Source organism: Castanea sativa, chromosome 5 (assembly GCF_040712315.1).
Source record: "Castanea sativa cultivar Marrone di Chiusa Pesio chromosome 5, ASM4071231v1".
In the NCBI taxonomy this organism is placed as follows: domain Eukaryota; kingdom Viridiplantae; phylum Streptophyta; class Magnoliopsida; order Fagales; family Fagaceae; genus Castanea; species Castanea sativa.
This window is the reverse complement of record NC_134017.1, coordinates 16,892,756-16,954,628: the sequence shown is the minus strand read 5'-3', so window position 1 is coordinate 16,954,628 and position 61,873 is coordinate 16,892,756. Positions and strand designations below refer to the sequence as shown.

Here is a 61,873-nt window from a genome sequence, read left to right as displayed (position 1 = left end):
AGCCACCTTTGCTTCAGCCCAACATCGCGACCCTCAGCAACTTGGATGTACTCATGATGAGTTATGTTTCCATTTCTTAATGTTGAGTTGAAACTTGCATGTAAAAATTGTGTCAAGTAAACTAAAATTTATGAATCCATACAACATAGAAGTTCCAAGATGATACCAGCATAAGACTTGGTATATCAGCCAGTGACAGCTGGCAAATTTGGTGGTATGAAGGGCAGGAGCCTTTGAAGTCCATTCACGATGTGGGACGTGTTGCTAGAATGATTCTTGCATTGTGCTTCTTTGCCATCCAAATTGGCTTTGCAGAACTTGTCAACTTGTCACAGTAGACAAGAAAATGGTGGTACGTTTAAATCAACTCTTTTTTGTCTTTAAATGTCTTGTTTCCTTTCATGAAGTTTAATTTGCTCTCTAATAAAAAGATAGAAAGTTTGTATGCAAAAAATATTCATATCTAGTTTGCTATGCTAATACTAGGTTTATGGCCTATCCTAGCTATGTTTTGCCGCTCTTCTGATCTACACGACGGTTAGCCTTCAAATTTCAAATACTTACTGAAAAATGTTTCCATCTGTTCATGAATCTTGAAATTGTGTTATTAATTAGTACCCTTTTAAACTGCAGGTTCAGAGACTAGAAAGAAGGCCATATTGCGCAGATTTTGTATTGGGGTTCAGACTTACTTTATTAGTCATTTTGGTCTCACAGTTCGGGACATTTTTGTGACTGTATGTGCCTTCATTGCTGCATTATGGGCAATTCTACAGGTATATGACTCTTATTTGAAATTTTCTTTTAGGAATCTACTTTAGTTTCACTCATTACCATTTAAAATGTGCTATATTTAAATCTCTATTTGTCCTTTTTTTTTATTATTATTTTTTATTTATTTTTTATTTATTAATTCTGCTGTTATATAAACAGATATCACAGGTAAGTAGGCCATTGCTGAAGCCCCTTCGGATGTGGAAAGCAGTCATTTCACTTGCTATGTTTTGGGACATGCTGCTGCGCTTGGTCCTCTTTCTGCCACTTGCAATATTGGCGTGGTTCTCCTTCATCTCAATTTTCCAATCCCGATTGCTGTACAATGCTGCTTACAGCCGAGGACTTCAAATTCAAAGTATTATAGCTGCAAGTAAAAAGTATGAGTAGATGGTTTTGTTTTTTTGTGAGCCTTAGCTTGAGGACAGAGAGATATTGCAAAACACCTTTGTAATTAAATCTTAGTTTCTTTACAAGCAAAAGGAGCAGGGGGTTGCATACATTTTGAAATCATAATATAAATAATTACAGACTTATTTTGATCAACTTGTGACACTCTTACTTTTTCCATCCATGTTTCTGGTGACATATAGGACTTAATGCTCCATCTCATGTGATTTTCTCCATCATTGCATTGTAGAAAATGTTTTTCATATCTTTTGCCACAGTACCTTGGGTTATTGGTGGTTGGCACTAGTTTCTTGCTTTTGGCAAGGATGCTATACATTAATTTTGGTTTTGGTCATTGACCATAATTTAGTGATTTACTTCCACATACTTCTGTATTGTATAGAATTAAGTAATTAGGCATAAAAATTGAACTTGCTGATGATATTAATATCCAATAATTGCACTTGCAATGCTTTAAGGTGTATTTCTATGACTTTCTGCAACCCATTTTGGAGTCAAAAGAGGTCCCTTCAACAAAATACCCTTAATCTGTTTGATAAAATATGAGGTTTTTATTTATTTATTCATGCAGTATATTTGCATCTTTTCATGTGTAGATTCACTTGATACGTGGAATTCAATGTTGCCATTACTGGTGCCTCTCAGGGATATAGTGACTCTTCTAATTAAATTGCATCATTTGCATCTAAAATCCCACTATATCTATACCCTTTTCTTAACAACACGTACAAGGAATGGCCTCATGAATGTTTAGGGTTATCAACTTAGTTGTTATTGGTGCCTTAGTGAAGCTAGTTTTTCCTTCTCTTCAGTAGTCTAAGCTATTTTGTCTTCCCACATTTCTTAATTATTACGTTGCTGGAAAATTTGATGTCCAGTCAAGTTTATCTCAGACAATTACATTGTGAACTTATTTTCTATCAGAAAACAAATAGTTCAAGTTCATTTAGACAGGAAACAATTTGCTTTATATCTGTTTTGCATAGGTTGATTGTTTTTAATTTAACAAATTTAATAAAGCTGGTGATGCAGAAGTTATTACTTTCCTTAGTCAAACTCAAATATTCTCTTATTGCATACGCTGCATGGAGGTAGGCAATGTATTGTTAAAAACTATAAGAAGGCATTTGGTTTGCCGTGATTTCAATCACATTAAAGTCACATTACCATAGTGTGAACATTAAGATATTTGGTTCATTTTGTTATACGTAGAATTATAGTAATCTAAGATTACAAAATATGTCACATTACCTTAATAATATTACCATATGAAATAGGGGTAATCTTACCTCACTTATGGGTAGGAATATAATAATTTATGCACATAATAATTTATACAATTTACAAAATTGTCCATAGTAACAAATTTTATTTCCAAAATTATCCTAATATATTTTCATACCCTAGTCTCTCTCTCATCAAACCTAGCTCCTCTCTCTCTCTCTCTCTGGATCAAGCCCTGACAGATTAAGACAGACTTTGTTGGAGGTGGCAGTGCAAATGAGTACAATGACAACAACGACTTCTCTAGAGCATTGAACGATGAAGACGATTAAAGTTGTCTCCAATTTGGGGGCATATCATGATGACAGATAGAATTGGAGGAGAAAGGATGCGATTATCCGACGGTTAAGGTTAAGGTTGATGATGTGGAATTAGATGGAAGCTAAGGTTTGTGGAGAGAGAGGCTTGTTCCATTGAAAGATATGAGAGAGAAATAGAACATTTTAGTGAAGTTTCATTATTTCTGAAGGAAAAATAGAAGTAAGTCAATGGCGAGATTGAGTTGGATTAGGGTTTTTTTTTTTTTTTGGGTGAAGTTAACAAAGGGGTTTGTTTGGGGTGAGTGAGAAATTTTTTATTTTTTATTTTATTTATTTTTGGTGGATGGAACTTGTTTGGTAGATGAGAAAGTATGGGAAAGTGAAATAAAACTTTGTTTAATTGTTTTGTTATGGATTGTAATTTTTTTGGTTGTTGAAAAGTGAAGGAAAGTGAAGAAAATTGTGTACACTTATTTTTGTGGTTTTTTATTATTAAAAATTAAATTATACTATTTAGTTATTACAAATGGATATTTTTGAAAGTTCATTGAAAAATTGTTAATTATTTTTAAATTATTAGGAACCAATCAAATAAAGAAACATTATAATGTGATTGAAATGTAACTATTAAACCAAACAAGATAATGTTAAATTGCTCTAATGTAAAACCATAAATCAAAGATAGCAATAATCTAACATTACATTGTAATCTAATGGGCGATTTTAATTTGTAAAGTGTGATTTACAATTACATATACAGTCCCTGGAAAAGAAAAAAAAAATTTATATACCTTTCCCCGACAGTACCTCTTATAATTAGTTTAAAATTTAAAAATAACCAATCACAACACAAATAACAAAACTGAAACTAAACTTTCCAACGGTTACTACCAGCTCTAACAGAATTTTGTAAAACTAGGCACTGTGAACAAAACGGCATCGTATGAAGAGGTTGAGAAGAATAATAAGTAAACGACGTTGTATTACTTGAGTGAGTGCCACAGACTTTTATGTGAAACGACGTCGTGGGCCTATGAACAAATAAGCATGTAACTGAACCCAACTCTCTTAACTGCTACAAATAGCTTTAACAGAATTTTTAAAAAACTCAGCACTGTGAACAAAACGACATTGTATATAAAAAGCTTAAGATGACTAATTAGTAGAACCGCACCATGTTACTAATGTGAGTTCGATAAACTTTTAACTGAAATGCTACCGTATCAAGAGAATATTTTGTTGAACCTCTCTAAAAAAGAATGTTTTGTTGTAGAAAGACGCCGTGTCCATCAACAAATAACTATATGCCTTTGTAACCATATTTCTCAACCCAAAAAGTCTTACCTTCCACACTTTTTTTCTTCTCATTTAGTGTTGAAGTTTAATTCGAGGCAAACATAATAATATATACCTTCCAATTTCTTCTTTTTTCATGTTGTTTTCAGCCTTTTGGTTATTTTCATCTTGAAATTAAGATTAATATTTGTATATTTTGTTGTGGTGCTGGAAAAAAAAAAACCCAAAAACAAGAACGTTTTCCATTTTCTTATTTTTGTAAACATAGGCTCAAACAAGTGTTTGGTAATGTTATGCATAGATGCTGGTAGTTACTATAGGTCTTCACTCATCTTTGATGATGCTTGAAATAGAGAATAATGAGTGTGAACTTGTGTGACCAGTGTAAGTAGCGTGTATAGAAATAATGCAAAAAAGAGAGAAAAAAAAAATTGTGCTATGGAGGATGGGGGCTAAAAACAATGCTCTAGAGGACTCTAGATTCAATTTAACATAATTCTGGTTTTTTGAAGTCGTGGTAGTATTAGTACCTCTCCTATTTATAAAGAGGTATTTTCACTTTTTAGGCATCAAAAGTTGTGCAATTGACGTAGAAACAAGAGTTTAATTCTTCTTACAACTCTAGATTAAAGGGGAAGGAAATTGGATTTTCAATTTTTTTTATTAAAAAAATTGATATACAGTGACCCAATTGTTGATTAGCACTTTGAATCATTGTATGCTTGCATGTCTACCATTGTTAAACAATAACAACCAATGAGATTTTATCTTTCAAATAAAATTTAATTAGTCTATTTTATAAACCAATTAAAATTAATTTGAGATTGTTCTATGCATGCATGTCTATGGTAAAAGATCATGGATTGACCAAATGTTGTGTGGAGTTTGATTTGATTGATAAACTCAATGAATATGCTTTTTCTTTTTTCAATTGATGTCTACGTGTTTAAACACAAAAACCCAACAGATCCACCACAACATACCCAACACCGACAACAACAAGATCTAAACCCAGTCAAAAACTCAAATCCAAACACACAAACCATCGTGAAAAATGGGATTTGAGGGAGCAAATCCAGATAGTTCCTACATTAACACACATCACCAACTTTCAAATACAACATCAACAAGAATTTAAAAAAAAAAAAAAAAGATCAAAATGGGCATCTCTTAGAACATGACTCAAATAAATAAAAAAATTCAAACCCAGAACACATGATCAAAAATGTGAACAAGATCAAAAAATTTTCATACTAGAAATATCTCTCTGAGATCTTCCTGTTGGGTTGGGCGTGAGTGTGAGTCAGAGTGTAAGTGTGGTGGGAGAGAGCTCAAAGCCAACGAGAGAGAGAGAGAGTCTATGTTACAAAGAAGCTACAAATGAGGAAGAAGAAGAAGAAGTCTTACAAGTAGGTAAATTCATGGCATAGAAGAAAGATGTATATGTCATATGGATGGCCTTAGGTGATCCTACTGGAACAAGGTCTTTACCCTTCTTCCCAACAGATCATATACTTAAAGTCATCAATCGTCTCTTTTTGGTTGTGTCCCCCTCTCATATAAAGCTATGGAGCTCGTTCCAGGAACCCTTTTTTTTTGGGTATATTCGTGTGGAAATGTATGTGGGTTTGTGTGTATTTGAGTTTTTGCCAACTGGGTTTTTCTGGGTGTGGGGTTTTTTGATGTGGGTATGCTGTGTTTTGTTAGGTTTTAACAGTTTTTATGGTTTTTTGGTTGGTTTTGGGATTTGGGTATTTAGCACAAAGTGAGATTGGGGAAGTACAAGAGGAGTTCGAATTCGTTGCAATGGGAGGGAGAGAATTTGCGGGCAATGTGGGTTAGTTAATTAAGCCTTTAAAATGGAGTATTGAAGGCATAATGGTGTTGTGGATGTGATAGTTGTGTGTTTGTGTGAAACTGAACTGATTGAAGAGTATTTTGGAGAAGGGGTGATGGGGTTGTTGATGAGTTTGTGGAAGGGGAAGATCATGTTGAAGTACAGAAGAGCTTGAGAACCACCATCTGAGGTGGTGTTGGAGCGGCGAAGATGTGCTGTGAGTGGTCACTGGTCGACCATGGCTGGGTTTGGGGTTTTGAGAGAGATTGTTGCAAAAGAACAGGTGTGAGTGACCATTGATTTTTTTTTTCTTTGAACAAATTAGTAATCATTGCGGTGAAAGAGAGACAAAAAGGAAAATATATATTTGTGGAGGTTGATTTGAGTTTGATTTTTTTGGATATATGTTCTGTGGTTTGTACTTATTGCTTGATTTAATTTGTATTAGTTTTCTGGGTATATGTTTTTCTGGGTTTATGTTCTTCACGTTTATGTATGTTCTTCATGTTTGTAAATTGTGAGAAACTAATACCATATTTTGATCTTGTTTTTTTTTTTTTTTCTTGTTTTGGGAGGAGAGAGACATCAAATGGGTGTAAAAAGACTTATTTACCCATTTTTTAACAGAGGTGGGTAACAAAGACTACACGGTGGGAACCACAGGTAGATAAAGTGTCAAAGTTTAAACCATAGGTAGGTACATCAAATTAGAGGCAAACCACATGTGGACAACGTGTAATTATCCACACAAAAAAAACAAAAGAAAGAAAGCAAAACAAGATCAAAATGGCTATTTCAAACTTAGGAATATGCATCTCTTAGAACATTGCTCAAATTAAATTTTTTACCCAGAACACAACATTTGTAAATATAATTCATCTCAATTTTCAGTTAAACACATCCAAAAGCCTTTTAAAAACTAACCCAAACCCCTAGACTCCATGCCGAAAATCCCTCTCATTTTTCAAACCCAAAAAACCAAACTCAACACAAACCCCAACCTCCTTCTCGGATGAAGGTAGCAACAGAAAATCAAATTTTCTTGCAGCCATGGAGTTCCAGCAAATGCCAAAGAGAACCATCATCGTCAATGGTGACGGTGAACAGAGTAGCAACACCCACCAACAAAAACAAAAAGAAACCCACAAACACAACAATTAACAAACAAACAAACCCTCTATACTCATTGTCTGAAATCAAAACTCACCATACCCACCTTTATTGTGAAAGCCCGCCCCCACTAAGTCCACCCATAGCCACCATAACGACTATCATAACCCACAACCCAGCACCACCACGCCCACAATCCACAACAAAAACTGCAAGCCACAACCCACAACACCACCATAATCAGATCGTATCAAACCCACAACACCAAAAAAAAAAAGAAATAAGAGAGGGACACATCTTCTTGGGTTTTGCTCCTAGGTTTTTTATTTGAATTTTCACTGTGGTGGCTAATTGGCCTCCTTAGCGCCATCATCAGAGAGGGAAGGGATAAGAGGCAGAGATAGATCACCGATGAGGTGAGACAGAGAAAGAAATATGATTTTGAGAGAGAGAGAGAGGGAGACGATGGGAGTGAGACAGAGAGATGATGAGCCAAATGTGTTGGCCTGTGTATGTGATCTTGTTTTAACACACATTTTGTTTCTCTACAAAAATCCCCTCTTTGATCTTCTTCGTTTGAGTTTTTTGTTTGAGGAGAGACATAAAATGGAAGATAATCCTTGATTTTAATAGAGGTAGGTTACAGAAGCCTAACGAAGTTACACGTACATGGACAAAATGTTAAATTTTAAATTACGAGTAGACAAAGTACAAATAAACTAAACCACAAGAGAGTTTACTATAATTTTCTCTAAAGAGAATGAAGAGGTTACGGTGGTGAGGGCTTGTTTACATCATAATTATAGTGTTAATCTTGTTGATTTATATTGTACTAGTATATATACATATTATATGATACAAGAATCAAATACTAAATCCATTTCCATAAGAAAAGAAAAAAAAAAACTAAATCCACTACTTTTATATCAACAATATATCCAAAGGTCTAGTGAATAAGACCAAAGTGAATATTATATAACAATCATTGAGGTGTTTACATGAGATATTCATCAATCATTCTCTAAAACTTCGATTAGACATGGTGCCTAATCTTTATTATAACACCATATAATTTTATTAAACAAAGTTACTTTAATTGAATATCAATTCTTCTCGGAGTCTTCGTTCTCTTTGGGCCTTACACAAACACTGCAAATCATATCAAGCAAAATACATACATATATTAGAGAGAGAGAGAGAGAGAGAGAGAGAGAGAGAGAGAGAGTTTTTAACTTACCATGCCCAAACATGTGCTTTTTTTATTATTACTTTTTTACTGGTGTTCGCTTTTAAAGCGGCTGGTGGAGCAGCAACAGAAGGACCAGGGTTTGCTACTATACCAAATCAAACATTCGCAATAGTAAATAATACAACATATAAAATGGAATGGTGAAATTCTATAACACACCACCAAAATATAAATGAAAATGTGATTTTAAATCACATTTTCAAGTTTGAAAACATTATTTCAGTTGTTTTGGGCAGTATAATGAAATAATTAAGAGGTTTGTCAATGAGTTCTGACATAATAAGGTAAAGGAAGGAGTTCACCCCTTATGTGGGAGAGAGCATTGCTCCCAAAGTACCAATAATTTTCCGAAAAGAAAAAATATTGAATTTAAACCAATAAAAAACATATATTAACTAAAATAATATAACAGAATGTTTAGACTTAAAAAATGTAAACAAAGAAAAAAGTTAAATAAACTGTTAATGTTTTACCTGGAAGCTGAATTTCATTATTTTGGGAACTCATGTTCAATTGAGAAAGACAAAAAGAGAGGCAAGCAGGGAAGAAGGTTGGGGTTATTAGTTATAAGGTAAATATGTTGGGATCGTGGCCTAGTTTTGGCTTTACCTTAGGCACTCGGTTTTATAGCTCCATTTCGAATCATGTATCTGTTAACTTTTCAAAGCAATAATATGTACTATAATTTTCGATATATTGCTAAGATCCTCCAGTATCAAAACCAATTAAGTGACTTGCATGTGACCATTAATAATAAATCATGTCCGATTTATTGATGCAAATATGAAATATTGCATATTATAATAATTTGGGATATAATAATTTTTGAAAATTTTAAATATGATATAATATGGATATGTATATTAATTAATTATTGAAGATATTTTTATATATTATTAAGCATTCTTTTAATATTTTATTGAGCATATATCAATATAATTAAGAGTAATAATAGATAATAAAAATATTTTAATGGCCACTTAAATGATGTTTAGAATACAAACCAAAAACTAAACAATAAATAAAAGAGAACTAGGTAAGTATTCAACATTAAACCAATATATATTAAAAAAAATCAACCCAATATATATACTAAAAAAAAATCCTCAAGTGTTTGGGTTATCCTTCACTCTCACTGTCAAGGCCGTATTAAAATCCTCAAGTGTTTGAGTTTCGATTGTATCAGGGTCGTATTAAAAGTGTATCTCAAATGTTTATCAACACTTATTTATTTATTTATTTAAAAAGAGTGGGAGACACATGCAAATATATTCCAAAAGTGTTGGGAATGAATACGTGTCAAACATGGGTATTTGACTAGGTTAGACGATCAGGCTTATGCTTTTTGGGTGAAGTGCATCTTTATAGTAAGTAGTAAGTAGTAAACAGTAACTATTCAATGAGTCTCTCCTAATGTGTTATCTTCTCTAGCAAGTAATTGATGGGCATATACGTTTGAATGAAATCCTACATTAAATATTTAATGATGAAAAAAATGAATAATTAATATAACATATTTGAGTTCATACCTACTGGGTTTAAACTTTTTGGAATAAGTGTATTTCTATATGTTATATTAACTACTCAAAGAGTCTCCCCAAAATATTATCTCTCTAACAAGTAGTATCAAAGCTCATGATAGTGTGTGAAAAAGATGGCAATGTTAAGATCCCTCTCGGAGTTCGAGCAACGATGAGGTGTCTATACTTGGAGCCTAATCGCAGATGAAATAGGGACAAGTCTCTTACTTAATTGGAGTGGGAAATATATTGCACCAGGCAAGTCCATAAAGGTAAGGATGAGTGAGTAGGACTTGTTCATGCCCCACGGAGAGCTCTTGAAGCCCACAAGAGAGGCAAAGACTCAAATGTGAATGTGAGATTGTTGGGTATTCAGGTGTGAGTGAAGTCTCACATTGGATATAATGAAAAGAGTGAGTGATTAATATAATATAGTTAAGTTCATACCCATTGGACTTATTCCTTTTGGGTTAAGAATGTCTATATTTGTTATATTAACTACTCAAAGTAGCTCCCCAAGATTTTATTTCCTCAACATCATTAAGGAAAATGTTCAATTTGCCATCATATGTCTAGAGACCAAAAAAAAAAAAAAAAACACAAGTGTTGATGTAGTAGGTTGTTATCAGTAAGTAAAGTAGTAATAATTTAAATGTTAATGATTGGCCCAAATGAGAATCAATACTTGTCAACTTAATTATTATGAAAAATATTTTGAAAATTGTCGTCTATAGCATTGTAAGTTCACAATTGCACCTGGACTCAAAGATAGACGTGGGCTCAGGCCCAATGAGCCTTTAACAATAAGATTTGAAGAGTGTGGATTTGAAATCTAGTTTAGGAGTATTGGAGACTTGATAAGCAGGCTAGAATGCCACAATCTTTGCAAATGATAAACAAATATGACAAGGGAATCTCCTCGGACTTAAGCCGAGGACGCTTTGTATATTGCTTCTTTTTTATGCCAAAAATTACAGTTCTTAGTTCTTTTTTTAACTAACTGACAGATCCCCCCTTTTCTTTTCTCCCTTCTCTTCTTAAATATTCTTCTTCTTCCCTCTTACATCCACGTGTCACACAAATCTTATCCTTAGGTGCCTCCCCCTTCCACCACCTTCTTGAAATCTTTAAATAATAGCAGGAAAATTCAATTCTACTGTTCAGAGGTCATTTCCCCATTAATGCGGCCAGGAAAGTAGGTGTAGGGTCTTTAATGTAGAGGTAGCAGCCTTTTTCTCCGATATTTCTATCACGTCGTTGCCTCTAGAGGGTACTTGGATTCCCCTCTTACCCAATAGTTTTTCCAGAACTCTGCCTTTAATCTTTTTGGCCAACCCCAGGGTGTTCGCCGGGCCCATCCGAGGAGACATTCATCCTTGGACGGTTCCTCGGATGTCTGTAGTGTAGGCTGACTCTTGGGCTTAGGGGCCTAATGACAAAAACAAACTGGTACCAATTGATCAAGCCCACGACCCATTTGTTTATTTTATAAATCTTACCCCCCACAATAGCCCCTCAAAACTTTATTTTTCTCCCCATCCGAGGAGAGAAATAGAGTTTTGATCCGACCAGAATACCTCCCACACGTTTTGTATATCATCACGCGTGTGGGGGTCCTTTCGTTTCCCAGAAAATGTCGTTTGGCGCTTCGAATCCTGGTAAACATATATTACAATGATTGCCATCTGCAGAGGAAAGAAAAAATCCTTTTAGCTAAAAAGAAAAAAAGTTGAGAGAAATACAAAGAGAATTAGTAAACAAAATCCTCATTGCTCATTTTTTCATACTGAACAGACTTATTAATAATAGTTATTCAATTTTCTTTCAATTTAAATTTTTTTGGGTAACAGGTTACCATGGAATTGAAATAGTACCCCACTGTAGAAAAGTAGCAGGACAGCATTCGAAAAAAGTTGAAACAACCAGCTACCCTGTAGATGTCTCGACTAAGCGTCTGCTCTCCATTGCCACAAGCCACCTTTGCTTCATAAAGACAAATTTGCTTCAGCCCAGCATCGCGACCCTTAGCAACTTGGATGTACTCATGATGAGTTATGTTTCCATTTCTTAATGTTGAGTTGAAACTTGCATGTAAAAATTGTGTCAAGTAAACTAAAATTTATGAATCCATACAACATAGAAGTTCCAAGATGATACCAGCATAAGACTTGGTATATCAGCCAGTGACAGCTGGCAAATTTGGTGGTATGAAGGGCAGGAGCCTTTGAAGTCCATTCACGTTGTGGGACGTGTTGCTAGAATGATTCTTGCATTGTGCTTCTTTGCCATCCAAATTGGCTTTGCAGAACTTGTCAACTTGTCACAGTAGACAAGAAAATGGTGGTACGTTTAAATCAACTCTTTTTTGTCTTTAAATGTCTTGTTTCCTTTCATGAAGTTTAATTTGCTCTCTAATAAAAAGATATCAAGTTTGTATGCAAAAAATATTCATATCTAGTTTGCTATGCTAATACTAGGTTTATGGCCTATCCTAGTTATGTTTTGCCGCTCTTCTGATCTACACGACGGTTAGCCTTCAAATTTCAAATACTTATTGAAAAATGTTTCTATCTGTTCATGAATCTTGAAATTGTGTTATTAATTAGTACCCTTTTAAACTGCAGGTTCAGAGAATAGAAAGAAGGCCATATTGCGCAGATTTTGTATTGGGGTTCAGACTTACTTTATTAGTCATTCTGGTCTCACAGTTCGGGACATTTTTGTGACTGTATGTGCCTTCATTGCTGCATTATGGGCAATTCTACAGGCATATGACTCTTATTTGAAATTTTCTTTTAGGAATCTACTTTAGTTTCACTCATTACCATTTCAAATGTGCTATATTTAAATCTCTATTTGTCCTTTTTTTTTCTTTTTATTAATTCTGCTGTTATATAAACAGATATCACAGGTAAGTAGGCCATTGCTGAAGCCCCTTCGGATGTGGAAAGCAGTCATTTCACTTGCTATGTTTTGGGACATGCTGCTGGGCTTGGTCCTCTTTCTGCCACTTGCAATATTGGCGTGGTTCCCCTTCATCTCAATTTTCCACTCCCGATTGCTGCACAATGCTGCTTACAACTGAGGACTTCAAATTCAAAGTATTATAGCTTCAAGTAAAAAGTATGAGTAGATGGTTTTGTTTTTTTGTGAGCCTTAGCTTGAGGACAGAGAGATATTGCAAAACACCTTTGTAATTAAATCTTAGTTTCTTTACAAGCAAAAGGAGCAGGAGGTTGCATACATTTTGAAATCATAATATAAATAATTACAGACTTATTTTGATCAACATGTGAGACTCTTACTTTTTCCATCCATGTTTCTGGTGATATATAGGACTTAATGCTCCATCTCATGTGATTTTCTCCATCATTGCATTGTAGAAAATGTTTTTCTATCTTTTGCCACAGTACCTTGGGTTATTGGTGGTTGGCACTAGTTTCTTGCTTTTGGCAAGGATGCTATACATTAATTTTGGTTTTGGTCATTGACCATAATTTAGTGATTTACTTCCACATACTTCTGTATTGTATAGAATTAAGTAATTAGGCATAAAAATTGAACTTGCTGATGATATTAATATTCAATAATTGCACTTGCAATGCTTTAAGGTGTATTTCTATGACTTTCTGCAACCCATTTTGGAGTCAAAAGAGGTCCCTTCAACAAAATACCCTTAATCTGTTTGATAAAATATGAGGTTTTTACTTATTTATTCATGCAGTGTATTTGCATCTTTTCATGTGTAGACTCACTTGATACATGGAATTCAATGTTGCCATTACTGGTGCCTCTCAGGGCTATGGTGACTCTTCTAATTAAATTGCATCATTTGCATCTAAAATCCCACTATATCTATACCCTTTTCTTAACAACACGTACAAGGAATGGCCTCATGAATGTTTTGGGTTATCAACTTAGTTGTTATTGGTGCCTTAGTGAAGCTAGTTTTTCCTTCTCTTCAGTAGTCTAAGCTATTTTGTCTTCCCACATTTCTTAATTATTACGTTGCTGGAAAATTTGATGTCCAGTCAAGTTTATCTCAGACAATTACATTGTGAACTTATTTTCTATCAGAAAACAAATAGTACAAGTTCATTTAGACAGGAAACAATTTGCTTTATATCTGTTTTGTATAGGTTGATTGTTTTTAATTTAACAAAGTTAATATTTCATCCTTATTCTACCTTCAGGCTGGTGATGCAGAAGTTATTACTTTCCTTAGTCAAACTCAAATATTCTCTTATTGCATACGCTGCATGGAGGCAGGCAATGTAATGTTAAAAACAATAAGAAGGCATTTGGTTTGCCAAGATTTCAATCACATTAAGGTCACATTACAGTAATGTGAACATTAAGATATTTGATTCATTTTGTTATGCGTAGAATTATAGTAATCTAAGATTACAAAATATGTCACATTACCTTAATAATATTACCATATGAAATAGGGGTAATCTTACCTCACTTATTGGTAGGGATAATATAATTTATGCACATAATAATTTATACAATTTACAAAATTGTCCATACTAACATTTTATTTACAAAATTATCCTAATATATTTTCATACCCTAGTCTCTCTCTCATCAAACCTAGCTCCTCTCTTTCTCTCTCTCTCTCTCTCTCTCTGGATCAAGCCCTAACAGATTAAGACAAAGACTTTGTTGGAGGTGGCAGTGCCGATGAGTACAATGACAACAACGACTTCTCTAGAGCATTGAATGATGAAGACGATTAAAGTTGTCTCCAATTTGGGGGGCATATCATGATGACAGATGGAATTGGAGGAGAAAGGATGCGATTATCCGACGGTTAAGGTTAAGGTTGATTATGTGGAATCAGATGGAAGCTAAGGTTTGTGGAGAGAGAGGCTTGTTCCATTGAAAGATATGAGAGAGAAATAGAACATTTTAGTGAAGTTTCATTATTTCTGAAGGAAAAATAGAAGTAAGTCAATGGCGAGATTGAGTCGGATTAGGGATTTTTTTTTTTTGGGTGAAGTTAACAAAGGGGTTTGTTTGGGGTAAGTGAGAAATTATTTATTTATTTTTGATGGATGGAACTTGTTTGGTAGATGAGAAAGTATGGGAAAGTGAAATAAAACTTTGTTTAATTGTTTTGTTATGGATTGTAATTTTTTTGGTTGTTGAAAAGTGAAGGAAAGTGAAGAAAATTGTGTACACTTATCTTTGTGGTTTTTTATTATTAAAAATTAAATTATACTATTTAGTTATTACAAATGAATATTTTTGAAAGTTCATTGAAAAATTGATAATTATTTTTAAATTATTAGGAACCAATCAAATAAAGAAACATTGTAACGTGATTGAAATGTAACTATTAAACCAAACAAGATAATGTTACATTGCTCTAATGTAAAACCATAAATCAAAGATAGCAATAATCTAACATTACATTGTAATTTAATGGGCGATTTTAATTTGTAAAGTGTGATTTACACTTACAGATTCAGTCCCTGGAAAAGAAAAAAAAATTTATATACGGTTCCCCGACAGTACCTCTTATAATTAGTTTAAAATTTAAAAATAACCAATCACAACACAAATAGCAAAACTGAAACTAAACTTTCTAACGGTTACTACCAGCTCTAACAGAATTTTGTAAAACTAGGCACTGTGAACAAAACGGCATCGTATGAAGAGGTTGAGAAGAATAATAAGTAAACGGCGTTGTATTACTTGAGTGAGTGCCACAGACTTCTATTTGAAACGACGTCGTGGGCCTATGAACAAATAAGCATGTAACTGAACCCAACTCTCTAACTGCTACAAATAGCTTTAACAGAATTTTTAAAAAACTCAGCACTGTGAACAAAACGACATTGTATATAAAAAGCTTAAGATGACTAATTAGTAGAATGGTACCATGTTACTAATGTGAGTTCGATAGACTTTTAACTGAAATGCTACTGTATCAAGAAAATATTTTGTTGAAACTCTTTAAAAAAAGAAGAAGAAGAAGAATGTTTTGTTGTAGAAGGACGCCGTGTCCATCAACAAATAACTATATGCCTTTGTAACCATATTTCTCAACCCAAAAAGTCTTACCTTCCACCCTTTTTTTCCTTATTTAGTGTTGAAGTTTAATTCGAGGCAAACATAATAATATATACCTTCCAATTTCTTCTTTTTCATGTTTTCAGCCTTTTGGTTATTTTCATCTTGAAATTAAGATTAATATTTGTATATTTTGTTGTGGTGCTGGAAAAAAAAAACCCAAAAACAAGAACGTTTTCATCTTATTTTTGTAAACATAGGCCCAAACAAGTGTTTGGTAATTTTATGCATAGATGCTGGTAGTTACTATGGGTCTTCACTTATCTTTGATGATGCTTGAAATAGAGAATAATGAGTGTGAACTTGTGTGACCAGTGTATAGTAAGCAGCGTGTATAGAAATAATGCAAAAAAGAGAGAGAAAAAAAAAATTGTGCTATGGAGGATGGGGGCTAAAAACAATGCTCTAGAGGACTCTAGATTCAATTTAACATAATTCTGGTTTTTTGAAGTCGTGATAGTATTAGTACCTCTCCTATTTATAAAGAGATATTTTCACTTTTTAGGCATTAAAAGTTGTGCAATTGATGTAGAAACAAGAGTTTAATTCTTCTTACAACTCTAGATTAAAGGGGAAGGAAATTGGATTTCAATTTTTTTTTTATATAAAAAAAATTGATATACGATGACCCAATTGTTTATTAGCACTTTGAATCATTGTATGCTTGCATGTCTACCATAGTTAAACAATAACAACCAATGAGATTTTATCTTTCAAATAAAATTTAATTAGTCTATTTTATAGACCAATTAAAATTAATTTAAGATTGTTCTATGCATGCATGTCCACCCAGAACACAACCTTTGTAAATATAGTTCATCTCAATTTTCAGTTAAACACATCCAAAACCCTTTTAAAAACTAACCCAAACCCCTTTACTCCACACCGAAAATCCCTCTCATTTTTCAAACCCAAAAACCCCAACCTCCTTCTCGGATTGAAGGTAGCAACAGAAAATCAAATTTTCTTGCAGCCATGGAGTTCCAGCAAACGCCAAAGAGAACCATCATCGTCAATGGTGACGGTGAACAGAGTAGCAACACCCACCAACAAAAACAAAAAGAAACCCACAAACACAACAATTAACAAACAAACAAACCCTCTATACTCACTGTCTGAAATCAAAACTCACCATACCCACCTTTATTGTGAAAGCCCGCCCCCACTAAGTCCACCCATAGCCACCACAACGACTATCATAACCCACAACCCAGCACCACCACGCCCACAATCCACAACAAAAACGCAAGCCACAAGCCACAACACCACCATAATCAGATCGTATCAAACCCACAACACCAAAAAATAATAATAATAATAAGAGAGGGATACATCTTGGGTTTTGCTCCTACGTTTTCGATTTGAGTTTTCACTGTGGTGGCTAATCGGCCTCCTCAGCGCCATCATCAGGGAGAGAAGGGATGAGAGGCAGAGATAGATCACCGATGAGGTGAGACAGAGAAAGAAATATGATTTTGAGAGAGAGAGAGAGAGGGAGACGATGGGAGTGAGACACAGAAATGATGAGCCAAATGTGTTGGCCTGTGTATTTGATCTTGTTTTGACACACATTTTGTTTCTCTACAAAAATCCCTTCTTTGATCTTCTTCGTTTGAGTTTTTTTTTTTTTTTTGTTAGAGGTAGGTTACATGCCTAACAAAGTTACACGCACAAGGAAAAAATGTTAAATTTTAAATTACGAGTAGGCAATGTACAAATAGATTAAACAACAAGAGGATATACTATAGTTTGCTCTAAAGAGAATGAAGAGATTATGGTGGTGAGGGCTCGTTTACATCATAATTATAGTGTTAATCTTGTTGATTTATATTGTATTAGTATATATACATATTATATGATAAAAGAATCAAATACTAAATCCCTTTCCATAAGAAAAAAAAAAAAAAAAAAAAAAACTAAATCCACTACTTTTATATCAACAATATATCCAAAGATCTAGTGAATAAGACCAAAGTGAATATTATATAACAATCATTGAGGTGTTTACATGAGATATTCATCAATCATTCTCTAAAACTTCGATTAGACATGGTGCCTAATCTTTATTATAACACCATATAATTTTATTAAACAAAGTTACTTTAATTGAATATCAATTCTTCTTGGAGTCTTCGTTCTCTTCGGGCTTTATACAACCACTGCAAATCATATCAAGCAAAATACATAAATATATCAGAGAGAGAGAGAGAGAGAGAGAGTTTTTAACTTACCATGCCCAAACATGTACTTGTCTTATTATTACTTTTTTACTGGTGTTCGCTTTTAAAGCAGCTGGTGGAGCAGCAACAGAAGGACCAGGGTTTGCTACTATACCAAATCAAACATTCGCAATAGTAAATAATACAAGATATAAAATGGAATGGTGAAATTCTATAACACACCACCAAAATATAAATGAAAATGTGATTTTAAATCACATTTTCAAGTTTGAAAACATTATTTCAGTTGTTTTGGGAAGTATAATGAAATAACTAAGAGGTTTGTCAATGAGTTCTGACATAATAAGATAAAGGAAGGAGTTCACCCCTTATGTGAGAGAGAGCATTGCTCTCATAGTACCAATAATTTTCCGAAAAGAAAAAATATTGAATTTAAACCAATAAAAAACATATATTAACTAAAATAATATAACAGAATGTTTAGACTTTAAAAATGTAAACAAAGAAAAAAGTTAAATAAACTGTTAATGTTTTACCTGGAAGCTGAATTTCATTATTTTGGGAACTCATGTTCGATTGAGAAAGACAAAAAGAGAGGCAAGCAGGGAAGAAGGTTGGGGTTATTAGTTATAAGGTAAATATGTTGGGATCGTGGCCTAGTTTTGGCTTTACCTTAGGCACTCGGTTTTATAGCTCCATTTCGGATCATGTATCTGTTAACTTTTCAAAGCAATAATATATACTTTAATTTTCGATATATTGCTAAGATCCTCCAGTATCAAAACCAATTAAGTGACTTGCATGTGACCATTAATAATAAATCATGTCCGATTTATTGATGCAAATATGAAATATTGCATATTATAATAATTTGGGATATAATAATTTTTGAAAATTTTAAATATGATATAATATGGATATGTATATTAATTAATTATTGAAGATATTTTTATATATTATTAAGCATTCTTTTAATATTTTATTGAGCATATATCAATATAATTAAGAGTAATAATAGATAATAAAAATATTTTAATGGCCACTTAAATGATGTTTAGAATACAAAACAATAAATAAAAGAGAACTAGGTAAGTATTCAACATTAAACCAATATATATTAAAAAAAAAATCAACCCAATATATATATTAAAAAAAAAATCCTCAAGTGTTTGGGTTATCTTTCACTCTCACTGTCAAGGCCGTATTAAAATCCTCAAGTGTTTGAGTTTCGATTGTATCAGGGTCGTATTAAAAGTGTATCTCAAATGTTTATGAACACTTATTTATTTATTTATTTAAAAAGAGTGGGAGACACATGCAAATATATTCCAAAAGTGTTGGGGATGAATACGTGTCAAAAATGGGTATTTGACTAGGTTAGACGATCAGGCTTATGCTTTTTGGGTGAAGTGCATCTTTATATGTTGTAGCAAGTAGTAAGTAGTAAACAGTAACTATTCAATGAGTCTCTCCTAATGTGTTATCTTCTCCAGCAAGTAATTGATGGGCATATACGTTTGAATGAAATCCTACATTAAATATTTAATGATGAAAAAAATGGATAATTAATATAACATATTTGAGTTCATACCTACTGGGTTTAAACTTTTTGGAATAAGTGTATTTCTATATGTTATAGTAACTACTCAAAGAGTCTCCCCAAAATATTATCTCTTTAACAAGTAGTATCAAAGCTCATGATAGTGTGTGACAAAGATGGCAATGTTAAGGTCCCTCTCACAGTTGGAGCAACGACGAGGTGTCTATACTTGGAGCCTTTTCGCAGATGAATTAGGGACATCTCTTACTTAATTGGAGTGGGAAATATATTGCACCAGGCAAGTCCATAAAGGTAAGGATGAGTGAGTAGGACTTGTTCATGCCCCACAGAGAGCGCTTAAAGCCCACAAGAGAGGCAAAGACTCAAATGTGAATGTGAGATTGTTGGGTATTCAGGTGTGAGTGAAGTCTCACATTGGATATAATGAAAAGAGTGAGTGATTAATATAATATAGTTAAGTTCATACCCATTGGACTTATTCCTTTTGGGTTAAGAATGTCTATATTTGTTATATTAACTACTCAACGTAGCTCCCCAAGATTTTATTTCCTCAACATCATTAAGGAAAATGTTCAATTTTCCGTCATATGTCTAGAGACCAAAAAAAAAAAAAAACACAAGTGTTGATGTAGTAGGTTGTTATCAGTAAGTAAAGTAGTAATAGTTTAAATGTTAATGATTGGCCCAAATGAGAATCAATACTTGTCAACTTAATTATTATGAAAAATATTTTGAAAATTGTTGTCTATAGCATTGTAAGTTCACAATTGCACCTGGACTCAAAGATAGACGTGGGCTCAGGCCCAATAAGCCTTTAACAATAAGATTTGTAGAGTGTGGATTTGAAATTTAGTTTAGGGGTATTGGAGACTTGATAAGCAGGCTAGAATGCCACAATCTTTGCAAATGATAAACAAATATGACAAGGGAACCTACTCGGACTTAAGCCGAGGACGCTTTGTATATTGCTTCTTTTTTATGCCAAAAATTACAGTTCTTAGTTCTTTTTTTAGCTAACTGACAGATCCCCCATTTTCTTTTCTCCCTTCTCTTCTTAAATATTCTTCTTCTTCCCTCTTACATCCACGTGTTACACAAATCTTATCCTTAGGTGCCTCCCCATTCCACCACCTTCTTGAAGTCTTTAAATAATAGCAGGAAAATTCAATTCTACTGTTCAGGGGTCATTTCCCCATTAATGCGGCCAGGGAGGTAGGTGTAGGGTCTTTAATGTGGAGGTAACAGTCTTTTTCTCCGATATTTCTATCACGTCGTTGCCTCTAGAGGGTACTTGGATTCCCCTCTTACCCAATAGTTTTTCCAGAACTCTGCCTTTAATCTTTTTGGCCAACCCCAGGGTGTTCGCCGGGCCCATCCGAGGAGACATTCATCCTTGGACGGTTCCTCGGATGTCCGTAGTGTAGGCTGACTCCTGGGCTTAGGGGCCTAATGACAAAAACAAACTGGTACCAATTGATCAAGCCCACGACCCATTTGTTTATTTTATAAATCTTACCCCCCACAATAGCCCCTCAAAACTTTATTTTTCCCCCCATCCGAGGAGAGAAATAGAGTTTTGATCCGACCAAAATACCTCCCACACGTTTTGTATATCAGCACGCGTGTGGGGGTCCTTTCGTTTCCCAGAAAATGTCGTCTGGCGCTTCGAATCCTGGAACGCGTGCATTTATGACCGCAAGTTACACCTTGTTCCCCACGTTCAACGGTGAAATGAACATCTAAGGGTCCAAGTTACCCCTTGAAAATTTGAGCGGGACAAATCTAATTTCGAGGCCGCCTCCCGCACGTCAAAACGCTTGGAAACCCACGCCTCCATTCATTTCTTCAGAATTCAATCATATCAAAGCATCAATCATAGCCTTTTCTCTCTAGAAACTCGTGAAGACTTGCATAACCAAACCCCGTAAGTTCTTGCTTTCTTTGCTCCTCCCTTCTCGGATTCTGTCCTTGGCTCCATAACTTCTTTTCTTCTTAAAACTTGTATTTTCACCTCTCCTAAATGGGTAGGTTCAAGTGCCTAGTAGATACCGACGCTAGTATGGAAGGGTTTAGAGCCAAATACCAGATTCCTAATGAAAAAGGTCAAAAATACTGCCGGGTAGAAGTCGTAGGAGGCTCTAGAAAAACGAGGGAAGTCATCATTCCCATGATCGCCTTCATAGAAGGTGGAATAACTCTCCCTATGAGAAGTGTGACTAGGGAATACCTCCGCAACCATAGGTTATGCCCAGACTAGTGCGCACCAAATGTGTTTACTGTCTTAGGAAGTGTCGATGCTCTAAATGAGCAGATGGGCTTGAATCTCACATGGCACGATGTTGCCTTAATGTACGAATGCCACAAACTTAAGAACGTAGGTTATTATATTAAGTCACAGTCTAATGTAGTTAGGTTGATCTCGTGTCTGCCCAAATCCAACAAAGACATGAAGGACGACTACCTCATCGCCTCAAGAAACTGGTATGACGGTCCCCATTGCCAAGTCGAATGGGGAGATCCAGGTGTGACTTCTTAGGAATTAGGTTTACTAACCCCTAATTCAATCCTACTACCTTTACCATTTTTCAACTTTTATCGCATATTGTTTCCTTTTGCTTTGATGTTTATCACCAGTCTCACCATGTCCTTTTCAGATGTCTTTTCTCCCAGATAAATAGCACGTACGCCCACGCCTATGCTTTTGCAACGTCGCCGACCTAAATCGCGTCCTCCGCTCAGAAGTCTTCGTGAGTGAAGACTTAAAAGTGAGAGCGGCACACTTGATATTAGGATACGATCCTATATCAATGGATTTCCAGGAGATAGAAAACGCGATTATCGCAGGGGAGAAGCGATGTAGAAGGATAAACGTAGCAAGGCCGCACTTTCTCTCTGACCACGATATTCCCGACGAACTCAATACCATCCTGTACACGCAGCCTATTGCGGCAGTTCCACTCTCGGCGCACTCTCAAACAACTGCCGTCCCAGAAGAATAAGCCTCCTCGCTGCACTCGTTGGACGAGGAGATAGACTAGTTCCAACTTGAGGACGTTGAAAGGCCCCAAGGGAACCCATTTGTCGTACTCTTGGGCGAGGAGGACGAGCCCGCCGAGACCTCCGGGATCGTAGGTTTGGTAGTTGCCCGCCTCGACTCCAGCTCCGAAAAGGAAGAGATGGATGTGCTGAAAGAGCTAATGCACAAGAGGGGCGAAAGAATCGCCAAAAAAGGAGCAGGGGGATCTCAAGTCCCTCCGTCCTTGCCACCACCCCCTCCTTCATTCGATCCTAAGCCTCCGGTCGAAGAGCCCAAGAAGAAGAGGAAGGGAGAGGCCGAGGAGGCTGGTAGGGAAAGGCAGAAGAAGCTGAAACAACAGCAACAGCAACCCCAGCAGTAGAAACTGGGCAAAGGCAAGGGACGTGCTCCTTCAGTAGAAAGCGGGGAGATAAGGGATCTTGCTGAAGTGCGCCGAACACCGGCTGGTCTCCCGAGCCGAAGCTGGACGGGGCACCAATCTCTTGCCAGTCCAATATTAGGGCGTTCTAACAAGGCCATGCCCTCCACCGGGCCGATGCATTGGAACGTCCCCTTCTTCTGCCTAAGGACATGGAGGCCTTGGAAAATATGAGCCTGCCCCATCTGTTCCTCTCTTTGAAAAGGGACTTAGCCCTGGTAAGTTTCACACCTTATATTCACTTCATTTTTCATAATATCTAACCGTTAGTGGACGTTTTTATGCGTCTGATCCTCTGAAACTTTGTCGCAGGCCGTCCAGGAAGTCTTTGCTACCGAGAAGTTCGTGGAGGATTCTCGGAAGAAAGCTGGACTGGAACTGGAGCTTCGGTTAGAAACCAAGAAGTCCCTAGGCCAGGCCCTCGCGAAAAACGAGAAGCTCACTTCTCAGCCGGCGGGTCTAAAAAGAGAAAGAGACGGTGCTAAGGCCAGCCTGAGGACCATGAGGACCCAAATGGAGGGGCAGTGCAAGCTTCTTCATCAAAAGGATGAAGAGCTATCCAAAGCTCAGTAGGAACGCTCTGACTTTGAGAAGGAGCTTGCGAAGATGAAGGAAGAAGCTCGTACCTTCAAAGGTTTGCTAGAGGCCGTGAAGAAGGCTGCTTACGACGAAGGGGTGGCGGCCACAGAAAACCAGCTGACAGAGGAGTTCACGGCTCTGTGCCGAGAATACTGCCAGCAGGTTTAGGGGGAAGCCTTAACTGCAGCAGGGATCCCCTCAACTTTCGAGTTGAGGAAGCCCGAGAACACTTGGCTTCCCCTGGACATACAGGAGATAGAAGAGCCTCCTGCTGTCGCTCCTGCCCTTGAGACGGCTCCTTCTGCACCCCCTCTAGTGATCCCAGAGCCCATTCCAGCTCCTACAGAACCTACAAGTTCCACTAAAGAGAAGGAACAGGGTGAAGGTGCTGAGAAGGCCCCAAGTCAAAGTGCTGAGCCCATCGTCCCTCCATCAACTGCAGCAAACAAAGGAAAACAAGTCTTGTCTTCCTTTGAAATGGAGCTAAAAAGCACTGAGGCCACCAGTACTTCCCAGCAAGACCCCCCTCCAAAAGCTTTGGGCCGAACCTAGGACTTCTTTTTTTTTTGTAGTTAAGATTTTCTTTGTAATGTATATAAAAAACAATTAATGAAAATCTGTCTTGTTTGATCTTTATTTGAATTGTATTTATTTTATTTTTGTTTTTACCATAAGAGCTCTCATTAGCACACAAAGAAAGAATGAATGGAACAACTAACTCCACTTCCAATAGTTGAACTATCATAACTTTAAACAATAGTACACATGCTTAACTTGTGCTTTACAAATTACAACTTAAGAGCATAACATGTGCGACGCAATGATAATGCTTAACAAGCTAACTTAGAATTCAATTTGAGGCATGAAGTGATCAAGAGTACTTCATCAAAATCTCAACATTAACACAACATGGATTTTTGCTAGCATTTCTAAAGTAAAGTGTTCAAGAACCTGACATAAACAAACTTCGTTTTGATGGTAAGTACGACATCAATTTGCACAAGGCATATAGGCCGAGAACCGCGCATATCAATGTGATACTTAGAATTTGTAACTTGAAACGTTAATTTCGCTGAGGTACGAGGTCCGAGGACCCTACATTACCAACTTTTTGCTTGATGCTTAAGAATTTGTAACTCAAGATGTTAATTTCCCCAAAGTAGAAGGTCTGTGGACCCGGCATAACCAAGGTTCTGTTTAACAAATAATAAGATATCAATTTATACAAGGTATGTGGTCCGAGGACCATCCCTGACCAAGTTTCTGTTTGATACTTAATAATAGTAACTTAAGATGTTAATTTCCCCAAAGTAGAAGGTCTGTGGACCCGGCATAACTAAGGTTCTGATTAACAAATGATAAGATATCAATTTCTACAAAGTATGTGGTCCGAGGGCCATCTACGACCGAGTTTCTGTTTGATACTTAATAATAGTAACTTAAGATGTTAGTTTCCCCAAAGTAGAAGGTCTGTGGACCGGGCATAACTAAGGTTCCGTTTAATAAATGATAAAATATCAATTTCCACAAGGTATGTGGTCCGAGGACCATCCATGACCAAGTTTCTGTTTGATACTTAATAATAGTAACTTAAAATGTTAATTTTCCCAAAGTAAAAGGTCTGTGGACCCGGCATAACTAAGGTTCTATTTAACAAATGATAAGATATCAATTTCCACAATGTATGTGGTCCGAGGACCATCCATGACCAAGTTTCTGTTTGATATTTAATAATAGTAACTTAAGATGTTAATTTTCTCAAAGTAGAAGGTCTGTGGACCCGGCATAACTAAGGTTCTGTTTAACAAATGATAAGATATCAATTTCTACAAGGTATGTAGTCCGAGGACCATCCATGATCAAGTTTCTATTTGATACTTAATAATAGTAAGCGATAAACCCAAATACATATTCATAAATTGAACCATAAATGATAAAAGTGCCTGTCATTAATAATAATACCTTCGAAGATTGTTTACATTCCAGGGGCGTTGTACAATTTTTACGTCTAGATCAGCTAGTTGATATGATCCTATGCCCGCTACAGAGATGATCCGATAGGGTCCTTCCCAATTGGGTCTGAGCTTTCCCCATGCTAGGTTTTTGGCAGTACCCACAACCTTCTTCAACACCAGATCTCCAGGCACTAGCGGCTTTAGCTTTACGTGGGCGTCATACCCTCGTTTAAGCCTCCGCTGATAATAAGTCATTTGGACCATGGTGGCCTCTCGCCGTTCCTCAACTAAATCCAAGCCTTTCTCCAGGAGGCCACCATTACTTTCCGGACTAAAAGAACTCGTCCTTAGAGTGGGGAAACCGGATTCTAAGGGTATCACGGTCTCGGCTCCGTAAGTCATAAAGAACGGTGTCTCTTTAGTGGACTTGCGCAGCGCAGTTTGATACATCTATAAGACATGTGGTAGCTCCTCTACCCATCTGCCCTTCGCATCATCCAACCTCTTCTTGAGTCCACTGACTGTGACCTTGTTGACGGCCTCGGCTTGCCCATTTCCCTGAGGATAAGCCGGTGTGGAGTATCTGTTTATGATGCCCATGTCGCTACAATACTTCCTAAAAGCTCTACTATCAAATTGAACACCATTGTCCGAAATGATTGTGTGTGGTACCCAAAATCTAGTAATGATGTTCTTCCAAATAAACTTCTTGGAATCGATGTCCCTAATATTTGCTAAGGGTTCAGTCTCGACCCATTTGGTGAAATAGTCGATTCCCACAAGTAGCTACCTTTTGTTTCCTACAGCCCTTAGAAAAGGCCCTACTATGTCCAATCCCCATTGAGCAAAAGGCCAAGGAATGGACAGAGGATTAAGGGTTCCCCCAAGCTAATGAATGTTGGGAACGAACCTTTGGCACTGGTCACACTTTCTTGCATAACCCTGAGCTTTCCTCTACATATTGAGCCACCAATATCCCTGAGTCAGAGCCCTATGGGCTAAGGACTTTCCCCCGGTATGGCTTCCACAAATTCCCTCATGCAATTCTTCCAAAAGCACCTCCGTTAGCTCGGGGTGCACGCATAACAAGTATGGTCCGGAGAAGGAGCGTTTATACAGTTTCCGATCCTCGGATAGCCAGAAACGAGGGGCCTTTCGACGGATCTTATCTGCTTCAAACTTGTCCTCTAGAGGATGTCATTTTTCAAAAAAGATACTATAGGGTCAATCCAACTAGGTCAAGGCCTTATCAGATGGACACAGGCTGCAATAACAGTGGTGAGAGTCAGCTCTAGCAAATCCTCGACTAGGATAATCCTAGGTAAACACAGAGCTGAGGATGTCGCCAAGGTAGCCAACAAGTCTGCATGTGTATTCCCACTTCTAGAAACGTGAGAAAGGATAAAGGAATCGAATCTAGATTGTAAGCATTTGACTAGGATCAAGTATTCTTGAATTCCTGGATCCCTAGCCTCTATGGTCCTTGTCACTTGGCCGACCACAAACTGAGAATCCGAGAGCATATGAACTTCCTTTTTGCCCATGCTACACACCATGTTCATGCCGACCAAGACTACTTCGTACTCGGCCTCGTTATTAGTCTCCGAGAACGCTAACCTCAAAGATTTTTCAAAGACAATTCCTTTAGGGGATATCAAAATAAGTCCGACACCAGACCCTCTCTGGTTAGCTGCGCCATCAATGGACACTTTCCAAATCGGAGGTCCTTTGTTCATAATCATGCCAACTGATTTTTCATCCATGTGTGATTCCTTCACAGTTTCTTCCAACAATGGTTCAGCAAACTCTGCCACCAAATCTGCGAGAACCTGGCCCTTCACCGAGGTGCGTAGCATGTATTTGATATCAAAGGCTCCCAAAATAGTTCTTCATTTAGCCACCCTTCTAGAGTAGTCAGCACTGTGTAACACTGACTTGAAAGGCAGTTGGGTCAAAACTACAACGGTGTGGGACTGGAAATAGTGAGGAAGCTTCCGCGTGGCATGAACTACAGCTAGAAGTGCCTTCTCCAAAAGTAGGTAACGCACATCGGCTTCATTCAAGGATTTACTGACGTAGTAAACCGGTCTTTGCACCCCACCGTCGTCCCTTATGAGGACCAGGCTAACCGCATGGACGGCCACTGCCAGATACGCAAATAGGATTTCATCTATCTCAGGCCGAGACATAATGGGTGGCCGGGAAAGATATTCCTTAAGTTGTTGGAAGGCTACAACGCAGTCCTCGAACCATTGGAACCCTTTCCATTTATTCAACAGTTGGAAGAAAGGCCTGCACCTGTCAGCTGACTGAGAGATAAATTTGCTGAGAGCAACGATCATTTTCGTCAACTTCTGAACTTCTTTTGGATTTTGAGGTGGCTGTAAGCCTTGAATGGCTCTGACTTGTGCCGGGTTCACTTCTATCCCTCTATGAGTAACCATATAACCTAGGAACTTTTCAAAACCCACACCAAAAGAACACTTTGAGGCGTTAAGGCGCAGCTAGTACTTTCTAAGTACTTGAAAGGTGTCGTCCAAATCTTTCACATGTGAAGGTATTGTCTTACTTTTCACTACCATATCGTCCACGTATACCTCAATGGTCTTTCCAAGTTGCAACTCAAACATTCTGGTCATCATCTTTTGGTAAGTAGCCCTAGCATTCTTCAATCCGAATGGCATAACCTTGTAGTGATATTTCCCTGTTGGAGTAATAAAAAAAGTCTTCTCTTGATCCTCCGCCGCCAATAGAATTTAATGATAACCCTGAAAGGCATCCAAAAAGCTCATCCGAGGATGTCCGACCGTGGCATCCACAAGCTGATCGATGCGTGGCATAGGGAACGAGTCTTTTGGGCAGACTTTGTTTAAATCTGTAAAGTCCACACATACTCTCCACTTTCCGTTCTTCTTTTTCACCACGACCGTATGCGCCAACCACTTTGGGTAGAAAACTTCCTTTATAGCCCCGGCCCTCTTGAGCTTGAGCACTTCATATTTAACAGCCTCAGAGTGCTCTTTGGAGGAACCCCAAGGTGGCTGCCTTCTAGGAACAATAGCAGGGTTGACGTTCAAATGGTGACAAATGAAGCTTAGGTCTACCCCAGGAGCCTCATAGGGATCCCAGGCAAAGACATCGATGTTGTCCTTCAAAAACTTCAACAACTCCATCTTCTCCTGGTATGGTAAACGTACGCCAACTTGAAAGAACCTTTCAGGATCATCGGCTATCAGAAACTTCTCCAAGTCTTCACATGCGGCCTCCTTTGCCGTCATTGCGTCGGGCGCGCCCAGAGTCGTTAATTGCTATAAGTCCTTAACAACCGAGGCCGAGAACTCCGTTCTGGCCTGATATAGTACTGCAACCGTTATGCATTGCCTGGCCACTGATTGGCTACCCAAAATTTCTTCAATATATTCCCCCGAAGGGAATCTTACCTTAACATGCAAGGTGGAGGAGACAGCACCCAAAGCGTGCAGCCAGGGTCTAGCAAGGATGGCTGTGTATGGGGAATATGCGTCGACCATAATAAAATCCACCTCAACCGTTTCCGAGCCAGATTGTACGGGCAACCGAATCTGTCCCTTTGGTATAATGGCCTTCCCTTCAAAACTTATTAACGACGAGTCGTAAGGGGTGAGATCCTCCAATTTCAACTTCAGCCCTTTAAATAAGTCAGGGTATATAATATCTGCCCCATTGCCCTGTTCAATCATCACCCTCCTGATGTCGTAAATCCCTATCCTCAAAGTGACTACCAAGGCGTCATCATGGGGTTGGATGGTCCTAGCCTTGTCCTCCTCTGAAAATCCCAAAACGGGCAAATTCACTTTCAACCTCTTCGGTTTCGCGCCTGACTCCTCAGCCCAGGAGTGTGAAACTGCTATCACTCTGGTAGGACATGAACCGGTCCTGCCAGGTGCAGCGAAGATAACGTTTATCGTTCCCAAGGACAGCCGAGATGAATTACTCTTTTGATTATTCAAGACAGACTGATTGTCTTGCCCGTTAGGTTGGTATAGGTGCTGCTTCAACTTCCCCTCACTAACGAGCTGCTCCAAGTGGTTCCAGAGGGTCTGACAATTCTCGGTGGTATAACCCACATCCTGGTGGTACTGGCAAAAGAGATTCTAATTCCGCTTCGCAGGATCCCCCGCCATCTTACTAGGCCATCTGAAGTAGGGTTCCTTACGAAATTTCTTCAACAGCTGGTGCACTGGCTCTCGGAATACAGTATTAACAGCCTGAGGAATTGCCGAGCCATGCTGCCCGGAGTAATCTCTCCTCGGCTTATTGTTGTGATATCTATCCGACCTGAAATCCCTTTTCTCCTGCGGGATAACCTTCGCCTTACCCTTACCCTGCTGTTGGTCTTCTTCCACCCTCTTGTACTCGTCAATGCGGTCCATGAGGAGACGTACACTCAGTACGGGCTTTTTGATCAAGGATTTCCTTAAAACATGATCAGTGGGAAGGCCCACTTTAAAAGTATTAATCATCACCTCGTCAAAATCTCCGTCTATCTCATTGAACATCTCCCAATACCTGTCGGAGTACGCTTTCAATGTCTCACCCTCCCTCATAGCCATAGATAAAAGTGAATCCAACGGCCGAGGAACTCTGCTGCATGTAATAAACCGTGATGCGAATGCTCTAGTAAGTTCTCCAAACGAACCGACAGACCCCGATTTTAGGCCATTGAACCATGTCATAGCAATATGTCCCAAGCTAGAAGGGAAGACTTTACACATCAAGGTCTCATTGTGAGAATGCACCGCCATTCTCTGATTAAAGTGGCTTACGTGTTCCACTGGGTCTGTCCGGCCATTATAAATGGTGAAGGTGGGCTGAGTGAACCGCCTGGGGAGCCTCCCATTCTCAATCTTACGCGAGAATGGCGATTTGGAGAGTTGGTGTATTGCTCGGCTAATAGCGTCGTTCCCAAGCCCCTGGAGGGGAGCTTCCTATGCCTGTGACCTAGTAGGTCACCCTCTTTGCAAGAGGAAGTTTTGCTGGAGGGCGACCACGACCTTGAACTGTAACTACTTCCCCGGGATTCCCCAGAAGAAGGATTAGATGGGGGTGAAGCACGCCTTGGTCTGATGCGGCGTAGCTTCATCTTGAGGTGGTTTATCTCCCTCTGCATGGCCTTAGCATCATCTTCATGGGTGGCACTGCCTCCACCGAGGGTATGACTCGCGCCAGGATATACAGTGTGAACGCTTCCCTCTCGATCCCTTCGGCGTTCAAGACGTTCGAAAAGATCTTCAAGTTGCGATCCCTGAGATTCTGCATTGTGTGAGCCTAAGCCTGCCATGGTGTTCCAGTTCCTTCAACACTAGATTTCCCATAAACGGCGCCAATTGTAAGTTTACAATTACACCTGGACCCAAAGATAGACGTGGGCTCAGGCCCAATGAGCCTTAAACAATAAGATTTGTAGAATGTGGATTTGAAATCTAGTTTAGGGATATTGGAGACTTGATAAGCAGGCTAGAATGCCACAATCTTTGCAAATGATAAACAAATATGACAAGGGAACCTCCTCGGACGTAAGCTAAGGACGATTTGTATATTGCTTCTCTTTTATGCCAAAAATTACAGTTCTTAGTTCTTTTTTTAGCTAACTGACAGATCCCCCCTTTTCTTTTTTCCCTTCTCTTCTTAAATATTCTTCTTCTTCCCTCTTACATCTACATGTCACACAAATCTTATTCTTAGGTGCCTCCCCTTTCCACCACCTTCTTGAAGTCTTTAAATAATAGCAGGAAAGTTCAATTCTACTGTTCAGGGGTCATTTCCCCATTAATGCGACCAGGGAGGTAGGTGCAGAGTCTTTAATGTGGAGGTAGCAGCCTTTTTCTCAGATATTTCTATCACGCCGTTGCCTCTAGAGGGTACTTGGATTCCCCTCTTACCCAATGGTTTTTCCAGAACTCTGCCTTTAATCTTTTTGGCAAACCCCAGGGTGTTCGCCGGGCCCATCCGAGGAGACATTCATCCTTGGACGGTTCCTCGGATGTCTGTAGTGTAGGCTGACTCTTGGGCTTAGGGGCCCAATGACAAAAAAAAACTGGTACCAATTGATCAAGCCCACGACCCATTTATTTATTTTATAAATCTTACCCCCCACAAGCATTACTTGTTGGTTAATTAGTTATGCACATATATTTTTGTGTTTTTGTACGGATGCTAGAATATGACATAGTATATAATATAGCCTTAAGCAAGGTCGGCCCTACTACTAGGCTTATTAGACAGTTGATTAAAGTTCCTAAGTGAAATAAGGCCCCCAAATTTTAACCAATGAGGATATTTTTATAACTATAAGAGTATTTATTTAGCCTAAAATATTCGCCAATCGATAAATATAAAAAACAAATAGTAATGCTATGAATACAACAAAATATTACTATAATTTCACAATATTTTTAAATTAACATGGCAACTTGCACATGAGCCCACCACAATCTCTAATTTAAATTTTTTTTCCCATACTAATTTAGGAATGTTGTGAAAAAAAAAATTAGCAAAATTAATTGAGCCTGAAAAAGGTTCTTTTGATAATTTCTGACTATAACACAATATGATTGAAAAAATTAGTTGAAAATCTAACAAACGAAAAAGAAAACTTTCAAAAACAGTTATAAAAAAATTTAAATAAACAACTCACAAATGAACAAGAAATTCAATAAAAAAAAGTTAAAAAAATGCATCTAATTAAACAAATTAGAAGAATATATTTTAAGTTATTTTAAATTTTATTGTGTGGATGGAGGATGTTCTATGACACCAATTAGTTTTTTGTGTAAACGGGAATTGAACCTCAGATCTCTTATACAACCATCAAAGACTTTACCAGTTGAGTTAACTGGAACCCACACTATTTAATTAAATTTAAAAGTATATAAAAGGTCCAAATTTAAATGTGGCATTAATACCCACAATTCCTTGGGCCGGCCATAGCATTAAGGTTTTACAAAATCCAAAAATTGTTTTAATTTTAATCGGTAAAGGTTTCTCCAAAAAAAAAAAAAAAAAAAAAAAGATTGGAAAGTCTCCTTAGGAGACGTTGACATGGCAGGGAGCAAGCAAGTCCTTCTACAGCGAGAATCCAAGTTTCGAATTCCCTCCGTATAATTAGAGAACGGAGGATGACGATAAAAATGGTTTTTAATTAAATTAAAATTTAAAATTATGGCCACATGGCAACTGACATGGCAGGTGGCATTATTATTTATATTTTAATATTAATGTTAGGATTGGGGGTGGAGTCTTCAATAAAGAGTTTCACCATTTCACACATATACACTTAAATTAGATTAAAATAGAATTTATATATATATATATATATATATATATATATATTTTAACAATGACCTATTATATACTTTTGACATAGAAGGTGGAAAATATAATGGACTAATACGGTAATTAAACCTATACTATTCTTTATGCCACGTTAGTTGACCTATTACCTCTAATTATCAAACCTTAAAGCTGTTTCAATTAACATTCTATCGCCCAAAAAATTTTAGGAATTTAAAAGCAAATTCATTATTTATTTAAAGTATTTCAATTATTTACGATAATATTTTGCTTGAATGAAACTTGGTAGTGTGTCCATAACCAAAGTTAGGAACTTAGGATGTCAGTTATATTAGTGGGTATTCTTAAAATCAACTTACATATGATTTTTAATTAATTCATGTATCAAACGGGCATACTATTTGTAATAATAATAGATAAAGATAAATTTGGATTATTTGTTGACTTCTTTAATATTGCCACCTAAATTTTTAAAAATTCACATTATTTAAAATCATCAGTTAAATTTATAATTTATATTTGATTTTTAGAGTTATAAATAAAATGTTTTCTCTCTAAACTGTGTTCTCTACAAAACAAAAAAGGGCTTATCAAAAAATACCCTACTCACCAAGATATTATTTTTTATTGCTCTATGATCTCTTTGTTCCGTAGCTTTCATCAGAAGTGTCTGGGTGTGTTTGTGTTTGATTTCCTCTTCTCCGGCGTGTTGCTGCTCATCTCAGCCAAGGTGTGGCGTGGGTTTGTGATTTTTAATGTGGGTTTGTGATTTCTAACATTAGTTTGTGATTTGTGATTTCAATTAATGGTAGGGTTTTAGGCGCTACATTGTAGTCTCCATGGACCATGTGTGTGCGCGAGCCATTAATTGAATTATTTGGATTCAAGTGTGAACAGTAACAGTAACACTATTATATATATATAAACCATACTACCATTTTTGATGCCATATATTTCTAAAAACAGAACACTTCTATAGTGTCCTCTTTTGTGATTTCTTATTTATCAGTGACTTTCTCAGTTTGTTTACCAAACAGGTTTAACAGCTTCAAAGCATTTCAGAACTGTAGTTACCAAATGCTAAAATAGCTTTTTCATTAGTAAAGGTCCACTGACAAAAGCTCTACTTGTTACAGCAATCCTGAATGCGCTCTTAGTTTCTGCTAAATGAAGCACCGGTTCTAATTGGAGCCTGCAATGGAAGGATTGAAGGTTTCAGATGCCAATTTGGTAGTTTACGTGCACCCATCAAAGAGTAACAAGGTTCCACAAGCGGTCCTCCGTGAGCTTAGCTCTCTGCTTTTCAGGTATTGTCCCTCACCCCCATTAATGTAAACATTTATCTACCCTTTTTTTTAGCGATTGATGATGTTAAATTTATATGTTGTTATTGTTGTTCATGTGATTTGGAAGACTTCTTATTGAAATCTCTAAGAAAATATTTATCATCAGCGATGCCTTGATTTTTTTTTTTTTTGGGTTAAAAAGGGAAATTCATTCAACTAAAAAAGAACAGCAGAAACATCAGAGTTAGGACATAGCCTAACAAGGTACAGACCATACAAATCCGAAAGATAACAGTCACGCAGACAGGGAGGGGGGGAATTGTAATACATTATACCAGCACAGTGGTTTGTTTCCCGGTAGCAATGCGTCACTTTAACTTGCGGAACTTGGAAAATTGAGAGCCTGCAGTCAGCCACCATAGCAGAATTTATAGCGTTAGAATTACCAGGATTAGTCATCAAATCAGCAATAATTTTAGCATCCAACTCAATTTCTAGAGCATTGATTTGTAGATTTTGACACATAATCAGACCATCCCTCAAAGCCCAAAGTTCAGCTAGGAAACTTGTTGTGGTTCCAATGTGCCTAGAAAAAGCATAAACCTGCATCACTTCGGAGTATACCCCCACCACCTGCCATACTGGGATTGCCTAACGATGAGCCATCAGTGTTAAGCTTAAACCAGCCCCTTTGAGGTCTCTCCCATCTGATGAGCTGTCCAACTCGAGGCTTGTTGGCAGCCACGTTCAGAGCACATAAAACATACTCAGCTGCTCTTTGGATGATTTCTTTGTGAATTGCTTGACTAGTGGGTAGATTTTTTAAAACAACCCTGTTCCGGTGTTGCCATAATGTTTGACACTCGGTCTTACTACCTCGCGATCCGAGGTGCTTCGAATTCTTGGCTTCCTTGGAAGGGGGTTTGGCAACCGAAGATCCCCAAGCGCGTGGCTTTCTTTCTGTGGTCTGCTGCTCATGGTCGGATCCTCACCTTGGACAACCTTATGCTTAAGGGTCGGCCCTTGGTTAATAGGTGTTGCTTGTGCTGCAAGGATGGGGAGTCGGTTAACCATCTTCTTTTGCATTGTCCTGTTACCCATTCTCTTTGGTCTTGTATGCTTCAGACCTTTGGGATTCTTTGGGTTATGCCAGGGTCGGTGGCGGAGTTGATTCCTTGTTGGCATCAGTGGCATGGAAAGGATAAGTCGGACATATGGAATTTGGTTCCAGGGTGCTTAATGTGGATTGTGTGGTTGGAACGAAATCGTCGTTCCTTTGAAGACAAAGAGAAGTCCTTGGTTGAGTTGAATCTTTTGTGCCAGCGTAGTCTCTTAGAGTGGTCTCGTTGTTGGGGACTTTCTAATTGCTCGTCTCTCGCTGAGTTTTTGCCCTCCCTTAACTTTTATTCCTAGTAGTTTTTTCTTATTGTTCATCATCATGAACTCCTTGTATGACGTTATTTCCTTTATTTATAAAAGCTTCCAGATTACTTATCAAAAAAAAAAAAATTTTTTCCAGCCATGTGCTAGTATTTAGAGAGAAAAAATCCGACCTGAGGTATCCCATTCCTAAACTCTGCCAACAATTGGAAGCAAAGCCACAATCCTAAGGAGATGGAGGATTGATTCAGAATCTAGCTGACATATTGGACAGATTGTAGAGATAGGAATACCTCTAGAAGCAAGACACTCCCGAGTGGCTAAGCTGTTATGGGAGCACAACCAAACGGAGGATTGGATCCTCGGCAACACCTTGAGATTCCAAATCCATTTGCCATTAAAAGAGAATTGATGATCATTCTGATTGCTTGCCAATAGATAGGCACTATTTTGATTAAAAACCACATTAGGAGTGGCAGCCCAAATAATTCTATCCTTCTCATCAGCTACACAGGCACGAGACATGGCTTGAATCTCTAATTCAACCGCTGGTGGTATCACCATAGAAATTTTCCCCCTATCCCAACCATTCAGTGCAGCAATTTCCCCAACTCTCATCTCTTCTTCCCCTCTGTTAAGAGGCCCTTGGATAAGCTGTTGCAGTGGACCATAAGAGGTCCAATTGTCCAGCCAAAATCTTAGATTGCTGTCCTGACCAAGGCTCCATCTAGTGCCCTCTTTAAAGACTTTCATCCCTTTCTTCGTTCCTTTCCAAATTCGAGAGCTTGGGAGAGCATTCTCATTATTGGAAGCAGCCCTTCTAGGAGACAGGTACTTGTTCCTCATATCTTGAGACCATAGGGCATCTTTTTCGGTCTAAAGTCTCCAATTCAGTTTAGTGCTAGATAAGCCAGGTTCCTACCTTTGGCAGTTTGTAGTCCAAGACCACCCTCCACCACAGGCCGGGTCACTTTGTTCCAACCCACCCAATGCATCTTCCTCCTTGTACCATCAGATCCCCAAAGAAATTTCTGTTCAATCTATCCATGTGATGCCTTGATTACTCACTTTGTTTCAATACCAGTCTACCAAATTTATGATACGGAACTCTTTTGCATAGATAGCAACCCCTATCATTTTGATAAATGTTGCTGTTGACCATGATGTTGCTTTCTTACTATCATAGTGCTGAGATGATGTGGCATAAGTTTTCTTATTTTGGATAACTATTTATTGTGTTATTTTGCATAGTTAAAAGGCGCGCTTTCTTCATTTTTATAGATTGTTTTGTAGAAATAAAAAATGCAGGATCTATTATTCTCTGAAATCATCAAATATTTAGTAGATCTGCATTTGTTAATGTGTGTATGTGGCCATTGTGGTTTTGATTACAGGTTCAATGAAAGTTTTGACGGTGTGGTTTTAGCTTATGACGTCCAAATTCAAGACAAAATTGCAAAGATTCTTCCAGGATTTCACCCTTATTTTGGTGTGAAGCTAAAAGCAAAGTTGTTACTTTTTGCTCCAAAGCCAAATATGCTTTTAGGTAGTTTTGTGGTGCCCCATCTAACTATTTTAGGACTAGTGTGCTTTGCTTTCTTTTCCTTTCTTAAATCACCCGCCCCCCCCACCCCACCCCCAAAAAATAAGAACAGAAAAATTATTATAAGAGTTTGTTTGGCAAGGACCAAATGTGAACTTCATTGAAGCATTCATGAACATGTGATGTATTTTCTTCATATGCCTTTATGTTGACCTTGCTGATTGTTTTCTTATAATGTCACTTACAGAGGGAAAGGTGGTGAAACTTACGGAAAGATCAATTCATGTCATTGTTCTTGGTTTTTCATCTGCTATCATAACAGGTGAGGACATTCGAGAAGATTTCAATCATAAAATTGTAAGTAGTTCATCATCTTTTTCAAAGTTTACATCCTTTTCCTCTAATCTCGTATGTATGAGGACTTGAATGCTGATTGAATTATATGATATGCATATTTTGTCCTAGAAACATGGTGATGAACTATTTGCTAGCAGATCTCAAAAGCGACATGTGATAAAGGTTGGAACCGTGATTCGCTTTTTAGTCAAAAGGTGACATTTTTATTTCATCAACATATTTAGACTGGCACGTTCTTTACATGTGTGTATGTGTGTGTGTTTCACTCATTTAATAACTTAAGTATGGTCTGTTTCTCCTCCTTCGTCCTCTCTCTCTCTCTCTCTCTCTCTCTCTCTCTCTCTCTCTCTCTCTCTCTCTCTATTTAGGTAATATTGGTCTCTTGGTTTCATAAAGAATTTAAAGATTGATATTGAAACGATTTTCAATGGATGGTTGTGAAGTCTATTTATATTTGTGTGAAGTCTCTTTATATATGTGTGTGTCTCAAATTCTTAATACCATAAACATAAATAGAGGAAGCTTTTATGATGAAGGAAACAAACTTTGATAAAATTCCTTTATTGTTGACTACTGGTTCAAATTAAAAGAACAATTAATCTACTCATTTAGGTAAATGTGATTTATATTTGAGGAGATTGTGAGACCTATTGATCAATTGAAGTCTTTGTTGCTCCGTACTTTCAAACATGGGATTTTATCAACTGTATTTCAGTTTTTGATTTCCAACTTTCTCTTAGATTTTCTAATTGACTTGCTTTTTTTTTTTTTTTTTGAAGGTGCTTTATGTTCATCATTGTGAACATAGAGTAGTCCTTTTCATGTTCAATAAAATTCTATTACTTATAAGAAGAATAGGTAAATTATTTTCCTTGTGTTATTTCTAAGTCGTTTGTGAATGGCATTTAATAGAGAAACCTACACAATCAATTGCAACACTTAAGAAATTAAGAATATGGGCATGCTGATCATCTAGTGGGATTCACTACCCGAGGTGCTAATAATATTGGGATTCTACCTAACTTATACAACCCCATGTAGTTGGTAACAACTATTGTTGTTTATAGATATAATGACCATGAGGGTTCATAAAGGAATAGATCTTATTTACCCATTCCTTTTTTTTTTTCCCAACTATTTTTAAGAAATAAGGCAGATACAATTTTTTTTAATTGTTTGTTCCTATTCAAGATTTTCTTATATATTGATTGATCAATTGCAATTTACTTAAAAAATTGTTTTACTGCTCCAAGTTGACATATTTAGCTATAGTTTAGAAATCATCTCATCTCTTAATGCTGGTCCATCAATCTAAAAACTTTTACATGTTGGTTGCAACATGTCCATCAATTACATAATAGCTTTGTTGGCAGCTTGAAATTTGTTTTGATAGGTAGATAGTGGGGGCAGGGCAGGTGGTGTTAACCACAAATATATAACACCACAAAGGATGTCATTACTGTTGGGCTCTCACTTGAACCCCGGCAGCTTGAATTTATTGAACTTAGTGTAATTATATATGAGTTTAGATATTCTGTGCTTTAAGTCAAAGTTCTGGAAAATTGGAAAAAATTACACTTGTTTAATTGCAAAACATTTTGTTGAACTTTTTATCATAATTGTGTGTTGAATTTTATATCTTCATATTTGCAGCTTTGATGAGGAAAGACTGCACGTTTCTGGATCTCTACTTCCTGCTAACACAGGAAGCATTCGCTGGTTGGCTAGACATTCGGAAGATTTTTCAGTATCTGACAGGTTTTCAACTGAGTTTTGAGTTTAAGAAAATTTTGTGAACTTTTTGAGTTTCTGTTGTATAAGTCAGTAACGTAAAAATTTTGCAGGAGTACAAGGAAAAGGAGTGAAAGTGAGCAAGAATTGGTAGGCGGAGAAATATATTCTTTGAACAATGACCATCAAATCAAGAAATCAAAGAAGCATAGAATTAGAGAATAGTCTTAAAGATTGTTGGTTCTACAATACACAAGATGTTCTCTTGTTTTCAGGGGATTGTGCAAGGCAATCTGTTCTCATGTATTTGTTTGCCAAACTTGTTGCGTAGAATTTTTTTAGTTTTTTTAAGTCTGCTTTTGATTTGTTTCTGACCTCATTAATCTCACTTCGTCATTTTTGTCAATCTGAAAGCTTTTGTATCATTTTATGGATTTTTCTTTTGTAAGTACATGCTTTATCAGCATACTTGATAACGTGTTATCTCACTGATGCTCCAACCTAGTACCAATTGTGATAGGACCAACAAACCTTCTTGCCCAGACGATCCCATCAGGCACCTTCATACATCTGGTCACGTCATGGACGAAGGAAAGCAAGCCATTAATAGAGGATTCAATACTTCAGACAGTTATAAATTAGCTGTCAAACTATTGGAAGCTCATCAAAACCCACGTTAATGAGCCCAAAGGAGTTACAAAAGAAGCGCTAAAACCACAATAAAGGCCACAACGACTAGAAGCAATGGAGCCATATATAAACACCTCTCGGAACCAAATAAAGAAAGTACATACACACACTTAATATACTAATACGCCGTAGTTCTGATATTCTAAGCTCTCATACTTTCTTAAAAGCTTATACATTGACTTTATTATTGGAGGCCTTGTGGCAAGTACCATACCGGTGACCACCTAAGGAGGGCTTTTTATGGCAATTGCAGGCATAGGGATGGGGTTGCTATCTCATCTAGACAAACCTACTTGATTGAAGATTTCCACATCGTCATTATAAATATTCGTTTTGATTTTTTTTTTTTTTTGAGAAACAAACGCACTTACACAAGGGAGGGAATATTTGTTTTGAATCTTGTTTCTTCTTTAGTGGAGTACTTCATCGTTTATACTTTTATCAAAATTTTGGCAATTCTGAACAGCCCTCAAACTTTATATGAAACTTCAATGTGAACAATCTTCTTTTTATTAACAAGTGGGACAATTTTAAAACAATAAATAAAGACACTTTTTTTCACAATTATTAATGTGAGTTATTGCAGTTGTTACATGATAAAAGTGACGTTAATTTTAGGTCCATTCAAAAGTGATGCTCCCTGCATCTGTATCCATTTTCAGTTGAAGTAATTTGCCCATATCATACGATGACTAGGTTTGATCTTACTTATGTTTTCAATTAAACCCGTCAGTTTATGCTCCCTCTCCAACAACTGTTAACTTACAGGCCATAAAATGAATCCCTAGGTATATCAAAGATACACTTACCATGCCATTCATCGCACAACAAGCTCTTCAGTATCTTGGGGCTAATCTCATTTCATGGTCTTGCAAGAAACAACCCATTGTAGCCACGTCAAGTAAAGGCCGAGATTCATGCACTTGCATGTACAACTGCAGAAATTATATGTATTCACTCTATACTATATGAATTTCACATCTCACCATCTTTACCTTGTCACCTGTTTTTCAGGTTCAAACAAAACATATTGAAGTTTATTATCACTTCATTCGTGAGCTTCTCAACTCTAAAAGTACAGTTTGTTTGTTTGTACAAAAAACCAAAATGCTGATATCTTTACAGTAGGGTTGGCTAGTTCTCGGTTTCACTATCTCTTTGACACAAACTGATGATGCAGACTCACCTCAACAGTTTTGCAGGGGATTTTAGATGACAAATCAAGGCCTCAGTTCAGCTCTATTCAAATTCTTGTTCTCCTCATTGACATTCTTAATTCCAACCATTCATAGCTGTAACTTTTATAGGAGTTTATTTTCTTATAGTGGATTAGAGGTGATCTTAAAACCAGTAATTAAAATACACATATATGGTTAGTATAAAAGAGAAGGAAGGTAATGCATGATGCTTTGGGTGCAATGAGATGATATAGAGGGTACCTGGGAACTTGCCCAAAGAACGAATGCTAAGATAGGAAGAAAGATAAAATCTATACAGTTACTGTTACAATGGTTAATGTCACTGTTTTAGTTGATTGTCAAATTCTGAGGAAAAGCTTTGAACCAAGTAACATTGACATCATTATAGAAGTGCCAGTGAAAATATATAACCTCAGGTGGTTTCTGATTTGGAACCTGAATCTTTTGCATCCCCAAATTCGCATTTGCACCCAACCATAAATCAATAGAAAATGTGTTTGTCAAACTACTTTGGTTCTTTGATAAGTAAATAGTTTGTCTACCTATACATTCTGTCTCAACATATGTATGCATGCACCCATCAATGTACTGATTGTGCAACAAGGTTAGTATAAGGAGCTGTTAAGCAACATTTAGACAACAAGATCCCATGAAATAATTACTTCGGTATTCTAGAGGATGGATCTTCAAGGTTGCCCCATGACTGAACTTCCATCTTCTTAGTTCTTTTTAGTTGTTTCATAACATCCAATCGCTCAGAAGAATATGGAGAAGGAATCTGGATGCAGTACATGAAAGCATGATTAACAGGAAGTACTTGAATAAATTATAAACACAATGGGAAGGCAATTACCAAGAATGGTATGTCCTTTTTGATTGCTGCTAGAATGGTTGCATGACCTATAGCAGATACCTGCTCGTAGAACAGGGAGAGAAAATTTGTCAACTTCGTTATGAATCTGTTAGTGTTTCTTGCATAAGCTCTGCTCTTGTGTAACCCTATTAATAGGTCACCTTGACACCCAAGTGCATATTATACATGAGAGAAAAAAAGAGTTAGCTTCTATAAAGAACTATAAATGATTAACAAAAGAAATACAGAAAAAAAAAAAAAAAAAAAAACAAAACAAATTGTAGCACAATGAACAAGTGAATAAACCTAATTATGCTTCAATTATTGAAATTTTTATTCATCTTACTGTCTCTGGTTAGAGACTTACAGCTATACCTCATTGTGAACAGGGGGTACTTTCATCATTTATAAGGGCTACATTAAAAGAATAAACTATTTTAATAAACCTTTATCTGGATAGATAATGCTTTCACTCTTGGTACCATAAGGAATACTATTACATCAGAATAAAGTTGCTATATTTATTAGTTGGTCCAATTTCAGAATGCTAAACTCATTAAAGGTCATACTCATACATAAGTAGGTATGTTCTTGAGTCAGTGATAAAAAAATAAAAAATAAAAACTACTGAAAGAAAAGTGATCCAATAAGTGCTTACAGGAAGTAGCATTAGAATTGTTATTGGGATAAGTGAAGAAGTGTAATTTAAAGTTCTTTTTGACTTCTTTCTTTCCCTCTCTGCGACCTGGTAACCACATAATTGATTTACAAGTAGCTCTGCAGCAACCCTGATGTCTGTGAGAAGCAATTGCGTACCCATCCAGATATCCTTTAAAACAAATTAATTTCCAATACTAGGCTATTAGCATCTAAAGTTTAAAATAAATCTGCCCATTTACTAGAAGGGAAGTATCACCCTTACAGAGCTTGTAGATGCCAACTTGATACTGTATTTCCTAATTAAACTCTCATGCTGAGGAAATGACTTACCAGCACAGGCTCCCTCCAAATACCCAGCTGATACGGTATCCAGCTATTACAGGAAAATAATTGCAATGGTTACAACAAGAAACACATACATGCATTTGCATACACTTTTTTTTTTTTTTTTGTGTGCAGGGGGGGGGGGGGGGGGGGGGGGGGGATGAAGCAGTCTGCTAATTATTCATGCAAATAAAAGTAGAGTTATTACATTTAGATCAATGCCATGAGTTATTACCAATTCTTTTCCCTTTATCATCATGAAGATGTTAACAACAGTAGCTATCATCTGACACCAAAACCCTTTCCGGTTTAGATCAATGTGGAGAGTCTTTTGTCCATTTTTCTACATCCATCATCATGAAAATATTACATATAGATGTTATCATCTGATAGCCATACCTTTTTCAGTTTAGATCCATGTTGAGTGTCATTCTTTGTGCATCTCTGTGCCCTTAAGTCATTTAGATTTTGTTGTGCTTCCAAGACTACTGATGACTTAATTGTTCCCCTAGATTGTAAAAATGAAGTGGCATCAGAGGAACCTGTTTCTGAAAACTTTAGGGGTTCACTGCTAGGTAAAATCAACATGAGAACTATTATTTCGTTCCTCTCTAAAGTAGTGTCATCAATAGCAGACAATGCTAAACAATATACCATGGTTTATCATAAGCTGCCCAGTAGTCTTCCAAACAGACAGTTAACATGCTCTGACTGAAAAGTTGACAAGAAGATACCTTAAGAGCCTAAACCACTCAAGTAGACTAAGAAATTCTAACAAATAAAGCTCTGAATGAAAGATCAGATGATGTAGGCTACCTCCGTAGCAAGAATTCTAGCAAATTTGTGTCTATTGGCAGTAGAGTTGAACAGCTGAAGTGAGCAAACCCGGAGAAAACATCATAGCATACAGTAAAAACTGTAGTTAAAATTATCTCTTTCTCTGCTTGGATGATCTTCTTCTCTCTCAATTGCATATGTAAGAAAATGCAGCATAAAAATCAAGCCATCCAATTTCATCAATTACTACCTGTAAAGATAAGTTTTATGCATTAGGATGATTCATATTTTGCATCTTCAATAAAAGTAGAAGAAACACTAACCTCCATGAAGAGTTGATACACTGATATGGAAGAAAGTTCTGGGTAAACAAAAAGGCTACCACATTCCAAGTAGCTGCAGGAAAAGTATTGGACCTCCTAAAGTATCCTTATGTAAGGCCTGAAATGTTGAGAATGTAACCAAAATGTGAAGTAATCTACCTAAGGAAGTCTTTAACATGTTCATCCAGATCCTTAATGCCCATTCTTGACAAGAACACTCTAGTACTCTTTCCAAGATATGCAAAAATTCCTAAAGTAGCAAAACTATCTGCTTGAACCTGTCAAATTTCGCAACAGAGAAAAACTATTTAATCCTAAAGGTACAGTAGCTAAGCCAGAAAGAAATTCTTTTTGTTTTTTGATAAGCAATAAAACCAGAAAGAAACTATAAGCTTATCAAAGCTGTGACCAAATCAACCATCAAGCAAGGTCCTTGAATTTTGGGAACTTGACAAAGAATTATTTTTGGTGTATTATATAAAAAATGTATACTTTTCGATTATATAAACAAAGTTTCCTTTAGGAAATTAGGAATTGGAACAATAGAAGTATTTTTGCTTATGTCTAGAGTCACGTGAAATGATATGTGTAATTCCTTAAGACTGTCATGAATGGACCTTGTAGCGGATTTGCCTGCCTAAAAACATATTTTCTTTCTGGAATGCTACTGAAAGTTTTTTCTGAGCCAACCCAATCCAAAATTCTAGCTCTTCGCTTCTCTTGCTGGGGAAAACCTTTGTACCAAAATGGGCCAGCAGGTCCATTTTAAATCCTGCTTCAGTGACCAACTGATGTAATTTGTCCACTGGCACAAGACTGTGTGAAAGATCCATCAGCTCTACTAGTGCATCCTCAATCGACAATGTTAAGGGACAGCAAGTGCGCCTATAACACAATTTTCCTACTGTAGTACAGCAGCTTAGCGCCACAATGATCCCTGCAACACCACTGAATATTTTTGTGCTCAGGCTAGATTCATAAACGAAGAATAATAAGTGAATTGAACCGGAAGGAACAAAAAAATGCATATGACATTAATCAGAATAGGTAAATATAGGTAATTGACAGGCGTAGACGATTATCAAGAGGTGAAACATTATGCTAAAAGAAGAGGATTCTTTGAGCAAACCTTCCTGCATATTCCATAGACCAGTTCTTTAACAAAGGAAGAAAAAATCTTGCTATACGCGGAAGCTCAACCTCTTTAAACCATTCTACCAATCCTGTGTGACTTGTGTTCAGTTCACTTTCAATATACACCCCAAACAATTTTACCTTGGGGACAAGCTGACCAAATGAAGGAACAAAAAGTAAGACCTAGGAAACACTTACGTCATAAATGTACATCTGTTAAAAAGAACAGAGAAAGAAACCACAATATATATATACACACACACAGCTGGATTCTTGAGCAAGGTTTAAATAATTCATTTGATGTGAATCCAAGAGACTGTAAATTTAGCATGTTTATTGAAGTATAAACCCAAGACATTGAGTACAGGTACTATGCAAGTCACTCTATTACTTGAGATCTTAAATCATTTAATAATTGATTAGTAAATTCTATTTTCATCAGTGAAAGTACTATAGCTACCACAGTTGAAGAGTTATTTATATCATCAAGTCTCTAGCAAAAGACATTGTATACTTACATCTCTCTAACTGGAGATGGACCATTGTGACGTTCTTGAGAAAGCAAGATCTCCACTTCAATTGCCATTTTCATCAAAACATAAACTACAACCCGTGCAGCTATGCCAGTTAATAATTCTGGTTCCAGTTTCAAATAAATCTTTTAACTTAACAGTAATGTTTCACTTACAATCGACTAAGAATTCTCAATGATGGTTGCTCAAGGCACGGTACAACAACCAAATGCAAAAAACACACAAATTTTCACTCCTTTATTAAAGTAAATATATACCAAACTTATATAACTAACAATATAAGTATGATATTGGTAGATGAATCTAACATAATAACTTTGGGACCGTTTCAAAATGTGGATTTCATAGTTTGAAGTAAATATTAAACAATGTACTTCTGTATATACCTGATAAGCAACACGTTTATGCCAGTCATGGACATCCTTCCCAATCCAGGCCATTGCTATTGCTGGACCCGTTCCTGACAACTGAAGTGATTCAACTGCACAGGAAAAACTCCTAGCAGATTCATGCAATACCCACGCAAGACAATTCACCCGATTAAATCCCAACTCAGGACTTTGATGGTTAGCCACAGGAACACCATTCTCACTATTGGTTTGATTAGAATGAGAAGAAGCCATTGACAATAACATCCACGAAGAAAACCATCGTGAGTAGTTTTTCTTTGAAAGGACACATGTTCCTTGCTCCTTGGGTTTGAAATTCAATGAGTGAGGTGCATTTGCCATGGCCTTTCCTCTATTGTCAGGTCCAACAGATTTTCTGACACACAAACAGAAGGACATTATTTACTTATAATATCATAGGTGGAGTCAAGGAGAAATTGTTTCAACATTTTCATTATTAAGTTAACGAGGCTTCTTATTTATCTCTAGTCGTAAATCTGGATACTTAGAAAATGGAGGAAAATGATTGACAAACCAAAGGTCTTATAATTTTGCTTTCAAAAACATGAAAAGCTAACTCATGTTAAACAATTGCATTTAGTAAAGGTTTTAGTTTCTCATTCAGTTCCGATTCTCTTTCCTTTCAATAACTTCCCCCTATATAATATAACATTAGTAATTAAATTTACCATAGCTTCAGGACCAAAAATCTCCATAGAAATATATGCCAAGAGCTTTGTGGTTCAATGGTATTGGCCAATTCTCTGAGAGGAAAATATGGGATAAAATCCCCTCCCACTTGTTGGAAAAAAAAAATCAAAGATAATACCAACCAGCCGAATTAACATCTTAAGCATTAAACTCTTCTGTAAACATTTTTAGAAAAAAAAATAAAGGTAAAAAATACAATAATTTGAAGCAAAAAGGTTAGATATTAAAAAAAATTAATCTTAAAAATTTGCATTTTCCACAAACAAAAGTTCAAATCACATACAGCTCATTAAAATTTTTAGCTATAAAAACATAACCCAGATATGAAGATAGTTAATGAATGCAAAGATATTGTTTTGATAAAGTAAAAAGTACAGAGAGAGAGAGAGAGAGAGAGAGAGAGAGAGCTTACGAGTAGTAAAAGAATTGTGGAAGTTGCAAAGACAACTGGGAAGCCATGGAAAAAGAAGAAAGAGGAAAGAGAAGGAAATGTGAAAAAAATGGTTTCTTAAAAACGAAAAACAACAAAAGGAGGAAGATGAGATGGATATATAGTGTATGTATCTTTTGTCATTGGGTATATCTCCCGCCAGCCGTTTTGTTTTCGAAGCTTTTGGACTGTTGCAAACTATGGGTTTTTAACGTATACTCTATAATACCGTTGAAGAAATAAATATTGTTGTCTTTAACTCTAAATGCAGGGTGGGACTGCACAATTTTCTATTATTCATGCATGCATTTGGTTTCTGATATCAACAGGACTTTGATAACTCTTTGTTCTTAAAATAACATCCAATTCATTCGTTTTAAAATAAATAGATAAAATCTTAAAAATTTTACAATGAAGTCGCCTAAAACTTCAAAAGATTTTGATTCCCATTCTAAAGATTTTTAATCCATCATTCTTAATTTCAAATAGTGATGACTCCTTCTATTTTTTTTTAAAACAATTATAAAAAACAATGATAGAGATTTTTTTTTTTTTTAGAATACTATGGGGTAAGAACTCCAATTCAACAAATATAAAATGCAATCCTTTGACTGTTGTGTTTTATATTTCTTAATCAAATCCAGTCATATGGTTTTGGAAGCTGTAACTAACTAAACTATACACAAGTGCAATGTCCATTGGGCCAATAAGACACATGGCGATGATGAGCTTTGTGACACCATAACTTTACCTAGCAAAGCTACTTTTCTTGCTAGTATTTGTCGTTTCTTTTAAACTTTAGTTTGTTTAGAGAATGAGTCACTTCTGTCCTGTGAGCTCATCAGTATGCATGCCAGAGATGAGAGAAAACACACGTCCACGCTTACATACACACACCTTAGACGTCGTATCCAGTCAAGGCCTCTTTCTGTTTTATGAACTTTAATCGATTTCCCATATGGGGACAGCCGGCAGGTGTATCTGCTGAGTCATCACTGGCAAGGTTAGGAGAAACAAGTTGCATTTTATGTTGTTTTAAGCTTAAGTCTTGTGCTTTGAACCCGACATGATACAGACACAGTGTTCAAATTTTGTCACGTGTCTACATTGTGTACTGTCCAATGCACTAGATGGAAGTTTTGCCCTTAAAACAAAACCTTATGATGTAGTGTTCAAATTTTGTCACGTGTCTACATTGTGTACTGTCCAATGCACTAGATGAAAGCTTTGCCCTTAAAACAAACCCTTATGTATGTATCTGTTGTTGGCATGTCTATTGAGCACTCACAATGAAGTTGTTAATATGACTATTTAGTCATTTTAGCAACCCAAACACTATAAACACCTATACAGCAAGGTTGTTAAAATAACTTATTGATATAATATTTTGACTCTTTGCTACAGTGGGCCACTGTTAGAGATAGTAGCCTACTATAGCTGAGAGTTATATGCAAAAATAGACTATTTTAATCACACAAATCACACTCACAGTGTCCGCCTCTCCCATATGCTCAGTACTTCCTCACCTTTACGTAATAAAAAAGAATATTTAAATGAAAAGCTAAAACTTTTATATGCTTTGATGTTGGGTCTATTGTAAAATGATTTGTTAAAATAGATAAAGTAACTTTTTGAGTTGTTAAAAATAATAATTTTTAGCAACTTTACTGTGAGTGCTCTAAATGCATAGTTTTTTTAACTTTTAACACAAAAGAGGGGAAAATATATATATATATATATATATTTCTTTTTCTTCTATTTTCTATTTTCTTTTGTTTTTTCTTTTTTTCATATTTTCCTCCCCCAATTGTTGAATCACATCCGCCTTTGCTAAATGTTAGTTGAAATAATACAGTGGAGCCCATGAATAGTACTAAAAAGTGTAGTAGAGCTCATAAATAGTAGCAAAAATAAGCTAAATAGTAAAATAATTTTAATTTTTTATTGGTATCCAAACACACACTAAGTCTAGCCTTATTAATATCATCCAAGTACAATAATTCCATATCACTTAAATTTTAGCAATAATCCAAAAAACCATCCACAATAATACTACACATGAAGTATCAAGCTAGCAGTCAATATAAGAGAGTTCCTAATTTAGGGCTGTACTGTGAAAACCTCCACATCATTCATTTCTGGACTTCTCACCGAGTATTGAAACGTCCATCCATGGCAAGCACCAGCATGCACCCCATTCTTATTAATGGCAAAAACAGCTCCCACAAAATCAGGAAATTTTCTCGCTATTCGTGATATTGCATCCTTAGCAGCAGTTTTAGGTTCCATTCCCAATCTCATACTCTCCACAACCTGATAACTGAAATCACATGGGAAATTGTCTTTAGATTCAAAACACAGAACAGAAAATAAGATTAAAAAAAAAAAATTTATTATAGGCATATCACTGTAGCTAAAACATGGATTGTTTCAAGCATGATAACACACTATAATTGGATATACTACGTACACAAGAGTACAGGCAACCAAACATGCCTTATAAATCCAGAAACATATTCATAAATTGTGTGCATAAAGTTTCCAAAGGATCAGCAGTTTGGAGGTGCAATCAAGCTCAGAGGCAAGCATGATTGGGTTGGTGTGTTTGGAGGGTCTATAGTTTACCCCATCCAAAAAGACTACCGTGCTTAGTTAAATAAATTAAGCCAATCCAATTTTAATCTGATTTCCTACTCTGTAAAGGGACAAAAACAAGCCTAGTAAAGCTTAAGTCGCCTGACTTATTTAGCATCATACATAAATTTTGATTACTTTTTGTAAGTATACATAAGTGTTGATTACGATGAAGATTATAGACATATCTTGAAGCAAACCCATTAAGAAATATGAGTAACTCAAATTCTTAATTAATATTAAGTTTGTCAGGTAAAAAAGAGAAAGAAACCGATATTGATGTTGATGGTTTTCACTTTTCAGTATTTATTCCAGTGCTTCCCAGATATTCAAAGAACTTTTGGGATTTTGCTTCTGAATGATAAGAGACAACTAGTAACAGTGTAACACAAATGATCTCAAAACTGAAAGTTAAAAACTTTTTTTTTTTATAGGTTAAAAATAAAAAAAAACCTTGCATTACCATGGAAGGAAACGCATCATAATGTCACCATCCCCAGTTGCACCACATGCACCAATTTCATCATCAGCATATGCAGAAGATCCTGTGATGGGTCCATCGCCTACCCTGCAGTCAAGGAAAAACTTCCATTAAGTGATTTCTTTTTTTGATAAGTTCCATTCAGTGATTTCATAAAAAGGCTTATGCAGCACATCCTCACTAATTGGCATAGACTTGCTCTACTTTCATGATATGAAACATCTGTTTTATTGAACTTTTATAAGTTCAAATTACCATTGACTTAAAAGGTTATTGAAAAAAAAGTGACCAGAAAAAAAAAAAAATACTCCATCATCTCTTCTGAATTCTGATTCATGTACTGCACAAAATGCCAAACAAAAAAATAGTAACAACAACGGTTCTCTATAGTGGAGCTTGAATCTCACTTCCTCATCATTTCCGTGATGCATGTGATTCTTTACAGGATAGATAAAATTTCTGACAATGGTTACACTACAATTCCTCATGCAATATAGACAGACATAAGATGTCACTCGTTGAAGAATAACAATATGATATAATCAACTAAAAAGTCCACAAGCCTTAGCCTTCAAGATCTCATATCTTCAAACTAGTTGTTTATCAGACTATGATCTTTAAAAGATGGAGTTTTATCTGATATTTTAATTTTACTCCCTCATTAATCCTCTCAGAGAAGACCAAGGTTAACAACGTAGAGATATAGATGATTTTCTCCATGCTCTAAGCCTTAGATCTATCAGCTAACCTTTACATTTTCTGGTAGTTTGACAGTAAAATGTTCATTATTCATGGCTTGTTCCCTTCTTTTCTGTTATTTATTCATCAAAAGGCCCAGCTGAACGGACAGTGGGGATAGAATCTCTAACCTGGGAAATTTTATAATCTGTCTTTCTTGGACGAAAAGGGTGAGTAGAAAAGGTGCGAAAACTAAACCTTCCAAATAATTGTCAAACTGAAACAGATCATCAACCATTGCAATTCCACATTGCAGTCAGAATATCACTATGTTGTCAGTGTTGTGATTATTCTTTCAATCATCCCAATGTGACTTACTATATGTCAGCAAGCTAACAAAAAACTAAACCACATAGTTATTTATATCAACATCATTTTATATTCATTTGCCTTTTAAATGTAGAAAACAGCAGTTCCTACTATGGATAAGTCTCTGATTCTACCATTAGGTCCTTTCCTGTCACTATGTTGACAGCTCCCTTTCATTTTTTTCTCGCATTCAGGGTTTCTAAAGGAAATGATGACAGGTGATTTGTTGCAATCACACTGGTATGTAAATTACACATGCTGCAGTCATACTGGCACACAGGATCTTGCAATGCCAGACCTAGTACTCAAGAAAATTTGTCCCACTACAGCAGCTTATCTAACATATACTATTGATCTTTACTTAATTTCTGAACCAAACTAATTTCTAATAAACTGATTTTCATTAGTCATATTGTCAAATTTTTTGGTTACCACCAATAAACATATGGTCAAGAAAGCATATTCGGTATAGAAAGAACCATTTGGCTTTGCCCCCATGCCAAATGTTTGAGATTAAAAACATGATCCATAAGTGTAAAAGACAGTGACTTGTAATAGGAAAAATTACCAAACAAAGACCAAAAAAAAAAAGTATCGACAAAATTACTGACTCAATTTGTTTCAATTTTATAATCACCACTGACAGTTGGGAGGCCTCATGTTAACCTTACCTGCCAGGGATCTTAAATGTTGCTCCATTAGTTGATGTACCAACAGCGATGTGCCCCATCTATGCAAGACAGATAACTTCAGTTGAATGCAATGAAAATAATGAAAGGAACTCTGATGGTACACCAACTTACATTATCAATAGCAGCCATTGCTATAGTGTCGTGGCTGTGAAGACCAACAAGAGAAGATCTTGGTTCAACAGTTCCCATGTCTTTGGAACATATCCCTTCAATAAGGTCAAGAGAATCCCTTGGATGATATGGGCCACAACCATTGGCAGGTACAACATTTTTCCAAAAATTTGGTTGGCAGCTATTTTCCTTCCATTTACTCCACTTTGCGATAGACTCAGTTGAACTAAGGTTTGTGGGTCCTGGAAGGCCCATTGAAATGGCAAATGCCGAGGCCTGCTCTCCAACAAGCAAAGTGTGTTTCGTATGCTCCATTACTAACCTCGCAGCTCTGATGCCATCCTTCACATACCTCATAGCAGCAACAGCTCCAACCTCCATTGTCACCTATTCATGTCCTTAGCAAGCACATAATAGATAGTCATTTTCAATGTGTACAGAGAAACAACCCACAATAAAGAGAACAACAATGGACGATAAAAAAGAAAATGAAATATGTGATTGGTGGTTACCCCATCCATGACCAGAGCATCAATAGTAGTTTCCCCATTTTCATCTGGACTTCCACCAGGCCCGACTGTTTCAGAGGAGAATCATAAAAGAATAATGGATGGTTAAATAAATTCAACCATTGTGTGTTCAACAGTGACTACAGAAAAAAACCAGATGCACTAAGTACTCTACTGTCCACCAGAAGCCATTTTTTTAAACTATTGGCTCCAAGTACATCCAACATACTCTAAATCTAACAACGGGTGTGATGATAAACCATAAGCTCAGAATCAATAAATGAACTTATAAATTGGTTTTACATGTTTTTTCTCTGAAGCATGGAAACTAAGACCTAAACAAACTGATCTCACACTTGGCATACCCATATACCTTGACCATCAAATAAACCACAATCAACAAATTAAAACATTATAAAGAATCATATGCTGGGAATAGCAAACTAGATCATCAAGGCATGTAAATTTATAACCACACTGCCTATCACTTAATTTAACATAATCATATTTAAGATCCAACCTGTTCCATCACACCTAAGTTCCTCGCAGGCTGAACAACCCTCCACGACAGCATCCACGGCTGAAAGACCACTGTCAACAGCCCTCCAACCAGCTCTAACAGCATCTAAGAAGGGCCATGTGCTTACAACCAGAGGGTATTGACTTGAATTCACAGCTTCATGCCCTAATACCTGATCAAACAATGAACAGGTACAAATTAGTTTTCACTAACTGAAATTAAAAAAAATGGGTCTCTCACTCTTATTACAAAATTTCAAATAAGAATTGTTTGGTTGCTGAGAAAATGTAGGAGAACAAAAGGAATTATACAATTTCAGATACCCATTTAGAAGAATTCTAAACCCAACTAGCTGGATATGTTTGATTATTAATTTTATACACAACATAAGATCAAAATACTATCTTTTCTTTCTTTCCCCTATCCCATTTTCCTTCAAATTATCAGCATCCAAACAGCGTGAAAGGGAAAAGATACTGGGAAAGCAGGAACAACCCAAAAACATAACAACGACATAGGATTTTTGTTGACAGATTCAGGGCTGAATTGGGTGTTGAAACATACTTTCCAATTTCTGTTTCATTTTTAAACATGTTCTCAGAAACCAAACAGAGAGCAAATGCAAAAGGCAGTGAAACTGAAAAGACTATGTTTTTACTGTGTAATTACCAAGTGGAGCAATGTGAGGAACATGACATAAGGCAAGAGCAGATTTTTAGTAGCCATGGAGACAGAGAGAGTCGAAGGATATGAGGATTGAGTATTGAGCTGAGGGAATCAGGGAACTCTTTCTGATTCTGAGTTAATAATAGTTATGACTTTCTGGATGAATAACACCTTTTTTTATTTCTTCCAAATATATACTTATTGTGAATTTTTTTACTAAAAAGGAAAGTTATTTAACTAATACTCTTCCAAGCCTGTGTAATTTTCTTTTTTAACCTTGATTTTAAGTTGATTTTGAATCTCGTAATATGGGCATAAAACTCGAGTTTGAGTAAATTAAGTTTCACTTGAAATTCAATTTTTGTAAAATAGAGTTCTATATAACTAAAAGAGGCTTTTCAATAATATATTTTACAAACAGTGAATCTTTGGCATCAAAAAAACATTTTTGTGTTATTCAATTGTTGTTATTATTACTATGTTTTTTATTTAATAGTACAATAAAAGATTGAGATTTAAAGGAAAGTTTATCTACATAACAAAATTTGACCACAAATTTCGATCATGCTGAAATTAATGTGGCAATCTTTAGGTGAGATAATTATTGATCTCTGATCGTCTTGAAGTTTACAAGTATTGATAGTTTTAAAAAAAAAAATGAATCCAATTATGGATATATCCTAATTTGCATCAAATATAAAAATATTAAATGATTACTTAAAGTTACAAAAATGACATTAAAGCTTAGTTTGGATAGTGCGTTTTGTGGCCACGTTTTGAGATTCTGCGTTTTTTTTTTTTTTTTTTTTTTGTCCACGTGCATGAACAGTAACCAGTACTGTTCATGCACGTTATTTTACTGTGCGGGAGACCAATTTCACTGTTCACGCACTGCACTGTTTACGCACTGTTCATGGGACCCACAAGCATTTTATTCAGAAAAAAATATTAAAAATGGGTCCCACAACACTATTCACACATTTAAAAATTATTTTGCTACAGTGTTTAAAGTTTTCAGCAATAAGCTCTATCCAAACGGACCTTAAATGACATCCTTTCCATATGCCTGACTCCCTTAGCGTCTCTTCTTGATTGTGTCACCACTTGCACCACCAATTTCATTGTTGTTCTTCCCCTCATGCGACCCTCATGTTACTCAACATGTATCTCTCCCTCTCCCCCAGGCCGGAACTACATTGATAGGTGGGGAGCCACGGCCTCTACAAATTTTTTAATACCCTTCTATATTACATAAAATTGAGAACCCCTATCCAATTTTGAAAGGACACCTCCACCTCCACCTGCCCTTGTTAGTTTTAAGATTGCCTTGTTAACTCGAAGTCACACCATTTAGTCATTACAATTTATTGACTTGCATTTACACTTGCTTTTTTCCACAACAAATTTATCTTCCTTGAAAAAAAAGAAAAAAAAAAAAGAAAAGAAAAGAAATTGCTAAAATTTTCACCATGATAAAATGTATTCTATAAAAGACCATCATTAAGCATAACTTTTAAAGAAGATGCTAAGTCATTGTTTAGATATGTGGTTTATCATGTCTATGCAAAATTTTAGAACTTTTATACAATCAGTGATATATATATGTGTGATATATATATACACACACTTCTTCTTCTGAATTGCGAATTAATATGATGACTTAGTCTTGGCCCTCCATTTTTTTTTTCCTAGTTATAGTTATACACTTATACCCCTACTCTCCTCATCTCGGTCGATGCTAGTTTCATCATGTTGCACACTCCTAATCCCTCCTTTGGTCACCCCTCAAGTCAACCTTGTCATTTGCATCAATTAGCTACATCAAGTTAAACCACACCGAGAATTAAAAAAACCAACCACCCTTCCATAGTGTGGCACAATGGGGATTTTTTAGAAACTAAACCTTGCAATGCAATATAAAATTCCCGTTACTTTGATCGCATTGTACCACTTACATCCTTATCCTTGAGATTTGTAACTTTGTATAAACACAAAATTTAAGTTTGTTTATGAATGAAATAACACTCCTTCCTTTAACATTATGAATGAAATGGCACTTTGCCTTTTTTTTTTATTAATAAAATGAAATATTTTGTTATGAAGTGAAAGTGTGAGGTGCCATAAACTAGGGTAAGTGTATTTTGTCCAAAGTTTGGACATATATAATATCATTTTGTAAAACCTAAGAAGATTGGCATGATTTCACTATACTAAAAAATTTGTTGGAAGTTTCAAAAAAAAAATTTATATGGATTTTGTCCATGGATTTATAAAATGAAAGAACAAATTACAAATAGAAATCCAAACAAGACACACGAGCCAAGGGAGTAATACCTCAAGCTGCAAGGGAAGAAACACAAGAGGGAAAGGAGATTTATAATATAATAAAGAGTCCAGTTAACAGGTGCTCTTAAGTTATTTGTTAATAAATTATTTTAGAAAAGTTTTTATTCCACTTTTATGGGAAATAGAAAAAAAAAACTATTAAAAAATATGTTTTTTTTTTTCATAAAAATCTCTAAAAATATTTTTTAAAGAATATCCTTAGAGTATATGTGTGGGGAGTAAAGGACCCAAGCAGGCATTTGGGCATTTGGGCTCTAGCAAGGAGAGCCGAACTGCTCTTGAGTTAAGGATTTGTTAGTACTGCGAATCGGCCCATACGGCAGGGTCCCCGAGGATACGGCGAGGGTGAGTTTCTCCTCGGACGGATCCAAGAGAACTCGGAGATTCACTACGAAGGTCAAGGCGGGGTACGGAAAGGCGTTGGTTAAAAGGGGAAACACGAACCTTCTAGATGCATCGATGTTAGAAAAATACCAAGAGCAAAGTGCCACCTCCCATTAAAGACTGCGCACCTACCTCTGGCCGCATTAATGGGAAGTGACCTGAGCGATAGGCAGTAGAACTGAAACTTCTGGTCACTATTCAAAGGCACTAAGAAAAAAAATATCTAGAGGGGGTTTGAGCAACACGTGGAGAAAGTATCAGAAAAAGAAGTATTTAAGGGGGGTGAAGGCCAAAGAAGAGGGGGCTGGAAAAAAGAGAGAAATTAAGAATTGTAATCTTTAAGAAAGAAAGAGAGATAATACGGAGGTAGTCCTCGGCTTACGTCCGAGGAGGACTCTTTGCAATTATCATTTGTTATATATAAGTGTTTGCACGCCAAAGCCTGTTATCAAGTTCTCAGTACCTTTAGTCTAGATTTCAAGCCCACACTTTACAAATTTCATTGTTTAAGGTTCATTGGGCCTGAGCCCATAATTTTCTTTGGTTCCAGGTGCAATTGTGCACTTACAATTGGCGCCGTCTGTGGGAATCTAGTCTGAAAGGAGCTGGGATACTATGGCAGACCTAGGCTCACACCATGCAGAGTCTCAAGGATCACAACCGGAAGATCTTTTCGAGCGTCTTGAGCGTTGAAGGGATCGTGAGGGAAGTGTCCATACAGAATACCCTAGGGCTAGCCATACTCATGGCAGGGGCAGCGCCACCCACGAGGACGGTGCTAAAGCCATGCAGAAGGAGATTAATCGTTTGAAAAGAAAGCTATGCCGCGCCAGACGTAAGTCTTCACCGTCCTCATCTAATCCTTCTTCAGCGGAGGTCTAGGGAGGTAGTTACAGCTCGAGGTCATGCTCACCCCCCAGCGCAATGTCCTCTGGTGAGGAGGACGACCCGCCAGCTCGCAGACACAAGAAACTTCCTTCTAGGGGCTTAGGGAACGATGCTATGAGTCGGGCGTTGCACCAACTCTCCAAATCTCCATTTTCACGGAGGATTGAGAAAGGAAGGCTTCCTAGGAGATTTACCCAGCCCACCTTTACCATCTACAATGGCCGGACTAATCTGGTGGAGCACGTGAGTCACTTTAACCAGAGGATGGCGGTGCACTCTTATAATGAGACCCTGATGTGTAAAGTTTTTCCCTCTAGCTTGGGACTTGTTGCTATGAGGTGGTTCAACGGCCTTAAATCGGGGTCTGTAGGTTCGTTTGGGGAGCTTACTAGAGCATTCGCTTCGCGGTTTATTACGTGTAGCAGTGCCTTGGCCATTGGACTCGTTGTTATCCATGACCATGAGGGAAGGAGAGACGTTGAAAGCATATTCTGACCGGTACTGGGAGATGTTTAACGAGATTGATGGTGATTTTGATGAGGTGGCGCTCAATACCTTTAAGGTAGGTCTTCCTACTGACCACGATTTGAGGAAGTCCTTGACCAAAAAGCCCGTCCACAGCGTACGTCGCCTCATGGACCGTATTGATGAATACAAAAGAGTAGAGGAAGACCAGCAGCAAGGAAAGGGTAAGGAGAAGGTTATCCCGCAAGAGAGAAGGGATTTCAGGTCGGACAGATACCACAACAACAAGCCGAGGAGAGATTACATAGGGCAGTCCGGCTCGACAGTACCTCAGGCTGTGAACGCTGTGTTCCGAGAACCAGTATACCAATTATTGGAGAAAGTTCGTAAGGAGACCTTCTTCAGATGGCCTAGTAAGATGGCAGGAGACCCCGCGAAGAGGACTCAGAACCTCTTTTGTCAGTACCATCAGGACGTGGGCCACACTACCGAGAACTGTCGGACCCTTTGGAACCACTTGGAGCAGCTTGTCAGCGAAGGAAAGCGGCTTTGTGTCAACCTAATGGGCGGGCGTCAATCGCTCAAACAATCAGAATAATAATCCATCTTGGCCGGCATTGGGAACAATTAACGTTATCTTTGCTGCACCTGGCAGGACCGGCTCGGGTCTCACTAGGGTAATGGCGGTTTCCCATTCTCAGGCTGAAGAGGTAGGCTCCAGGCCGAAGAAGTTGAAGGTGAATTTACCCGTCTTGGGATTTTCGGAGGAGGATAAGGTTGGTACCATTCAACCCCACGACGATGCTCCGGTGGTCACTCTCAGGATAGGGAATTATGATGTGAAGAGGGTGATGATTGATCAGGGCAGTGGTGCAGATATCATGTACCTTGATTTATTTAAGGGGCTAAGGTTGAAGCTGGAAGATCTTACTCCTTATGACTCGCCACTCATAAGCTTTGAAGGAAATGCCGTTGTGCCGAAGGGACAAATTCGTTTGCCCGTTCAATCCGGCTCAGAAACGGTTGAGGTGGATTTCATTGTGGTTGACGCGTACTCCCCATATACAGCCATCCTCGCCAAGCCATGGCTGCACGCTTTGGGAGCCGTCTCCTCTACCTTGCATGTTAAGGTTAAGTTCCCCTCTGGGGAACATGTTGAAGAGATCCTCGGCAGCCAATCGGTGGCCAGGCAATGCATATCGGCCGTAGTGCTTCATCAGACAGAAGCCGAGTCATCGGCTTTGCTCATCCAAGACTCATAGCAATTAACGGCTCCGGATGCATCCGGGGCGGTGACAGGAGAGGAGGCTGTTTGTGAGGAGTTAGAGAAGTTTATGATAGCGGATGACCCAGAGAGGTTCTTCCAAGTCGGCATGTGTTTGCCGCACTAGGAGAAGATGGAGTTGTTGGAATTTCTAAAAGGCAATATTGATGTTTTCGCGTGCGACCCTTATGAGGCTCCCGGCGTAGATCCGAGTTTCATTTGTCATCATTTAAATGTCAACCCCGCCATTGTTCCGAAAAGGCAGCCACTTCGGCGTTCTTCCAAGGAACATTCCGATGCTGTCAAGGAGGAGGTGATCAAACTCAAGAGGGCTGGGGCTATTAAAGAGGTTTTCTACCCTAGAATAGTTGGCGCATACGAGTTGTGGTCAAAAGAAGAATGGAATTTGGAGAGTATGTGTGGACTTCACGGATTTGAATAAGGCTGCTCCAAGGATTCGTTCCCCGTACGTATTGACTAGCTTGTGGACGCGGCTTGTCGGACATCCTCGTATGAGTTTTTTGGATGCCTTCCGGGGTTACCATCGAGATTCCATTGGCATTGGAGGATCGAGAAGGCACTTTCATTACTCCAACGGGGAACTACTACTATAAGGTCATGCCGTTTGGGTTGAAAAATGTTTGGGGCTACCTACCAAAGAATGATGACGAGAATGTTCGAACAGCAACTAGGAAAGACCATTGAGGTTTATGTGGACGATATGGTGGTGAAGAGTAAAACAATACCTTCACACGTTAAAGATTTGGGTGACACCTTCCGGGTGCTAAGAAAGTACAAGTTGCGCCTTAATGCCTCGAAAGTGCTCTTTTGGTGTGGGATGCGGAAAGTTCTTGGGATATATAATTACTCATAGAGGCATAGAGGTAAACCCGGCACGGAGTCGAGGCTGTTCGGGATTTGCAGACGCCTTGGAACCCAAAAGAAATCCGAAGTTGACGGAATGATTGCCGCAGCGAGAGCAGTTTATCTCTCGGTCAGCGGCCGGTGCCGTCCCTTTCTTCCAAGCTGTTGAATAAATGGAAGGGGTTTCAATGGATGAGGACTGCATGTTAGCCTTCCAACGGCTTAAGCAATATCTTTCTCGGCCACCTATATTGTCTCGCCCGAGGCGGACGAGGTTTTGTTTGCTTATCGGCGGTGGCCGTCCATGCGGTCGGCTGGTCCTTATAAGGGATGAAAGCGGGGTGCAAAAACCGGTCTCACTACGTTAGTAAGTCTTTGAATGAGGCCGAGGTGCGCTATCTACTCTTGGAGAACTGGCGGCCATAGTTCATGCCACGCGAGAAGCTTCCTCATTATTTCCGGTCCCACACGGTGGTGGTTCTTACCCGGTTGCCTCGCGGCGGTGTTACGCGGCGCGATTACTGCGCGAGGGTGGCAAAGTGGGGAACCGTGCGGAGCCTTTGACGTTAAATACAGGCCTCGCACCTCGGTGAAAGGCCAGGTCCTCGCTGACTTGGTGGCAGAGTTTACCGAACCATTGCTAGAAGAAACTCTGAAAGAAGCACACATGGATGAAAAATCAGTTGGTGTGATCACAACCGCAGTACCTCCGACTTAGAAAGTGTATGTGGATGGAGCGGCTATCGGAGAGGGTACGGTATTGGACTTGTCCGATATCCCCGAGGGAATTGTCTTTGAAAAGTCTTTGAGGCCTTCTCGGCTACTAATAATGAGGCCGAGTATGAAGCAGTCTTGGTAGGCATGAACATGGTACACAGTATGGGTGGAAAGGAAGTTCATGTGTTTTCGGATTCACAGTTGGTGGTCGGCCAAGTCATGGGGACCATGGAGGCTAGGGACCCAAGAATGCAAGAATACTTGGCCCAGGTCAAACGTCGAAGCTAAATTTGATTCCTTTGTCTTGTCTCACATCTCTAGGAGTGGAAACACCCATGCAGGATTCTTTGGCCACATTAGCCACGTCCTCGGCTCGGTGCTTACCCGAATTATCCTTGTAGAGGATTTGCTAGAGCCAACTCTTACGGTTGTCAACGCAGCTCGCATCCATCGATAAGGCTGGACCTAGTTGGATTGACTTGGTCATATCTTTTCTTAAGAATGACATCCTTCCTAAGGACAAATCGAAAGCGAGATAAGATACGTTGAAAGGCGCCACGTTTCGGTTGTCAGGATCGAGAAACTGTATAAACCATCCTTCTCGGGACCGTACTTATTGTGTGTGCACCACGAATCAACGGAAGCACTTCTGGAAGAAGCTGCATGAAGGGATTTGTGGGAGCCACACCGGGGAAGATCCTTAGCCCACGGAGCTCGACTCGGGGTTATTGGTGGCCCGATATGCAGAGTGAGGCTTAGGACTATACAGGGAAATGTGATCGGTGCCGAGAGGTTTGCCCACAATATTCATCAACTGGAGGGTTCTCGGCCCTCTCTCCAGTCCTTGGCCTTTCGCACAATGGGGATTGGACATAGTGGGGCCATTTTCGAGGTCTGCAGGAAACAAAAGATGGCTTCTTGTGGGAACAGACTACTTCACTAAATGGGTTGAGGCCGAGCCCTTAGCAAATATCAGAGACGTTGATTCCAAGAAGTTTGTCTGGAAAAACATCGTCACTAGATTCAGTATACCACACACACTTATCTCAGACAATGGCGTTCAATTTGATAGCAAGGCTTT

At 37.5% G+C, this 61,873-nt stretch overlaps 3 protein-coding genes across 5 annotated transcripts; 1 reads left to right on the top strand and 2 right to left on the bottom strand.

The window, feature by feature from the left end:
• Nucleotides 1–33,449: 33,449 nt before the first annotated feature.
• Nucleotides 33,450–39,630, top strand: LOC142636682 (uncharacterized). 2 transcript variants are annotated; one of them, XM_075810962.1, is made up of 7 exons: nt 33,450–33,614; nt 34,021–34,191; nt 36,945–37,096; nt 37,341–37,450; nt 37,559–37,644; nt 39,104–39,208; nt 39,295–39,630. In XM_075810962.1, the coding sequence occupies exons 2-7, from the start codon at nt 34,082–34,084 to the stop codon at nt 39,404–39,406; spliced, it is 675 nt and encodes a 224-aa protein (XP_075667077.1). In that variant the 5' UTR covers nt 33,450–33,614; nt 34,021–34,081; the 3' UTR covers nt 39,407–39,630. The 2 variants fall into 2 exon arrangements, with proteins under 2 accessions (XP_075667077.1, XP_075667076.1); XM_075810961.1 differs by lacking the exon at nt 33,450–33,614 and having other exon boundaries at nt 33,877–34,191.
• A 4,381-nt stretch (nt 39,631–44,011) lies between these two features.
• On the bottom strand, nt 44,012–47,278 carry LOC142633635 (uncharacterized). Its single transcript, XM_075807875.1, has 5 exons — nt 47,187–47,278; nt 46,061–46,439; nt 45,137–45,294; nt 44,625–44,955; nt 44,012–44,285 (listed from the first exon to the last, which is right to left on the bottom strand). Exons 1-5 carry the CDS (start codon nt 47,231–47,233, stop codon nt 44,163–44,165), a joined length of 1,038 nt encoding a protein of 345 aa, XP_075663990.1. The 5' UTR covers nt 47,234–47,278; the 3' UTR covers nt 44,012–44,162.
• A 1,825-nt stretch (nt 47,279–49,103) lies between these two features.
• Nucleotides 49,104–54,011, bottom strand: LOC142633708 (putative isoaspartyl peptidase/L-asparaginase 3). Of its 2 annotated transcripts, XM_075807949.1 has the most exons (7): nt 53,868–54,011; nt 53,199–53,370; nt 52,682–52,746; nt 52,170–52,556; nt 52,038–52,096; nt 50,302–50,406; nt 49,104–49,524 (listed from the first exon to the last, which is right to left on the bottom strand). In XM_075807949.1, the coding sequence occupies exons 1-7, from the start codon at nt 53,922–53,924 to the stop codon at nt 49,305–49,307; spliced, it is 1,065 nt and encodes a 354-aa protein (XP_075664064.1). In that variant the 5' UTR covers nt 53,925–54,011; the 3' UTR covers nt 49,104–49,304. The 2 variants fall into 2 exon arrangements, with proteins under 2 accessions (XP_075664064.1, XP_075664065.1); XM_075807950.1 differs by lacking the exon at nt 53,868–54,011 and having other exon boundaries at nt 52,170–52,567; nt 53,199–53,261.
• Between the last annotated feature and the right edge of the window lie 7,862 nt (nt 54,012–61,873).

Bases quoted from the DNA above. Each gene is read 5' to 3' on its own strand.
- LOC142636682 (XM_075810962.1), top strand. From the start codon at position 34,082: ATGGAAGGATTGAAGGTTTCAGATGCCAATTTGGTAGTTTACGTGCAC. The intron at 37,451-37,558 runs GTAAGTAGTTCA...ATTTTGTCCTAG, and splicing joins AAGATTTCAATCATAAAATT to AAACATGGTGATGAACTATT. The intron at 39,209-39,294 runs GTTTTCAACTGA...AAAATTTTGCAG, and splicing joins GATTTTTCAGTATCTGACAG to GAGTACAAGGAAAAGGAGTG.
- LOC142633635 (XM_075807875.1), bottom strand. From the start codon at position 47,233: ATGGCTTCCCAGTTGTCTTTGCAACTTCCACAATTCTTTTACTACTC. The intron at 45,295-46,060 runs GTATATACAGAA...TCATTTGGTCAG, and splicing joins ATAAACGTGTTGCTTATCAG to CTTGTCCCCAAGGTAAAATT. The intron at 44,286-44,624 runs GTCCATTCATGA...GAAATTTGACAG, and splicing joins GCAGGCAAATCCGCTACAAG to GTTCAAGCAGATAGTTTTGC.
- LOC142633708 (XM_075807949.1), bottom strand. From the start codon at position 53,924: ATGGCTACTAAAAATCTGCTCTTGCCTTATGTCATGTTCCTCACATTG. The intron at 52,097-52,169 runs GTAAGTTGGTGT...TGTCTTGCATAG, and splicing joins CAATGGCTGCTATTGATAAT to ATGGGGCACATCGCTGTTGG. The intron at 50,407-52,037 runs GTAAGGTTAACA...CCTTGACTGCAG, and splicing joins ACATTTAAGATCCCTGGCAG to GGTAGGCGATGGACCCATCA.